Source organism: Coccinella septempunctata, chromosome 5, assembly GCF_907165205.1.
Source record: "Coccinella septempunctata chromosome 5, icCocSept1.1, whole genome shotgun sequence".
In the NCBI taxonomy this organism is placed as follows: Eukaryota; Metazoa; Arthropoda; class Insecta; order Coleoptera; family Coccinellidae; genus Coccinella; species Coccinella septempunctata.
This window is the reverse complement of record NC_058193.1, coordinates 16,501,528-16,573,616: the sequence shown is the minus strand read 5'-3', so window position 1 is coordinate 16,573,616 and position 72,089 is coordinate 16,501,528. Positions and strand designations below refer to the sequence as shown.

The following is a 72,089-nucleotide window of genomic DNA, read 5'->3' as shown; positions in this document are numbered from 1 at the left end:
TTCATTGGAATTGACCAATAAGCAAGTTTTTTCTTATGGGTATGGGACACTGTACTGTCTTAGCCTTTAATTACCTTGCGCTGGTCAGTGATGAATTATTTTTAATTCGTAGATACTTACGAATGACAGCAATTCAAAGATCCCAACTACTCTACGCTCAAAAATTGAGATCGTGATGTGGTAGGACTCCACATTACGTAGGCAACCCAAAGTACTTACCCTGATTACTAATAGGAGGTATGGATTGGTGTTCTGTGGATGGGAGATTCAAAAGCAAACAACACATTTGAACCCAAACAAGAAACTCAGTAGAGAAGAGGACAAAAGAGCTTTGAGAAAACCTCCCCTTAGAACAGCAACATAATATGTAACATAATAGGTATGATTTTTAATAGCTACGGCAACAGGTTCAGCTGGCGAGAGAATATTTCATGTTAAATGCACACTTGGTGGAAACAGTTACATCTACAGCTACCAACTCCTTGATAAGGACTCTTAACAGGTGACATCAATTACTTTCAGAACATACTTAAAACAGTTCTGAATTGAGTAGGGTTCAAGTTGTAGGAGAGTTTAGACTCAGATACAACGGCATCCGGCCTTCAGGTTTCGACTCAGATACCAAGGCATTCGGCCTTCAAATCTCGACACAGATACAACAGCATCCGGCCTTCGGATCTCAACTCAGAGAGTCAGATACAACATCAACCGGCCTTCATATTTCGACTCAGATACAACGGCATCAGGCAGTCATGATACTCAAAAGAGCAAAATCCACAAAAGTTCAAATATAGCAGGTATTGACCAACTCCACCAGTGAAGAGAATGAAAATAGAAATACATAATAGAAGAAAAGGAAGAATGATAATTAATGGTCCTTAATGCAATAATTACAGTATATATGCTGTTGTCCCTGTTGGTCTTACCTCAGTAATCAAATCATTGGCTTGGCTTGGAGACGCTTCAGTGGCATTCACAAGTATTCATAAGATAGATACAAGAAAGGTAGAAATTAAGACATTAATAAACCGTGAATATTACATAACATAAACGCATCTACCATAAAACAGGTTTATTATATTTACTAGTCCTCAAATCGTAAGTCAAATCGTATTGGAAGCTCAAGGGGATAGCGTCCAAGCGTCCAAAATGCCGTCTGACGTCCCTATGACGTTTTGAAAAAAAAAACCCAAGAAGTACCTTATTATCTAGAATAAGGAAAATGCATGAAATGTCAGAAAAAGTGACAGAGAGAAACTGATCTGGCCTGCTTGTTGTCTTTTTCTAGAATTTTGATTCTGCAAACATTGATTTATATGTCCATATCGATGAACATCTGACAATCTGAATTATATGGACAGATATATTAATTTTTCACATAATGTCCATGTAAGGTGTGAAGTTAGGGCTTGTAAAGAGCTCTTTGAATAATTTTTTTTTATTCAAAGAGAAAGCTCGACTACACGAGGGCCGATAATATTGCTAGTGTTACTGGCCGGGCCGCTTTATCATCTCCACAGATTACATACTTTAATCAAAGATTATATATAGAGTTAGGTTAACCTAACTCTATAATCAGAGTCTATAATCTTTAACTCACAGAACACTAATATAACTTACTTTGACTGTAATCAGTGATCATCTCTACTGTTCTTGAATAGGTTTAGATCTGTTAACTTTTTGAGAGTCCAATCCGGTCTCTTCCACATTCTACATGCAAATGTAGTGGTATACATAGGTACTTACTTGAACAGTTTTAGAATACCATGTATGAGTATTTTTATATTCTATCTAAGTCTAGTATGAAAAGGGATATCAGAAATTGAGAAACATCATGTTAGACTGCTTTCACATCAATGGTTTTTACCGGAAAACAACCGGATGAAAAATTATTCATCGGGTTTTATGCGTACGGTTGGCACATCGAGTTCTCGAATCTCGCGGCGATAAGCACCGCCGAAAGAGCAATCCGGTTGTTTTTCGAAGCGAAAGTGAACAGAAACCCGGAACACGTGTGAAAGATACCATTATATCACTGTAACTCGAGAAAGGAGTCTTAATGGACTCGTAAAAAGGCGTAAATTTTTTGTTAAGTACGAACTTTACATCTGGTATGGTTTGGAGGAATGTTGAGCATCAATTTTGTCATGTGTATGTTTATTAACTTTTTCAGTTCGACATCTCTTAGTACATATTGATTTATGTCCAAAAGATTAATTATGATGAATGATGAAAGACTGTCCCATCGAAGAATTAAATGATTCTCCCTTTATCATCTATTTTCCCATCTGGTTAAAGATGCGTGGATTCAAGTATTTTCAATCAATGATAGATGTTTAGATAATCCCTGATTTTCGGAGATCAATTTTTACTACGGAGATAGTTCTCCAATCTCCATATGAGGGGATCAGAGCTGAAGTGAACCAAGTCCATGCAGCCTAGTTTTGAGATAAATGGCTTAAAAGTTGTTTATCACCAATTAATTCAGGAGTGACTTCTTTAGATTTTAAAAGGTTAGAATGTCAGCATATGCTTACATGAGAATAATAATAAATAAAGAAGTCACTTTTGAATTAATTGGTGATAAGCAACTTCTGAGCCATGTATCTCAAAACTAGACAGCATGGACTTGGTTCACTTACGCTTTGAAACCCTCATATATGATTCTTCTCCATAAGAAGCTCATGCTGCTCATGTTTGATTGATGTTGAAGCTACGCTGAGTAATGTCTAATGAGTATTATGATTTTATGTTCTTAGCTACGCACTACTAATGTCCAGAAAAAACTTCCCAGAAAATTTAAACAGGTACTATTTAAATTTGATCAAAGTCATTTCCTCTCCTTTTAATTTCAAATATGCGAAAACTCTCCTTTACAAAAAATTAACTCCTTTTTGTTTTTATGTTGCTGGCCAAAAAATTTATACTGAGATAGACTTTTCTGAATAATTCCCTTCAAAGCATAAAGAGTTGAAGTTAAATTAATGCTGTTTGGAAAAATAAAGGGTTAGATCATTTGTCAAATAATTATTTACAAAATTTGTATGAAGTAAAAATACGTAAGTACGATCAATCAATAATCATACTGTTCTTCTTTACTATTATATAAAAGCATGCGCCTTTCGGCGCCATTGAACTCAATATTCTTTATTGAATTCAATGTTCGGCGCATGTTCCTATAGTTTGGAGTTGTTATGGGTTATGTTCTGAATTTTCCTCTCTTGAACTGAAACTCTTCCATTAGAGAATTCTAAAACTATAAATACGCTTATCAATAAATTGGCTAATCTTATGGCATCCCTTGAAGATATCGACAGCGGAATGGAATCACAAGAAACATCTCAGTCAGGGCCAAAAGACTTTTCTCCTGACAAAAAACTGGAGATAGAGTCCGACTACGACGATGAGGTAAATGAATAATAATTTCTATTGGTATATTTAGATAATAATTGTTTCTTCACTTAGCCTGATGAAACTCTTGGTGAACGATTGTGGGGATTGACTGAAATGTTTCCTGAATCTGTTCGAAATGCATCACAGACTATATCTGAAGTAACACAGTCTGGAGTGAAGAATTTTTATGGTTTTTCGAGGTCAGCTATGTGGATTGTATTCAGCACCTCTATCATCCTCTTTGCTCCAGTCATTTTTGAAGTAGAAAGGGCACAAATGGAAGAAATGCAGAGAAGTCAACAGAAACAGGTAACCCCTTAAAATTATTACTCAATACTCGCTTAAACCAGTAGTTTCACTTGTATAAAAAGATAATTCAAGGGGTCTCTTATGTCCTGTGTTAATTGTTTGATGAACCTTAAATTTGAACCCTCAACTGCGGATATCTATTGGTTTGTTTGTAGAGTGGTTTACAATGGTTGTTAACTGTACAGAGCAAGCACAATTCCATATAAGTTGTAGGCACAATGTATCTGTGCTTGCTCTGTACAGTTCACAACACTCTACAAACATTGAAATAATAATACATTTATAATTGTTCGATTCATTGAGTAATGATTCAAAAATTGCTTCGATTAAATGTATATATTTTCACGTGAAAGTAAAAATGTAACAAAGTAACAAATATCAATATAGATCTATGCACAAGATTAGGCGAAGTCTGTCCGACTCACTGTCTGTGGTTAAGGGTTTATCTAAAGGACGAGTTGTTTGATGTAATATTTAATTTTTCCAATATTCCATTGATTTCGAAACATATAAGACTGACATTTCATGCTGTGCCCTCTTTCAACATTCTATTAGATATCAATGACATCAACTTCTAGCATAATTCCTGATCTGAATGAACTGATAGATGTAACATGTGTTATTATAAATAGGCCTATCCTAACCTAACCTATTAACGAACTGCGATATGCAGATGACACGGTCATTCCAGAAAAGTGTACCTCAGGTATTAGAGTGCCTGATGGTCTGAGTGGTGGCAAGATGTGATGAATTTGGGATAAAACTAAATTTGGACAGAGAAGATGAAAACAATAATTGTCAGCAAGGTTCCGAAATTTAGAACAACAAAATAGAGTTTAAAAGAGTAGCAAAAGTAACTCACCTAGGAATCCTTGATGAAATTTACCCCTGTTGAGCTAGCAGAACGACCTTGCAATTTGAAGTTTTTTTTCTGACTTTGATTCATTATAGCAATGAAAATTTTCTTGCTGTAATTGGAATTTTAAAGTTTTTCTGGCTATTTATTTATTTATTACCTTAATGAAAAATTTTTTGCTTTGTAATTATTGGAGAAATCGTGGATTTACTAGCCTGATGTTAAGGTCTGATTACATCATGATTTTAGGTTAGGTTAGATTTCAGGTCCTTATTGGGACCTACTGTGGATTTTTCATATAAACTTTTTTTTATCGGTTCTACTAGCTTCACTGTTAAGATAGATCACTAATCAATCATGCATTTATTTAATATTACTTCATTCTTTCTGGATAATTTTAGGCTAATTTATTCTCCTTTGAGAAATGTCTCAATTGAAGCTAAGAAAGTAAATCCTTCATGCATTCAGCGGCAGATAATGAAAAATCTAATCTTCTATTGAAATTCTTTTTCCAAATCTCGAACTAATGAAAGCGATTCTTTTCGAATTTGTTATCAAGTGAAATCCACATAATTTCTGTTTTGTTTGGGAAAGTGATAATTTTTAACAAATAAATTGATTTCTAGAGTACAAATAATGGATTGCGAATATTCCCATTTCATAGATCCCGCAATTCCTTCAACAAATGGATAGCAAAAAATTCAATTGGCATAAGAAGTTAGCCTGAAATTACTTTGAAGTTATGGTGTTATCAGAATCTGCATCAACAATCGATTATCAGTTTGTTTCAGCTAGCTAATTGTTGGGAAGACAGAATCTACGATTTCTTCAATAAATGAACCAAATTTTTTTCACTATCGCAGCAGGGTAATCAATTAGTCTGAAAATATGTTATAATGGAATTGTTGATAAAACTTCTACTAGCGGTTTGGTTCCAATTTTTTATCCATTTTTTTTTAAATGAACACAAGAAAAACCCTCTGTAGGTTCAAGTGAGATCCCAAAATTATGATGTGTGCAGAAAAAAATCCAAAATTCCTAGGTTGTTCTGCTAGCTTTACGGGGGTATCAAATTTGGTTGTACTTGCTAGAGCTAATAACACGCGTATAAAAGGCTGTATTATGTATTATACAAAATGCAAACAATATTTTGCAACTGACAACTGGGTATTTCATTCAGAGCTTGAATAATCAAATGCTAACGTTCACTTTCCCAATCAAATTTAAAGTCCCTTTAAGCTCAAAGCTTTCTTTACGGCCGGTTTCATAGTCGCTTTAATTTTTAAGCTTCCTTTAACCCTACGAACGTCCAGTTTCATAATCAAATTTAAAGTCACTTTAAGCTTAAAGCTTCCTTTAATGTCATTTTTAGTAGGGTTAAAGGAAGCTTTAAAGTTAAAGCGGCTTTAGGTTTGATTATGAAACCGGCCGTAAAAATGACACTAAAGGAAACTTTAAGCTTAAAGTGACTTTAAATTTGATTATGAAACCGGACGTTAGTGTCATTTCTAGAAGGGTTAAAGGAAGCTTAAAAATTAAAGGAACTTTATATTTGATTATGAAACTGGCCGTAAGTTTTCTCCATTTTGCTGTGCCTGCATGGTGTCGAAGCACGAACGATGTCATCATCGGTAACATCAATAAAAAGAATATAATCATGCCAATTCTGGTGCTACCAGAGGATGCTCTGACTTTCTTATACAGTGTGGTCCAACGAAATTCAACACCTTGATTTACCGGCTTTAAAATTAAAATGTGCGAAATCCCCCCGGACGACTTTTGATTCTAGTGGCAACGACTTTTCCGCTTATTGCATCCCCGTAACGAGGGTGGGCACAACCCCTTGATTTTGAATAGGGATGAGGGGTGTTGCGGTACCTCATTTTGAAGATCTTATCGAGTACTATCTGATCCCAAAATTCCGCATCAGAATTTTAATCTATATCGAAATGACAGGTAAAATAGTGGTAGAGTTCTAACTTTTGTTTTTTGTTTATCAAATGCTGAAAATGGGGACCATTCACTTCCATGCTTGCAGTAATGTAAGTTTTGCTGAAAACGTTCACGTACATCATTCAAGATTTCTGGTGTAATTTGACGGCATTCATTAATGATCCGAGTTCGTAAATCATCCAGTGATTCAGGCTGGGTAGCATAAATCTTCTTCTTTACAAAATTTGACAAGAAAACTGTAGAGATTATTTTGTATGCAACTGAACAGTGAATTCTACCGAAAATACGATTGCAACTGCAGAGAATTCACGGCGCATGAATTCACGGATAATTTCTCTTTAGAATTCTCGGCTGTTTCAAACTGGCTTAAGAACTGACGCACCGGTTGAACGAAATGAGGTGGTGCGCCATCTTGTTTGGAAAATGATGGTGGTTCTCTGCATTCTCCAATATTTGCACGAGGGGTGGATAAATAGAGTTCCCTAAAAGATCTGAATAAATTTGGCCAGTGAGATTGCCGGGTATAAATAAATCATTTCCAGTTATTAGTGACTCAAAGCAGTCAATACACTACATCTCTTCCTTTTAATAAACAGAGTGCAAGTTTATGGATTAGCTAAATAGAATTGTATACAGGGTGAGTCTTGGAGTCATATAAAAATTTTAATAGTAGATTATTAAGGTCAAGTGAAACACTTGTTTCCTATACCATTTTTCCCGATTCGGTTCGGTAAAAAAGATACGGGCTGTTGAAAAACCATAGAAAAAAAATATTTCCAGTTTTATCTCGAAAACGGTTTTACCGAATGAAATGAATTTCGGAATATAGTTTTTCATTTATTTGATGAATCTTTTTCGAACACTAGATAACACCCACGTTTTCCAGTTTTCTCATTATGACCATTACGTACCATAAAAATACTGAATATTCAAAAAACCCAACTATTGACATTAAGTTGAACGTTTTGCAAAATAAAAGTATTCTTCATATATTCTCGTATAATGCGTCGTTTTCGAGTAATTAGATGTTCTGTAACATTCTCATCCCGAATATCTCAGTCGTAAAAGACTGCTTTCTTTGCAGACTCCTATACCCATTCATGGCTCCCCAACTACTTCCTGAAGTAATCATGCTACCGCAGGCTAGTTGACGGGGTTCGCTCGCTAGACCACATTCGGTTACGGAATTTATATCGATGGAGTACACAGTACTCCGAGTTCTCGGTTGCGGGTGGGTTTAAGGGATGAAGCGATAAGTTTTCGAATTTGATCTTAGAAGTTGCCCCCCCGGAATAAAAAAATCGAGTTTTTATATAATTCCGTTCTGCCGAAGCTTTTTCGTTTTCAATGACCCACTCTGTATATATCTTAAATTATAGCGACTGTGTTAAATTTGACCTTATGGTAATGTTTGTTTTTCAGATGCTGTTAGGACCTAACACAGCTGTGGCTGGTGGAATGGCACCAATGATGCCATCAATGCCACGATAAATAGGGAATTGACTTACTTTTTGTACTGAGATATGAATTCTTGATTGTAAATTTGTTGTTATTGTGTTTATTGCAGTCATGCGTCACATGTACATTGTTAAATTTACATTTACTATTGTAAAGTTTAAGTAGAATAAATTAGACAAAAACCTATTATTATTATTATTATTGTACAATTTACAAAAGTAGAGGTTCAACACCTATGAACTCAAATCCAAAATAAAATTCAAACGAAATCTACATAGTAACCGTCAACAAAATAATGAAATCTAAAATATAAAAACAATGAAACGGCTACTGCATTACAGTATGAGAGAAAAAAAGTCATTCATCGCCGCAGACGCCAACCGTCGTATCTACTCTTGAAAAAGTTGACCAAAGCCGCATTGACAAGTCCCTCAGACAGCTTATTCCGAAGATGGAAAACTCTATTGGTCATAAAATGTTGCATATGAGATGTCTTGAAATCTTCTCTTTTCAAATTCAGTGAATGGCCTCGCAAATTATTGTTGTTGAGTATGAAGAGATCGCGAATATCGTTGCCAAAACGTCCATGGAGGGCATGGAATGTGTAGACCATATCCGCCTGAGCTCTCCTCTCTCCGAAGCAAGGCAAACTGCTAACCTGTAACCTCTCTTCGTACGAAGGACCGAACGATCCCGTAGGGAAAGCGAGTCGCCCACCATTGAAGCGATTCCAGAAGATGCGCATCTGCTCGAGAAGAGTGCTTACAATGGCTACCGAAGGCGTTCAAAAGCGAAGCCGAAGAACTCAACATAAAGATCTCCATTACAAAAACTAAAAGTATGGTAATATCGAGGCAGCCACGACGATGCAAGCTGGTAGCAGATGACAACATAATAGAGCAAGTTTCAGATTTCAGCTATTTGGGGGTCGAGGTATTGTCGTGGGAAACCTGGCGGGTGTTGTCAGGGAGCATGTCAATAAATCAGCCAGTGTACTGTCCTGACCTTGAATTACCTTGCGCTGGTCAGTGATGCTTGTAGAATTCAGTTTACTTCAAAGATACTTATACGAATGACAGCACTTTAAAGACACCTATTTACTCTACGGCCAAAAATCGTGATCGTCTGGTTGTGGTAGGACTACACATTACGTAGACAACCCAAAGTACTTACCCTGATTACTACCCATACAGCACATGTATCCATTGAATATCCATTGGACGTACAAAATGGACATGACGGACATCCATTGTACGTCTAGTTATGTACAATGATAGGTCCAGATAATGTCCGAACCTCACTCGATTTAACATCCTGTGGACGTACATACACGATGTACATTGGACGTCCAAACATGATATACAATGGACATACATACAGGATGTCCTTTGGACGTTCATAAAGGATGTCCATTGGACGTACATATAGGATGTACATTGGACGTACATACAGGATGTAAATAGAACGTACATTCAGAATGACCATTGGACGTACATACAGGATATACAAGGGACGTACATACAGTATGTATATCCATTGATTGTCCATTGGATGTACAAAATGGACATGGCGATGACGGACATCCATTGTACTTCCAGTCATGTACAATGATAGGTCCAGATAATGTCCGAACCTCACTCGATTTAACATCCTATGGACGTACATGCAGGATGTACATTGGACGTCCATACAGGATATACAATGGACGTACATACAGTATGTCCGTTGGACGTACATAAAGGATGTCCAGTGGACGTACATATAGGATGTACATTGGACAAACATACAGGATGTACATTGGGCCTACATTCAGAATGTACATTATATGTACATGCAGGATTTACAAGGGACGTACATACAGGACGTCCAGTGGACGTACATATGGGATGTCCAGTGGACGTACATATAGGATGTACAATGGACGAACATACAGGTACGTCCAATGTACATCCTGTATGTATGTCCATATAATGTTAAATCCAGTGAGGTTCGGACATTTTCTGGACCATTCATTGTACATGAGTGGACGTTCTTTGGACGTCTCAAATGCCCATTTTATACGGCCAAAGAACGTACAATGGATGTACAGTGGATGGGCATATGCTTTATTTTTGGGGTTAGCATTTTATAAGTTTGATATACCGACTCTATTGAATATACCGAAAAAGGTATTTTAAAATCCCACCTATCAACACATATTTTTATTGATACATATAAGGAAATTGAGATTATTGAAAAATGATATGCATGGGTAAGTTCTAAATCTTTAAAATTAAAATACAATAAATAACAAATGTGCTTAATTTAAACATTGGACTACCGCCCCAAAACAAAAAAACTGAACTACAAAAAACTCAAATAACAAAAACGCAGAAATATATATATATATACACTAGCATAGTAGGAATCACTCATCAGGTCTTCCTCTCGTTGGCTCTTCTAAGCCATTTAGAAATGGAGTCTTCTGTTTCCCTCCTATCCCCTTTTTTGCAGTTTATGGCCGTTTCTGCAAATTTATTTAATTGAAATTGTGCCGTTGTCATATATCATATCAATACATCACCATACTATGGACATCCATAAAACGTCCATTTTTGAACGTACAGTAATGTCCAGAAATGTACATCCTACGAATGTTGAGAAATGAATAATTATAGATACTAGAAAATGATAAATCCAGTTGTCGTACAGAAAAGTACAATTTCTGGAAGTACATATTTATATCCAGATCCGAACATCCAAAAGATGTACATTCATGGATAACTCACGTTGATCCAAAAATGTGCGTTGAATGGACGTTGTAATGAATCCCGGTTTTCTGAGGAAAATTGGAGTTCATTTTAGTGCATTCCTTTCGTTTTCATATTTCCGCCTTTGAAAATATTTAATTCTCAAATATTCAGTACGTTCATTCCGATAGGCAGAGTAAATGTAAAAAACCGTTTATCTGTGTTTAACGTTGTTTTTCTTGCATGCCGTTGAAGATTTCGACGTTTTTCTGATGTTGATATGCGATAATAAACCGGAGCTGACGACGTTTTTCATTCTTGTCGCATTCTGGAATTTTCAGATTTTTAACGTGTCATTTGCCTATGAGAGCAGTTTTTCCCCCCGCGACGCTCTCTTTTACTTCAGTCTTTCACTTGGTGACTTCTACTTTTGACTTTTGATTCTGTTACTTCAGTCGCTTTTTACTGCTCATTTACTTCAGTTAGTTTATGCTCCGTACTTTCTGCGTTTAAGAATAATTTTGTGTTGCTAGCATCAGTGATATTAAGAATTGATTTTTAGTTTTTTTCCTTTGATTTTCGCGAGTGCCTGAAACAAAGGAGGTAGGTTCCCGTCTTTACCGTTCAGTTTCTTTGTTAAACCTATAACGGTTACTTATTTGTCTTGACACTGCTGTACTGTATCGCTTTCTGTTATATTTTATCGTTCTTTACCCTGTTTCGCGAGTCTGACTTTTCCCTTCGCTATCAGTCATGGCGCGTAAGCCCTTGGGGTACTGAAGGGAAAGTCCCGTCAACCCCCCTGTCCGCGTTCCGCGTCATAAGTGTTGAATCCAAAATCTCTTCTTTTCTATCAGTCATGGCGCGTTATAGCCCTTGGGGTAGAGAATGAGAGATACCGCTCGTCGTCAGTGAAATCCCGTAGTTGCGCTAAAAATAGACCTTTTCTTCGCTATCAGTCATGGAGCGTTATAGCCCTTGGGGTAGCGAATAAAAGTCTCGTCCCTGGTTGTGTTTCATTTCTGGAGAAATACAATTACATCCCGATACCGTATAGCAAGTCATTTCACTTCGCGAGGTCATCCTCATTATTCATTTCGTCAGTTCTGGTTGGCGCATTTTAATGAACAACCTTTGATTTTCCACTGCACACGGTATAAGCTTTATAAAGTGCTCGTGACCGGATAGAATTTCCCGAATGTATGTTTGCTGATAGATTCGCTCATATTTCATACCTACACATATTTCCGTTGTACATATAATCAGTTTCCGAAGGTGTGAATAAACTTTTACATAATTTGATTTTGACTACTTCGTTATTGCTACCACCCTAGATAACAGCGAACTCTGTCTCCGACTAGCAGCTACTCTGGTAGGTTTGCTATTCTTCCTAGTGAAAAGAATAGCTGGCGCTCGAGATAAGTTTTCTCCGAGGAAACCCTGTTACAACGTATACTAACGTACAAATTCTGATAGTACAATTTAGATCCAGATTTGTATATCCATAGGATGTCCAATAAGGGACGTATATGGATGTTTGTCCAACATCCCTTATTTAAATTACAATTGACATCCATGAAACGTCCATTTTTGAACGTACAGAAAATATCAAGAAATGTACATCCATTGGACTTCCATATAAGGTCCGTAGACGTTTGTACTTCATTTGAATATAAAATGGACGTCATGTGCTGTTTGGGTGTGCCCCTTGGATCTATGTTAAGCCCATGGTTCCGAGGGGAAAGTGAGACGTACTCCTTGAGTCCACGCTCGGATTCCCGGCGGGGGGTAGGCAAGTCGTAGTTTTTCTTAATTAGAAGCACTTACATTACCCTTTGGGTCTACCCCAAGTCCAGGGACTCGAGGGGTCAATTAAGTCATAGTTACCTACTTCTTGCATGTGGTACTAACATTGCTTCTTAGGTCTACCCCTTGTCTGTTGACTAGGGGAGCTATGGTAGCCATAGTTAAACACGCCACTTTCTCCTGCTAATCACCCAAAGCCTTTTCTTGCTAGTTCTGCCTCCGGCGCAGTGCAGGCCTAGCCTAGAAGGAATATGTGTTCGGGTTATTGCGGTGTGAAGCACTAAGATTGCTCCTTGGGTCTACCCGGAGTCAGGGGCAAAGTAAGCTATAGTTACTCCTCACCAAATTTCGATTTGTTGCAAAGCACTAACAATATATTTTGGGTCTGTAGATTCGAGGGTCCAAGAGAGTCATAGTTGCTTCCAGTTGGTTTTTCCTGTTTCTTCCTTTGGCTTGAGTTCCTCTTCTTTGTTTCTTCACTGTCGTTTTCGTTGTTTCCCGTAACGTAGAAATCTTCGTAGTGGGGAACGCATAAGAAATAGGAATAAAACAGTGAGGTACTAACATTACTCTTTGGGTCTGCCTCGAGTCCATAAATTCATGAACTCTGAGAGCCAAAAAGTTACTCCCTGTTGTTTTTGGTCATTCTTGGTTTTCATTGCTCCCCTCAAAACAAGTCTTGAGATTCCTCGCAATCATTTAAGCCCCTGCACCACGACAAGGTGATGACCAATCGCACGGGACCGTGGGGCACCCTGTGTAGTTCAACCTCAACTCACCAGATCAAGTATAACGGCTTTTCCTAAGTTTTCTGATATGTAACGACAAATATTTGAAAAGTTTCTTATTCGAAGATTCGATTATTACCGATTGACGAGTATGTTTTGGTTTGTTTTTAAACAATATTTCCATCTATATCCAATTAATATGTGTTTTTAAAGTTTTAATATCATGTTCAGTTAGCTAACAATTTCTAGTATTTTTAATATGAATGATAATTGATCTCATTTAAAGTATGAGAATAATTACTCATGATATTCTCGACTTGACATTGATTACCCTAAATTGGAGATTATTAGAACGCCCATCAATTTATCATTTCTTGAACAGAAATTGGATGATTCTCATTCTCGAACCACATTAAGCCGAACCTAAAGAAGATGAAGTTTAATGAGAAGGAAGTTTGTGTATGCCAAACATTGATAAATAAATTTCAAAAAATAAGCTCATTCCCAACGAATGGAAATTCCTTCGATTTCAAATTGTTCCTGAAGTTTATAATACCCAGAATAATTTTCGGAGGCCCTTTATTTTTCGGAGTATTCTGTCACTTATACCAATCTTTGAAAAGTAAGTAGCTTATTAACATATTATTAAGTTTATTTATTTATTAAGCTATTAACTTGGGAGCTGAAAGAACAGTAAATTTGGTTGGACATTTGAATAAAATGAACGTGCTGAAAACTTGAGAGATAGTACAAGTGACTTAAATGAATGTTTATTCCTGGGAAGAAATTTGTTGACCCAGTCGCACCCGACGCTATACGGGCAGAAAACGAAACTCTTCATGTGATGTCAATCATCACAACAATATTAATATCGTCGCCGAACGCTCCGGAAAATTTTTAAGAAACCGATTAATCCTCTCATATATCGCCGTTAGTCTTCTCTGTTGAAATCATATATTGGTTAAACCAAATTGATATTGAGCAACTTTGAGTGAAGAGAATTGTGTATTCTATCACCGAGGTATTAAGCACGAAGTACGGAAGGAAGGTTCCGAAGGTTTTCCTTTCCTTTGGAACCCCCTTTCTGCTACCAGACCAGTGAAGGATCGCCAGGTTTCTTCCTAAGGCCGTTGGGGTGAGTAACTGCATTTTCACCTGTTCAGTTGCCCAATATTCCCAATAAAGAAAATAAACTCCTGTCGAATTCGTATCGGCGGGTGGTATGCATCTGAATTAATTCTAACTCCCAATAATTATCATCCGAAATATTAGTCGCAAACTCTTTGCGACCAATTAATATCTTAAGTTCGTAGCATGGAAGAGCTATACAACCATCGAGAAACATTTTTCAGAAAAAATTATTATTTTGGATCACAGAATACGATGGCTTATTATTTTATTTGCAATTCATTCGCTCAATATCTATAGCAATATCTTTACCTTGAGAACCCTCCTATGACCCGTTGAGAACCCCCTTCGGTGCTCCGCAGTGCTCAATCCTGGAATCTATTCTATTTTTTATTTATATATCCTCTACGTGCGGTGCCCCACTAGGCTGAACTGAAGAACTGAGGCCTAGTGACCCACAAGTCGACAGAGAGGTGTTCCTTTCACTATAGAAATTGTGGGTGTTGTATTTCCTAGGTGTGTCATCCTTAACTCTTCAAGGTTGCTGCCAATGATTCGAATCATTGGGATTGTGTTACGCCTTATGTTTTAAAATTGTAAATTCTATTTTTAGCTTTCATAAAGACCCGAAATAAAAGTCGAAACGTTGGCATCTCATGAAGGATTTTATTTGCCCAGTCCTCTCAGCCACTACCTATTACTGAATATATTGAAATTATTTGTGTATTTTCTTAGTGAGATAAGGAGCCCTAATCAATAAGGAACTGCAACGAACATCCATTGCAATAGTAGCAATAGTAAGCGAGACACGCTTTTCGGACGAAGGTAGCGTGGTAGAACAAGCGTATACTTTTTTCTGGAAGGGCTTGGCGGAAGGCGAAATCCGACAACATGGAGTAGGCTTCGCCATTAGAAACGACCTGGCCGCCAAACAAACCGAATATCCAGTTGGCACCTCAAAACATTTAGTGACCCTACGCTTTCCTGCAGCAAATAACACGTTTGTGAACATCATTGCAGTATACGCTCCCACTTTGAACTCCTCTGACAACTTGAAGGACACTTTCTACGAAACACTCGTTGCTACATTAAGTAAAATCCCAAAACGAGAACGAATTATTCTCCTTGGAGACTTCTATGCCAGAGTGGGTAGATGTCAAAACTTGGAACTGTGGCCAGGAATAATAGGGAAACATGGCACAGACAGCATCAATTCGAACGGAGAACGTCTGCTGGCTCTTTGTGCAGAACACAACCTGTGTATAACTAACACCTAACACCTATTTTATGACGAGACCCAATTCAAGGGGGACCTGCCGCCACCTGCGCTCAGGGCATTGGCATATACTCTCAACTATGTAATAGTGAAAAGAAAAGATCTCAAAGAGGTGTTGGTCACTAAACCCAGAGCAGATCTGGAGTGCTGGATTGATCATAGGCTGGTAATCCCGAGAATGAAGATCTCAATTTTCCCAAAATACCAACGCAAGCCAGAGTTACTAAGAGAGCGCCTTCAAATCTCCAAACTACAAAACCCTTCTACGAAAGATAGCCTAATACCACCGGATTATAACGACGACATTGAGAGTCATTGGCTCCGCTTCAAATCATCTCTTACAAATACAGCGAAAGAAATACTGGGCACAGAACGCACCCGAAAATCCCCAGACTGTTTCGCCGATAGCGAAACTCATATCGCACCCCTTTTGGAGGCAAAACGCAAAGCGATGAAAACAGCAATTAACAAGCCTGGCAATGTAGCAGCCCAAACAAGTCTTATAAACATAAAACGCGAGGTGCGTCAAGAAATAAGAAAAATCAAGGATAGCTGGTGGGAAGAAAAAGCTAGTGAAATACAAGCTTACGCCGTTAACAATGACTACAGACGTTTTTTCGAAGCTATTGAAACTGTTTAATGAATCGGAATCTGCGAGACTAACCTAGAAAATTTGTAAACAGTAGGAATAATAGAAAATTAGTTAATATTGAATGAGAATCAAGTAAGTCAAGAAAGGTACCTATTATAATCGAAAAGGTGTTAGAGATCTGCGAGAATTAAAGGCTGGGAAAAATCTATTTGTGCAGAATCTCAGAACAAGAATATGGGAAAAAGATGATCTGGGAAAAGTAGGTTTGAGGGGGTATAGAGTTAAACTCTATAGTGGAGCAATTGTAGTCTGAAATAGACGATTCTTAAAAGTGAGATATGAGGAAGCTACTGGTAGTCTGAAGCATAAGAACGAATTTGTGAATCGAGAGAATAGTACGAAAGTACGCTGTATGATACTTCTGAGAGGAGGGAAGGCAATTTGCATTTTCACAGAAAGTTAGTTGAAAAGTGGAAGGATATGCCACATCATCAGGAAGATGCAAGTGCTGAACCTCCAATAGATTATTATTATTATTATTATTATTATTACACTACAATAAGAGTGGAGGTTAAACCTATGCACTCAATACAGAACTAATATATACAATGTATGCTAGAAAGTAGATGAATTTAAGCATTTCGCCATCGGTCGTACATGTTCTTGAACCTGTTGACTGTATCAGCATTCACCACTTCATTCGGGAGACGATTCCAAACGTCGAAAATTCTATTAGGTAGGAAGTTCATCCGGCAGGTGGTTTTAAACGATTCCTTGGCAAGTTTGAAACTATGTCCGCGAAGATGGTTCGTATTTAAAGGGAATAAATGTTCAAGGTCTACACCAAAGAATCCATGCGTAGCCCTAAAAGCCACTATCATGTCACCCCTGGCACGCCGGTCCTCGAATCTTGTCAGGTCAAACAATCTCATTCTTGCCTCGTAGCTTGGTCGAGAGAACCAGGAAAACGGGATTCTTGTGCACCATCTCTGGATAGACTCAAGAAGCTGTAAGTCAGATTTGAGAGCTACCCACCAAACTGGCCCAGCGTACTCTAGAATAGGCCTCACGTAGGTTGTGTACAGCAATTTGGCAGTCTGTATACTACAACCCCTGAAAGACCGTTAAATGAGGAAGGCGGCCTTCTTGGCTCTACTACAAGCCTCAGTTATATGCTCCGACCAGTCAAGATCGGAATTGACGATCACCCCAAGATCAAGATGGCTCCGGACCACAGTAAGAGACTCTCCAGCCAGCGTATAAGGAAGCCTGGGATTGTTTCTGCCGAGGTGCAGAACACAGCACTTGCTGATGTTGAGAGGTAGCAACCATTTTTCAACCCAGAGAGCAATACTATCCAGGTCGGACTGCAGCTGGTTATAGGTAAGGGATGGGACACTGTATAATTTGGCATCGTCGGCGAACAGGAGACACTTTGAGATCAATGATTGTGGGAGGTCCGCTATGTACAGCAGGAAAAGAATCGGACCAAGAACCGATCCCTGGGGAACACCACTTGTAACCTTCCTATCACTTGTAGAGAAAACACCACCAACCCTAACTCTAAAAGTTCTATCACTGAGAAAGGACTTGATCCATGAGAGCAATCCTCCTCGAATTCCCATATGCTCCAGCTTATGAATTAGCCGACGGTGGGAACTCTGTCAAACGCCTTGGCAAAATCCAAATAAACAACATCAATCGGAATGCCATCGTCTAAGCATCTGGACCAGTCATTCACTGCCATGAGAAGGTTAGTCATCGTTGATCGACCCGGAAGAAAACCGTGCTGAGCATCAGGTATCAATTTATTGGACTTGGCAAAATCAAGAATGTGGTCGGTTATTATTCTTTCGAATACCTTGCATACAGTAGACACGAGACTTATGGGGCGGTAGTTAGAAGGGGAGGTCTTATCCCCATTCTTATAAACAGGCGTAACCGAAGCCGAACGCCATTGTGAAGGAAGTGATGAAGTAAGGAAAGATCTTTGAAAAAGATGGAAAAGTGGTTCAGCAAAAGCACCAGAACATTTCGAAAGGAGAAGACAAGTAATTCCATCACTACCAGGAGCAGCAGCGACCCTCAGGCTGGAAAGATACTTTTCCACAATGTCTGACGACAATGGTATATGATCAAGGGAGCCAGAACATCGAGGAGTAAGTAAAGGTGGTATGGCCGACATAGGTTCATCAGTGAAGTGGGAGGAAAATGTTTCAGCGAGAACATCAGCTGACTCAGAATAGGTGCTGTACTGTTCTCCAGATGAATTCTTCACCAGGGGAACAGATACCTTGCTATCAAAGGAACCTCGGACATATTTGAAAAACCTTTTCCGGTTCCCCCCAGACACCAAATCATTCTCATAATTGGCCTTTGCAGACCGGATTAAAGATGACAAGTGATTGGAGTAGTTTCGATGGTTTTTGTAATCAGTATCAGATCCACTTCTGACATAACGCTGCCATAGAGACTTCTTTACTTTAATTGAATCGTAGAGTTTGCCTGTTATCCATGGTTTACTTGGATTATGATTCACTAGCTTGGAATCAGTGTTAGATGAAACTGCGTCTAGTACAATTCTATGAAATCTCTCCCAAAGAACATCGATGTCCTCATCTCCGGAAAAAAAGTCTGACCAATCATAAGTCCCCAGCACTGCCGACACCCCCTCATAATCCGTCCTCTTAAAAACCCTGGTTTGCTTCTTCTGTGTAGAGGGACAAAAAAACTGCAGGTCAAACTTCAAGACCACGTGATCGGATCTGCCAAGAGGAGGTAGATACGACAGCTCAGACAGAAGATTGCTATCCGATGTGAAAATGAGATCTAGTGTAGAAGGATTTTGTCCCTGTCTGTATAATAATAGAGAAAATAGGTTACAGAATCCAGCTAACGAAAATGTAACAGACAAAAATAAATCACAGATTCTAAACTGTACAAACTCGGAACTCGGAACCATAAAACTAGTTTCAAATCAAGTACAAGTTAGAACAGAACATTGTCAGGGAGATCAGTTAAGAAACCAGACAAACTGAATAAATAGAATATGTTATGCCGGCCACAGACATCGGAATTTTTCATTGGTTCGTACTGCCGCGGTTCGATCCGGGGTTCGAACCGCCGAACTGTTTTGCCCACACACTTCAGTAAATCCTATCAGTTATTTCTCAGTCGTTCTCGAGTTCAACGTCATGAAGAGTAAGGAGGATCGGCCACCTAATGCGAAGTTGCGCGAAGCTGAGCATTTTCAGTACTAATATAATTGACAAGCTACGAATCGAGTGACTTCGCATTCGGTGGCCGATCGCCCTAAACATCTTTTAGCAGTGGCGGCCGAGGTTTCTGTGCCTGATGCCGGCACTCGACTTGTACTTCGCTAATGAAAGATAACCGTCGGTTCTGAACTAAATCCCCATACACTGTCGGTTCGGACAACCGATGGTCCGACGCCGACGGAACAAAAATCAAGCGCCGGCAGAATTTTAGACCGACGCATCGACCCGACGTTTTTTTACCACACACATCGGTTTTTGGTGCTTTTGGACCGATGCGCGAGCGCGACGGTTCGATTCGAACTGCGGCAGTACGAACCGATGAAAAATTCCGGTGTCTGTGGATGGCATTACGCATACAAATGCTAGCAGATCGATATGTATGTTATAATAGATTTAGTTAGATAAGTTAGGTTAGGAATTATTTTAGTTTACATACTATAATGAATTGTTGTATAGAATATTAGAACAACTTTAAAAAAAAAAAAGGGAGATATTATAGTATTAATATGTTGCGCATGTCAGGCGCAGACTGGTTGTTTATTAGACACTGCACGGGCAGCAGTCGTACCGTAGAACTCTAAGAGAGAACATTTTCCAATAGTACATCAGCTGTAGACGTTGTCTACAAGAATTAAGTCCTAACAAAATTGTCGTTAATTAATTATATTTCCACGACCATCACGACATACAAGAGGAAATATAACACACCGTACCTCGATTTGGTGTAAAGTCGCACTGGGATTCAGGTAATAACTTTTCTAAGTGTGGAATCAGACGATTAGCCATAATCTTCGAGAGAATTTTATCGGCCTTACTAAGAAACGATATGCCCCTGTAATTGTTGCAATTTGACGTATCGCTTTTGTTCTTATAGAGGTTGATAACAAAAGCGTCTTTGAAGTCTTGTGGCACATCTCCTTGTTCCCAGATCTTGCGGAATAGTGTTAGAAGACTAGTAAGCCCAGCGGTCTATTTTTTCGGTGGATCCATCTTACCACCAAATCAATTAAAAAAAAACGTCATAAGCGAAAATAAGATCAATGAATCAAATCAACCCGATTTATACACTGTGGGGATGTGTACCCCCGGCAGTGGCGGATTTACATATTTGCCGCCAGAAGGCTATTCAAATTTTGCCGCCCTTACCATAATAATTATTTAGTTCAAAATATTAATGACAATTTTTGTGTCAGTGAAACTTTGGGATTTGTACACGTTGGTCCTGATAACTACTCATAATTATTGTGACCTAGGGAATCGATGTGTCAGTTCCCGAGTTTCCAGATCATTTTTACAACGCAACGATTAAGTTGAGATTTCACAAGAAAAAGAACGTTCATTTCTGAATGAAATAAAATTTAGTCATATACTTCTAACGAAATACATATCATTCTAACGAAATTCGTTGTTTTGAAAATTTAAAATGGCCAAGAAAATTTATTTCCCCATGCATCCATTCCAACAATTTTCTTGGATGGCCATTTTAAATTTTGGAAAAAAAGGAGGAACATGTGCTCCATCGTAAAGAGAATATCGGTTCATTTTCATCGTTGGAGGTGGTTTTTCTGAGTATATTGTGATACATTCCTTTATCCAGCAATTTTCTTGGTCGGCCATTTTGAACTTAAAAAATGAGGAATATGCGCTTCATCGTAGACTGAATAGTTCATTTTGATTACTCAGAAAAATTCATATTTCTTTCTGACATTCTACGATCGAGAGTATGTTCCTCTTTTTTGTTTTGAAAATTCAAAATTGCCAAGAAAATTTATTTCCCCATGCACCCATTCCAACAATTTTCTTGGATGGCCATTTTAAATTTTAGAAAAAAAACGACCATGCCTTCCATCGTAAGCAGAATATCGGTTCATTTTCATCGTTGGAGGTGGTTTTTCTGAGTATATTGTGATACATTATACATTCCTTTATCCACCAATTTCCTCGGCCGACCATTTTGAATTGAAAAATGAGGGATATGCTCTTCATCGTAGTCTGAAAAGTTCATTTTGATTCTCGGAGCTCTAGTATGAACCAAAAATTATGTTAGGGATATTTTAGTCATCCTGCTGGAGAAGGAATCCTTAAAACATTCTGAATAGAAAAAGTCGGTTCATTTGACCGTTAGGGGTGGCGTTCTAGGGCTGTCAGAATGAAACCAAATTTTTTTCTGAGTACATTCTGATACATTCCTCTATCCACCAATTTTGGACGGTTATTCTGAACTCGAAAAAAAGGAGGAATATGAGCGTCATCGTATTATGAAAATCAATAATGAAATCAGGGATTATTAAACATGATCTATAATACTTGGTATGAAATGAACATTGAATAATTTTTCTTAGATACCTAGATTATCATTGAACAGATTTTTTTAGATAAATACTTGAAAACTCCCAACTGAGAGTGCATAAACCCTTTACTTATTCAAGATGTTTCTATAGTTCATGAACTAGTCAATGCAATTGTTTACTAAACTGAACATAACCTCTCAATGTAGTAATTTTGAAAAATCCTCATTTTGAACTTAATGTACATAACTGGCATGGGGAAAAATTGTTGGGCAGTGAGAATAAGAAAGACTCGAAGTTGATATTATCGCAGTTTTAGGTCTAACTGAATTATAAAAGTATAATTCTGGGTCAGCTGATGACTGAAGTTAGGTACATAGGTTACGTTAATGTCAGCTGATGTGCTGATCTCCCTTGACTGTTGTGCGAAAATGGACCTTATCGACTCGAGTGATAAGAAACGGCAACAGTCCCCGGGTGAAGCTGGACGCGTTTACATTCATGTTGAAAAATCTCGAATTTTCTCTGTGTTTTCCGCATCGAGAGTAGTACGCGCCTATGTTCCGGTTATTCGTCTGTCGTTTTGCTTTTTTCGCGAACACGGACGTGCGGCGGTTTTCGAAGAAACACAGAATTCCCGAACCACCAAATCAGCTGATTTTCCCCTCTTATCTCTCTCACTAGGTGCTTACGAAATTAGTAGTACGAGACTATTGACAATGTCTTCATCTACTGCTTTGAATATCTCCGCTGGAATGCCGTCTAGACCAGGTGTGACTTATCATTTTTAATATTTTTTTATTGCACTTATGATTTCCGACAATGAGAGATTTCGTCATCAAGCGATGTCATCGGACTATACGCAGGGAGCTGGTCTGAAGTGGATAAATCCGAGTCGTTATTTTGATTCAAGACCTGTGAGTAATGCTCCTTCCATCTTTCGAGAATTTTTCTATCATCAGTTAGAATAGCTCCATGAGCATCTCTTATAGGAAAGTTTGCTTTTCTGCTTGGACTATAAACAGTGTTAATAGCTTCGAAAAAATGCCTGTAGTCATGGTTATCGCCGTAAGCTTTCCCTAGCTTTTTCTTCCCACCAGCTATCCTTGATTTTTCTTATTTCTTGACGGACCTCGCGTTTTATGTTTATAAGACTTGTTTGGCTGCAACATCGCCAGGCTTGCTAGTTGCTGTTTTCATCGCTTTGTGTTTTACCTCTAAAAGGGGTGCGATATAAGTTTCGCTGTCGGCGAACCAGTCTGGGGATTTTCGGGAGCGTTCTGTGCCTAGTATTTCTTTCGCTGTATTTGTAAGAGATGATTTGAAGCGGAGCTAATGACTTTCAATGTCGTCGTTATAATCCGGTGGTATTGGACTATATTTGACGGCAACTGAATCTTTCTTTTGTAGAAGGGTTTTGTAGTTTGGAGTTTTGAAGGCGCTCTCTTAGTAACTTTGGCTTGCGTTGGTATTTTGGGAGAATTGAGATCTTCATTCTCGGGATTACCAGCCTATTATCAATCCAGCACTCCAGATCTGCTCTGGGTTTAGTGACCAACACCTCTTTGAGATAATTTCTTCTCACGATTACATAGTCGTGAGTATGCCAATGTCCTGAGCGCGGGTGGCGCCAGGTCCCCCTTGAATTGGGTCTCGTCATTAAATAGGTGTTCGTTATACACAGGTTGTGTTCTGCACAAAGTGCTAGCAGACGTTTTCCGTTCGAATTGATGCTGTCTGTGTCATGTTTCCCTATTATTCCTGGCCACAGTTCTGAGTTTTGACATCTACCCACTCTGGCGTTGAAGTCTCCAAGGAGAATAATTCGTGCCGGGCGACAGTGAGCCTAGTTGCACACACACTGATTTTGGACGGCCCGGAATAAAATCGTCCGATATTTTATCGGTAGCAGTTGCTAGCACACTAACCGGATTTTCACCGTCCAAACGATCAGCCAACTAAAGTCGACTGAAATGGTCGGTAAAAAACATTGAACTCAAGAAAGAACTCCTTCTTGAGTTCAATGGTAAACAATCGGTGCTTGTACAAACGTGTACTTATTCACGTACGCCACTACATCCCGGTATTGCCGGTATTGGACGGTTTCTAACCGGCATTTTACCGTCACCGATCAGTGGTCGGCGTATGTGCAAGGTCCCGTTCCCACACGTGGTTCACCATTGGAATTTGGACGACCGATATAAAATCGGCCGTCCAAAATCGGTGTGTGTACAACTAGGCTGACGCGGCTTTTACAGCGTCACTGCAGCGGCGTCACTGTCGCCGTGGTGACTTTCTAAGACCGCGACAGTCGTTCGGAGGCACTAGGTAGTATACTCGAAATCGTCAAATTAAGATTCACCTGTTTCCGAATATAAATCTATCATGAAAATTTTTAATATTTTTTAATATTTTAATATTTCGAATCCGTTTACCATATTCCTCAATCTGGTGAAAATGATGATATCGATGAAGTGCTAGATGGGTCCCATGTTTGCGTGAGTTATGTGAGTGAGGATGATGTGATAAGGGCGGCTTAAAGATTGAGTAGTAAGCATACTGCAGGACCAGATGGCATTCCTAGTTTTCTTGTAAAAGACTGTATTCGAGTACTTGCATTGCCCTTGGCGCATATATTCAATTTATCGATGAAACTGGGTATCTATCCTGCAGTTTGGAAGGTTTCTAAGATTATTCCGGTACTGAAAAAAGGTGATAAATCTTTGGTCAGCAATTATAGACCGATTTCCATTCTATCCAATTTCTCCAAACTTTTCGAAATTGTATTATATGGTGCGATTTTTCCGCAGATTAGGGTTAGGATAAGTGCTGAACAGCATGGCTTTATGCCCCGGCGTTCGTGTCTGAGTAATCTGGCGCTGTTCTCGGAGATATTGGTGGAAGTCCTTGATCAATCCGAACAACTGGATGTGATATACACTGATTTCCATAAAGCATTTGATTCTGTAGATCATGGTCGTCTCATAGCTAAATTAAAACTTAAATTTGGGTTCTCTGACGAACTGATTAACTTGATGAAGTCCTATTTACTCAATAGGCTTCAGTTTGTTCGAATTGAGGGTGAATGTTCATATAGATTTGTTTCTTCTTCTGGTATCCCTCAGGGTTCAACTTTGGGCCCTCTCCTGTTCATACTCTTCATCAACGACCTGCTTGATGATATTGAGATTTTCGGCTTGATGTTTGCGGACGATCTGAAGTTGTTCCTCAGAATTATAGGTTATGATGACTGTGTTACTCTGCAGTCTGCTGTTGATCGTTTGGTTTCTTGGTGCCGTCGTAATCATTTGAAACTTAATGTAGATAAATGTCATGTTGTATCGTATTCCCGGAAGAAAGAGATAATGAAGTATGAGTATGAGATGGAGGGTAAAGTTCTGGAAAGGTTAACGCTGATTAGAGACTTGGGTGTCATATTTGATGAAAAGTGTACTTTTGTTCCACATATAAGACAGACGCTGTCTTCGGTGTCTGGAACTTATGATTTTATAATCAGACAGGGTAAAAACTTTCAAAATATCGGCACTTTTCATTCACTGTTCAATGCATTTATCAGGAGTAAGCTTGAGTACGGCAGTCTTATATGGAGACCTATTTACAGATGTCACATTGATCGGATCGAGGCGGTTCAACGCAGATTTTGTAAGTTTTTAGTATTCAGGCAGGATGCTGAATATCCACCCATCGGCTGTGATAACGGGGCCCTTCTGGCAAGATTTGGATATCAGAGTCTGGAAACTAGGAGGAAATTAATGGCTTTGAGCACGGTTCATAAATTGTTTCATGACCGGATAGACTGTCCCTCATTATTGGAGAAGTTCCCAATTTTCGTACCTAGATTAGGGAGCCGAAATAAATACACATTTTATTCGAGGACAGGTAGAACAAATCTTAGCTTGCAGTCACCGGTACACTTTATGTGCCAAACTTATAATCTGATATCGGATGGGTGTGATATAAACGTGGATCCACTTCATAGGTTGTTACGGGTGTTCTTGAGTTTTGAATTTTCATGATTGTTTCAGTCGTGGATTCGGTGGGATAACTTTGACGCTGGTTATTTGTGAATATCAATATATGTACAAGTATATATTTGGATATGCAATGTTATCTTTGCCTTTTTGATTCTTCAGTTTTTTGTTTTATGTGCGTGTTCTTCTGATTCAATGACACGCCGATTTTATAGCATATATGATTTATTTGTTGAATTAATTTTCCTGTAATTGGGTTATAACCTGTTGGAAATAAATGCTTATTATTATGACTTTAGCCTTGCGGCTTTCACACTCCTCTCCAGAGGAAAATTCACTTATCCCAGATATCTCAGATATCAAAAGGATTAAGCTCTGTTGGAGCCCTTTCCAGGTTTTCGGGCTCGTGGTGGTGGTCGGGTCCGGGTCGCTCCTCGCCTCCCTGCTGTAGGTTGGATTCCTGCTCCACCCGCACTTCCTGTCGGAGCAGACGGTGTTCCTCTGCATTCCCCATGTACTTGCGTACAGTTCTCGCCGTTCCGAGCAGTACCGCCTTCTGCATGACTCTATAGATATTTTCGTCCAACTGAAGTTTTCTCAAGTTCTCCAGTAGCCTCTTCGGTATCAGGCCTGTAGATGAAATGACAATAGGGATGGTCTTTATATCTTTCAGCTTCCACTGTTTTCTGGTTTGCTCCTCGAGATCTCTGTATTTTGAAATTTTTTCAGTGTGTCTATCTAGAAGATTGTTATTATTTGGAATTGCCACGTCGATGAATAGTGCTGTGTCCTCATCCTTATTGAGCAATATGAGGTCTGGTCTATTGTGGGTTATTTTCCGGTCTGTGAGAACAGTGCGATCCCAGTAGAGCTTGTGATGTTCGTTTTCCAGCACAGCATCTGGATGGTAATTGTAATAAGGAACCCTTTTCGAAGTTAGAAGTTGGTGTTTTAGTGCCAATTCTTGGTGAAGAATCTTGGCAACAGCATCATGTCTATTTTTGTATTCCGTGCCCGCGAACTTCTGACATCCCCCGGTGATGTGCTGGATAGTTTCATGTGTCGCACAGCCATAACGACAGCTATCGTCCGCTACTGAGGCATCCTTGGCGATGTATCTCATGTAATTTCTTGTTGGAATCACCTGATCCTGGATGGCGAGCATGAAGCCCTCTGTCTCAGGAAACAACCTTCCGGAAGTCAACCAGTAGTTCGACGCAGATATGTCGACGTAATCATGGTTGACCTCATTCTGGTGCCTCCCATGCAAAGGTTTGCCAATCAGTTTCTGCATTTTACTTTCTGCAGAGTGTTCGACGGTTTCCAAGTGATCCTGGTGTAGCTTTAACGGTGTTGAAGTATCAGCAACACAAACTACTCGATGGAGTTCTGACGAAGCTGCCTTGCTCGAAAAATAGTTTCGAAGTCCTTCAATTTCCTGGGACATACGGTTGGACAAATCAACAATTCCTCTACCCCCAAGATGTCGTGGCAGCTCTGTCCGATCTATTGAGCTTTTGGGGTGATGTTTATTGTGTTTAGTCAGCATCGTCCTTATTTTTCTCTGTAAAGCTGCTAAATCGGTGGTCGTCCAAGAGATAATACCAAATGAATAGCTCAGCGCCGAGCAAGCGTAGGTGTTAATCGCTTTTATCAGATTCTTGCTGTTAAGACCAGTTCTCATTATCCTCCTCAATCTTCGGGTAAACTCCTCCGTTAATTCTTTCTTCATCTGAGTCTGATTGATTTTTCTTGCCTGTTTTATGCCTAGATACTTGTATGTGTCTCCTTCCTTTAATGCTTCAATTTCTGCACCTTCCTTGAGTTTGAACGTACCATCTTCTATTTTCCCTCTCGTTATGTTTAGCAGTCGACATTTGTCTAGTCCAAACTTCATTTTGATGTCTTCCGAGAATCCTTCCACCATTTTCAGCATCAGTTGCATTTGTTTTTTGGTAGATGCGAAGAGTTTCAAATCGTCCATGTAAAGGAGATGATTCAGTTTCATCATAGTTCTACTGCCGCTTTTGATGGAAAATCCGTAGTCCGTAGAATTCAATCTATGAGACAAGGGATTCAGGGCCATGCAGAACCACAGAGGGCTCAGCGAGTCTCCTTGGAAAATTCCGCGTCTTATTGGAATAGGTCCTCTTGTAATGGAGCAATCTGCTGCTTTCATTTGAAGACTAGTACGCCAGGTTGACATGGCGTTTTTCAGGAACTTAACAATATTGGGATCCACCTTGTAAATCTTCAAGATCGTCAAGAGCCATTCGTGAGGTATAGAATCGAATGCTTTTTTGTAGTCTATGTACGCAGCGTAAAGATTCCTTCGCTTGGAGAACGCTTGATTGCAAATAACTGAATCTATTATTAGTTGTTCTTTGCACCCTCGGCTGTCTTTGGTGCATCCTTTCTGTTGCATGGCGATGATGTTATTTCTTTCGCAATGGTTGTGAATTCGGTTTGATATGCACGATGTGATTAATTTGTACATCGTTGGAAGACATGTGATCGGTCGGTACTTGGATGGGTCTTCTGTATTCCTTTGGTCTTTAGGTAACAGGTATGTTGTGCCATGTGTGAGGAATACTGGCATTCTTTCAGGATTTTCAATGACATCATTTATTGCGGAGGTCAATTTGTCATGCATGATCCAAAGTTTCTTGATCCAGAAGTTCTGTAATCCATCAGGCCCAGGTGCTTTCCAGTTGTGCAGTCCTCTGATAGCTGATTTTACTTCTTCAATTGTGATCATGTCATGCTGCATCGGCTCATATTTTATAGCTTCAGATTTTTCATCTTCAATCCATCCGGTATCTCCATTGAACTGAGGTTTCGTTGATAATTGTTCGGTCCAGAATTGTTCAATGGCTTCCTTTGGTGGTAACTTTCCATTTTCTCTATCCGACGATGTGAGTGACCGGTAGAAAGATTCTTCCGACTTTTCGAATGAATTATTGTCTCTTTTCCGGTTATAATTGCTTTTATATCTCCTCAGGCGTTCTGCATACAGACTTAATTTTTGCTTCAGAGTGTCGAGGCAATGGTGAGCTGTAGCATTCTCCGTCTCTCGTTCTGTGTGTGTCCTGTTTCTATCCATGATCTCTGTGGCAGCTTTCACAACCTTTCTTCCTCGATTCCCGTTCAAGTACTCCGTCATTCGTCCAATGTCTCTTCTTAGCCTTTCTGTTTTGTGTTGAAGACGTTTCTGCCATGGTGGCGCGTGTAATTTGTGTAATTTTGGACCATCGTTGTTCGTTCGACGAATTTTTGCCCCCATTATTTTCGCTGTCGTCAGCGCTGCACAGTGAAAAACTAGATGCAGATATTCCAATGAACTTCCGTTCTGTAGGTATTCAGGTAAAACGTCCTTATTCAAGATGTCGATTATAAGTGACAGTTTCTTGGATGTATTGAGTCGTGGAGGTGCTACTCGATGAAGAGGATCTGTTCCTTCCAGTTCGGCAAAGTATCTCCTCATGTCAGAGTCAACTTGTCGGTGGAGCTCTTCCCTATCGTCCTGGTGTTCAGGCTCATTTGCTTTGCAAGAAGGACTTTCAGTATCAATGTCTTCTGGGTGTTGTTGCCCAGGTATGTGAATTTCATCAGAGGTGTTGGTGTTATTCTCTATTGCTAGCGGACGCTGAAGTTCTCGTTTAATTGCGTCGATTCGGGCCGTTGGTATTAGTTCATTTCTCAGAATTACGCGGTACTGGTCTGCCACTCGTTGTTCAGTGACATTGAGATTTGGGTAGGCAATGCAGAATTCCTCATGAAGCCTTTTCCTATAGTTGTTCGTGTTCTGCCCTAGTCCCGTGATGGAGTTATATATGCGCACAATAGTTTCATTCATGGACGTTGTCCACTTCATGCGCTTTCTAACTAACCCCGCTTGGGTGAGCACTGGCTGAATATCCTGCGCAGCACCTTCAGCGGTTCGAGTCGGCAATTGAATTGGACTCGATGGTTGCTGTTGTTGCTTTGGAGCTGTAGCTTCTTTTGCAGCAGGAGCCCGCTTCCTCAACATCCTGCCACCGACGTCCCGCATGCTGTCATGTCCAGCGCCGGCTCCAGACATGCCCTGACGATCCCCAGGCAGCGACTTGTTTCCGAGGCTTCTCGTAATCACCATTTTCATGGGTTTGTGCTCCCCTTTCTCAGTTTGGGTGAGGGGTAGAGAAATGAGAGCAGAAAGAGCACCCCTATGAAGGATGTGAAAGAGAGAGGAAGAAGGAATGGGACTGCGGACAGCAGGCGTGGCTGGCTGCACCGTCTACGTCGTTACGATGGCTACCTGGCAGGCCATCTACCAGATAGCTGCCAGGCAGGCCAGACATTATTATTATTATTATTATTATTTAATGCTTTCCAAACCATTTCCTCTTTGACTTGTATATGTTGTCCCTGGATGGTGTAATTAGTTGGTGAGTGTGTTAAATATTGTTCTCTGTCTTCATTCAGTTCCTGCTCAAAGTATTCTTTCCATCTTTCCAGTTTTATTGGGTTCGAATTGATCTTGTTGTCTTCTGTTATTGATAATTATAAAAACAATCCTATATGCACAGGTCGGTTCAATTTTCGACTGGAAGATGAAGAAACAGTTTTTAATTACTTAAAAAAATCCAAAAATAGCTCGCCAGGTTCTGATGAGATCTCAATCTCATTCATCAAGATTTGTTGTCCGTATATCCTCCCTTACATTGTCAACATTTTCAACACCATCTCGTTAGACTCAGAATTTCCTGTCGCTCGGAAGTTTGCTCTCGTTACACCTATCCCAAAGAATAAAAAACCAATTGAATTATCTGACCTTAGGCCAATAGGTATGCTGCCAGGATTGTCCAAATTAATGGAGCTATGGGGGGCTATGGTACCACTGGTCCTCTTCTTGATGTCTCGATTTCAGTAGAGCTTTTGACACCGTAAAGCTGCGTTTACATTAGCGAAATTTCCTCGCGAAAATAACTCGGGCATCGATTACTCGCATCGAGTGAAATTTCGCAGTTCCCAAAACAAAGCGCAATTAAGAGCAAAATCTTTCGCGAGTGGAGCGAGCCGCCTTCAGTTTTTGTTTCGCAGTCAGTACGGAGATTGTGTACCACGTTTACACTATGCGAAATTCGATGAGCGAAAAACTTTGATGCGCAGACAAAAACCGACAGACCTGTGGCTCGCAGCGAGGGCCCTCGCGGTGAGGGAGGCGTCTACACTAGGCGAAATTTCCTCGCGCAATTATTTCGCGAGGGAAATTTCGCTAATGTAAACGCAGCTTTAGACATGATATTCTCCTTGCCTTGTTGGAGTCTTGTGGTGTAATTGAGCCGGCTCTTGCTCTCCTCAGTTCATATCTCGGTGGCCGCTCGCAATTTGTGAAATTAGTTAGTAAATTTTCAAGATCCAAACTCGTGGCCAACGGAGTCCCTCAGGGCTCGATTCTTGGCCCTTTGCTCTTCATTGTTTATACCAACTCATAAAGTTCATTCATCACTGTAAAGTGCACATGTATGCCGATGACTTCCAACACTTCTTGGATTTCTTTATTGATGAATTGACCGATGCGAACGTAAGACTGAACGAGGACTTGGGTAGATTATGGGATGTAGCGAGGAAGCATGGTTTGATTTTGAAAGCGCGAAAATTATTTGCTCTCGCTTTTGGCTCCAAAAACGATAAGCAAATTGTCAGGAATAATCTTAAACCCTCTGTTTGTGGTAGTGTTATTGATTTCGTGGTGGATTTAGGTTTAATTCTCGACGTCTCTCTGCGGTTCTGTGAACATGTTGGGAGAATGGTTGGTAATGCTTATGGGGCTCTTAGAATGATATTCCCTCATAGATCCTACTTGCCTGTCGAAACAAAGAGACTGCTTTGTAAGTCTTTGTTCCTGGCAAAGTTTAATTTCTGCTCTACTGTTTATGCTTTTTGCTTGGATCAGGAATCACTTAGCAGGATCCAGCGTGTTCAGAACAGTTGCGTGAGGTTCATCTTTGGTATCCGAAAATTCGATCACGTGTCTCACAAGCTGAAGTTTTTGTCAGGCTTCCGATGAAGCTTCGTTTCGAATAACATGCTGTCTGCACCTATCATAAAATGATAGTCAAGAGATGTCCAACTTATCTCTTTAGCAAGTTGAGGTATAAAGCTGATGTTCATGGTGTCAACACAAGATATAGAGGTTTACTATCATGTCCCCATCACAGAACATCTACTTTCCAAAGAAGTTTCAGGTACAATGTATATAGACTGTACAATAATATACCAGAACACCTGAAACAGCTTACTCATAATCGATTCAGGATGGATATCAAAAATTACCTTCTTAGTCGCCTCTAATTAATTGTTTGTAACAATCATCAGTCTCTGAGGGTGAAAAGTAACGTAATTTGGTATGCTCAGCAATGTATTATGTATTTGTTTATTTCTTTGTATTTACTGGTGATTCATAGCCATATTGTCAGTTGTAACAAGGGATAAGTGGTAGAACACCTTTGGGTGAACTTCCCCTTGGGATTTCTTTTGGAAATGAAGACCTTAATTATTCATAATTATTATTATTGAGTCGATGATCTTTTACTTGCATACTTTCTGAGTGCAGAAAGAACCTCTATCTATTAGTTCCCTGTTTTCCAGTAGAAATGACGAGGGTTATTTCAGACTCTTAAAGACGGCCTACAGTTAAGATTGTATTTTGTATAGATGTCAATGGAGGACAGTTTGAACATTTGACTTAAATTCGCAGATTCAATTTTTCTGATTGTAAGCACGATGAAACAATAAATTTTTTTTTTAAGTGTGATTTTTTAAGATTTTTAAAGATTTTAAAAAGGGTTTAATGAAAATGGGCTTGTAGGTACATTGTAAGAATAGCCAACAGATGAATAATTTTAATTATCGGCAACTAGAATAGCAAGATAAACGACGAGCTGTAAGAGAATCAAAATGGCCAATTGACATCTTACGAAAGTTCATATCAAAAATTATAGATAGGTGCATTTAATCTTAGGTTCATATGTTTCTGCAAATTTCCCTCAAATCAATATTTTAACTAGTCCTAGAGTCTCAGTAACACATTTGAAACACAAGAAGGCGCTAAAATCACTTTAGTAACCCAGTGACTCTAACGGAAAAGTAACGACAATTGTGGTCTTGTTTTTCATCATCAACATGTAACATGGCGGATTTGGTATTTGGTCAAGTGACGTGACCCAATCCGCATTTCGAATTATAAATCATAGCATTGTGATGTGTGTTTCTAAATCGCCATATTCTTGCAAAATTTTGAATTGTCGCCACAGTCTTGTTAGAGGCAATGGATTTAGTCGTTTGTTCGATGATGTTACTGTGTTTAGTCGCTTCGTTTCTCATTTTTCTACTCCATAATCTTTGATTTGATGATTATTCAGAATGCTTAATTGAAAAAGAAACTAAAATCATAACTGAAAGAAATATCATATCTGAAAATTTTCGAGTAAGGAAACATATCCAATGTAATATTTGTTAGCCTTAGTTAGTCTTTCATTATTGCATGGTACCTACTCTTATCCAAACGAAGTTCTCTCAGATTCACCTTGAGAATTATCAGCTTCTTCCAAAATCTTCATCTTGTCGAGCACTAGTTTATTCATAATCAAATCCTCCTTTGATTTGTTCAGCTTCGAACTCTGCCTCCAGATTCTTCCTTTCGGCAATACTTCCCTTTTACTGGAATTGGACAATCTTGATCCTGGTTTTCTTTCATAATTTTTCATTTCATTTGAAATAGTTTCATCGATTTCTCCTTATCTGACCTCTTCGGGATTTTGGGCATGATCGGTAATTTCTCTGTTAGATAAAGGTATGTTGTTCTCCGTATGAATTTCTTCTGGTCGTTGTTTGGATAGATCACATGTCTTTGCTCGAATTTTGCTGCTTCGACGGAGAACGAATTTATCTGGCATACTTTTTGTCTAAATGATGTCACTCATTTGGTTGACCGAAATTTTCACACTTTTCTTATAATCCGGCTCGAAGGACCAATGTTAACATCCAGGGCCGCCGCCAGTCATTTTGCCGCCCCGGCAAAATAATATTTTGCCACCTTGCTAGGACTATATTGAGTATAAGTACATCATTCTTTGTGGAATAACGTATAGCATGTTCGAAATAAAGATATTCAGAGATAAGTCTTTTTTATAAATTGATATACCTTAGTAAATGTTGAATATAAAAAAAACATAAGAAAAAAAAAAGAATACAAAAGAGTGGGTTATACATCTACTAACTACGCCGGCGCCAGTATCATACATTAAAATATATACAGTGAAACGTTTGAAAAATACAGATATGGAACTGACCTTCAATATGATTCAATTTGAAATTCTAAACTACTCAGATAAAGAGATATATGAATAAAATCTACAACAGTCGCAATTCGTATAAACACGATATGCTATTGTAGAAGGTTGATAGGTGCTCAAGCTTCTCAAGTATTTTGAATTCCTCCCAGAAATTAACATTTCAAATTCAGATTGACAAACAGAATATAGAAATTATTTCTGAATTATCCTGGAAGCCGTCCCAAAAACTATACAGTCTCTGACGTTTATCAAAGAGACCTACTGGCTAGACAGCAAAAAAAGGAACAGTGAGTGGCCGCTGCGGTGGAGATATTCACAGGCTGACTTTGATAGTTATGTATTTATGAGTAGAATTTGGCATCTTTGATCGTTTTCCATCTGGCGGTATTCCCTTTGTTTCTGGTTAAAATGCATTTTTATTCGGTAGATTGAGAAGAACGTATGTGAATATTTTAGCGACCAAGCGCAAAAAGCCCTCTTTGGATTTCACGCTAATATAAAATTATTAGCGTGGATTGTATTAATAATTAACCCTCTAATACCCAATTCCGCTTGAGAATGGTTGCATATAAGTGGATACAAAATTATTCCCTGTGAGCAGTTTAGTTCAACTGCCCATGTCCGCCTTCAGTATCGGTTCATTTTGTGAAAACAGGTGTTAATGTAAATCATTTAACTATTTGCGAAAAAAAGATGTAGATTACATATATACATGTAGACATAAGCTAACTTGCAACTATACGGAAATAATTTTAAACAGAAAAAAACTTAACTTGGGCATTAGAGGGTTAAACGAAAATTATATTAAAAATTTTCGTCTTTTCACTTTTGAAGAAAAAAAAATTTGATGTGAAAAAATTGGTATCGTTTTATCAACTGATTTGCCGCCCCCGGAATGTGCCGCCCCGGCAGGGGGCCCGGTTTGCCGGTCCTGACGGCGGACCTGTTGACATCTGCAATTTGAGCTCTGGATATGTTCCAAAAAGTTTTGGCTGCTTAAGCTTCTTTTAATTAGAAAATTCACTAATTGAAATGAGTGTCAACATGAAGCACTTTCTTTCTTTTCATCATAATGGAATACCGGATCAATCTAAATACAAAACAAATGATCAATTATACAACAAAAACAATGTTCTGATAAGTCATTTCATTTAGATTTACTTTTCACAAGAATAATTCCTTTTTGTAGGACAGGGATACTTTAACTGTTGTAGAACGTTGAATGTATTCATGTTCTAATTTAGTTCAAAGACCTAAGTGTCGAACAAGATGTCTAAAACTCTGGTGTATTCACTGATTCGATTTTGTTTTTAATTTCGTGGGGTTATGGGATCAGTTTCGTTTTTCCCACTGTAGGTAGCGCTGTTTAAAATTTGACAGAGCATTGTCAATTGATATTTGAAAATAATTGGAATACTTTCCTACGACTTACGAATATGTTGTATTTATAAGAGATTATTGGTGTGTGAAAATGTATTAGTTTCGAGAAAGAGGTGTAAAACATTCATTCATTCAACATGTCGTTCAGTAAGTTCATTTTTCTGTATGGACAATCAAGAACTACAGCTAAGAATTCGGTGTGGTTGGAATTTGAGGCAGAACCGAATCAGATGAACGAACATTCGGGGCGGCGATATAGCTAAGTTTTATGGCAACTTCAACAATATTTCAAAGAAACTGCATTGGAAATGCGTTATGTGAATTGTGAGCATATATTGAGAATCAGAAATACATAAATCTATTCGAGTCTGTTCTTCAAATATTCTTCCTGAGTAGATATAGTGAAAATTCCCTCTCCGTCAAATGAATACATTGGATATTTGACCAATCAACTGTGTTTTATTAAAATCATATTGAATTACCCCCTCACGAATTAAAGCTGTTTACGGAAATATTCTTGAAGAAGAATAGTAAATACTCCGAACCCTTATTCGATAGTGTTGAAATATTGACAGATTTGTTTTTACAACGAATATTAAACTGTAAATCACAAAAATTCCTTAACAGCTGACAAAAGGGGCCAGTTCATATTTTGTACTCGTTGATCGATATTCGATCAAATAATCGATCAAAATGAAACGAGAGAGTATCATTGGACTTACTTTGGTAGAACAAGGATGGAACGAAGCAAATGACATGGTGGCGCCGCCACGAAACTGATCCCATATCCCCGATTTCTTCAAATGCTGATGCTTGCAAAAAGTGACAAGTGCACACACCAGTGTTTTAGACATCTTAGTGTCGAAAAACAAAATATTTCAGTGGTTCAGTGTCAGGTATTTGAAATACCAATAACAAATTACACAGAATTGATTGAAATACTCCCCAAAATTTATTAAAGGGTTATAATATACGCTGGCTGCCTGGGATGAATACTGAAACTTCCACCAGCACAATAATTATCTTTGATCTTTTTTTTTCAGAAGGCCACATCTACGAGATGGTTTCTGCAATTTATGGTGTTAATTTCCTCTTGATGTATTATTCTGCTAATATAATGGTATTTGTGAGAGGTGATCAATTCCTTGTATTCCTCAAGAGTTTGAGTGAAATGAGAAAGGAACAGCTGAGAAATTATGAAGGAGTGGTGCATTACACGGATAAATTAGCGAGTACAATTTACTATTCTACAGGTTTGGTCACGACCGCTGGCGTGGTGGAGGACTTCGTAAAACAAAGTTATTGTAATAACAAGGAATTCTTGAATGAAAAGCATTATGTCTGCGGTAATTTATTACCGTTGTGGTTTCCTGTTGAAATAAATATTCCATATTTTGAACTCCTGTGTGCCTTGTATGTTTTGGGATTCTATCTGGCACAAATACCAGCTATGTCTTCTTCTGTTTCTCTATATTTGGGCTCAGTGGAGTTCATTCTGTTGAAAATTGAGAAACTGAAGGAAGAATTGAAGAAAATTGATTTCGAAAATAGCAACAAAGAAAAAGTTAACAGACAATTCATGTTCTGCGTCAAATATTATATGGAAATTTCAAGGTACGTTAATGAAAAATTGGTTGGAAATTTTTCATTTGAATTGAATCGAAATGAATACGTTTTGACGGAATCTATTCCGAAATGTCATGTCTGTAAAGTGAGTAAAAACAAGCAGATGCAAGCAGCAAATTGAAAATGTTGAAATAAGATCGACAACTTGAACACCAAGCAAGTAAAAATAACATTGATCTTTTGTGTCTTTCTTTAATTCATTTCGAGCAGTCAATTTTTTTTCGATTTCACCACTGATCAAATTCACTAATCGGAGTTGCAATATATGAGTACCTCAAAAATAAACAGAGACATATCAAAATAAATAAGAAATTATTATATATACAGGTCATACTACGAAACAAATCGTCTTGGTTTCTTGATTTCACGACCACTCCTAGTACACTTCAGTTTATCGGGTACTCTGCTTTCAATATCAGAAATGATATTTGTCACTCCCGCACTATCACCGTTTTCTTCATATGGAACATCATACCCATTTATAGGATTATTTTGCTCGCTGGAATGCTGTGAAGAATCATTCTCATTGTTGCTGATTCCTTGCTCTCTAATATCCGACGTGGAATCTTCAACACTTTTGAGTTTACCGATTGATTCTAAAGGATAAATCTTCTGAATTGGTCTAATTAGAGTTCCTCTCACAGTTTTCACTCGAATCAGACGAATTTTATTGTCTTTTCCTGCAATCAACTGTGTGACCCGACCTATGGGCCAGTCTAATCGTTTCTCTAATAGCACACAACGTCCATGGGACGTACAATTCATGTACATTTAACGTCGGAACGTCCATGGACTTGATTTGTATGTCCTTTGGACGTCCGTTTCCGGACAGTTTTAGGACGTCCACGATATATATCCATTGTTAGTCCGATTCATGTACAATGTCCGCATCGGATATCCATTGGATGCCCTTGATGGACATAATGCGGACTATATGTCCGTATCATATAGTTCCAAAATAGTCCCTGACCGACTTAATACAGGCAATGTCAAAAATATGTCCTTGCTGGATATCCATTAGGTGTCCGTGATGAACATAGTACGGACCATATAACTTATACATATATATTACATGGTCCGTATAACGTCCATGACGGACACCTATTGGATATCCGGTAGGGACATCTTTTGAATGTCCATACCGGATATTCACTAGGAGTCCGTAATGGACTTGATATGAACCAAATTACATATACACATTACATGGTCCGTATAACGTCCATCACGGATACCTAGTGGATATCCGGTAGAGACATCTTTTGAATGTCCATACCGCATATTCACTAGGAGTCCGTAATATGGACCAAATAATACATACATGTATATAATTATGATTTTCGATCCGCAAACTCTGTTTTTAAAAAGAATTTTATTCTTTCAATTATAAATCACAATTTCGAAAAACTAAATGACTTTATAATTGGACAGAGCGGAAAGGAGTTACAAACAGAATGAATTCTAAAATGGAACTAAACTAGAATGTGTCTCTTTTCACATGGAAACCTTGGATTCTGGAAGAATCCGAGTCATCACTTTCTTCTCGCACTAACACTTTCCGCGAAGACGAAGCTGGCGTCAGCGTTCCAGTACGAGGAGCATCTCGTAATACTTTCCCCCTTAAGAGATAACGTCTCTGTTATCTGCTGGGTGGCCTTGGGTGATGTCTTCCATTTCTACGTGTATGATTTTCCTTGGACTGTAGATTAACTCGGAGATCCTTGTTTTGTTCTTTATAACGAAGATGATTCCAAGAATTGTGAAACAGCACAATATCACACTTGTAGACTGGTGAATGACCTGAGTTATTGGATGTAGGTACATGGGCTGGTCTGAAAGTTTTTCTGCTTCTTGAAGGATTGAAGTTGGTTCTTTCAGATGCCTCAGGTGAAATTCTATTTTGTGGGTGGAGTTCAATGAAATTTTCGAAATGTTTTTGGCAGTTATTTCGAAAATCGGAACTGTGTCATCGTAGATGGATTCTTCAATAATAATTCGGCAGGTGGAACTTAGAAGGTTGATTCCCTGGATTGATTTCCTGAATAGAATTCCATGGCAGTCTTCTAGTACTGTTTTGTTCTTTTTGAAGAGGGTCAGGAGCTGGTGATTCTTCAGCGGGTGGATGATGTTGAAGTTGTTGTTCACTAGTGTTGTTTGGCATCGACCTGGGGTTGACAGAATGCATGCTTCCTTGGTAGGCTGTTGAAGGCAAAGCACCATCGAACTTCCCAATGTTGATTTGCATATTTCATTGGTCCAATATTCCTCGTTGTTGATTTTGATGGAATACGTCCTTGGCGGGATCACAGCAATATCTTGGGTATTGGGTACAGGGTAGATTCGGGAATATGAAGCAATTACTCGTTTGAGAATTGGGATTTTGAGAAGGAATGTGATAGTTTCCTCCGTTCCAATGACAGACATTTTTGCATATTCGATTATTTTGAAAAGATGAACATGATCAATTGGTGATAGTTGCTGTGTCTTATAAATTTTTTCAAGATATGTCCCGATGGAATAAAGTTCTTCAACTTTAATGACTTCTAAATTTGGAATTTCTCTCATTGCAAAACTTATAGTCCTTTCTAGCATTAATAAAGTGTTCAAGAGTGCTTGGGACTGAAGCATTTGGTATTCTACAATGATTCGAAATCCTTCGGTAGATTCAATATTCTGGAATAATGCTTTAGTATGAATAATATTTTCGTTTAGCAGAGCCAAATCTTCTGAATATCTTTTTGACAAATGATTAGCAAAAGAAGTTAATTTATTTATCCTTTCGATTTCGGAAGATTTGCTGTTGTGAAGGCTTTCTAAATTTTCGTTAATAGTTTTCAGATCATCATCGTCTAGGTTACCTGTAATGAATTTAATACCTTTTCCGATGAAATTAGCCAAACCTCTTCTAACTTTTCTATTGACAAATTTTCGTAAGATTTGTTCGATTTGATCCAAATTCAAACTCAATTGGTGAAAAAGTCGACGGGGTAATTCATCGAATGTTTGGTCTTTCTGAAGGTCATTAAAATTATCGTTCAACTGATCGAAATTGTCTTGCAAATTGGTAATATTTATGAAGAAAAGAAAATTATGGTAATGATCAAGAATTTTGGCATGACTCAAAGGTTCTTCAAAGTATCCATTACTTTTTATTTCGTGGACCTGAAGGGCCTGGTTTGTTTGGGTCTGAATCAGGAGGATCAGCAGTATCCTGAAAAGAACAAACGTTTTTTCTTAGTTTTTTGACTTTTTGTATGTGCGCTGTTGTTTCTCTTGATTTTGTAGTTAGACCACTTATTTTGTTTTGTTGTTGCTGTTCAACAATAATTTTTTCGAAGGGTGGATCCGTTTTTCTCGGTCTGTTTCATTCGACGTAAACTTCTGCTTGCTCTAAATTTGGAGGGTCATTTCGCTTTTCGTTCAGCTTGTTTAATGTTTTCTGAGCTTTGTTTTTATTTCGTTCGTAAATATGGTCAAAAAATGGCAAAATTTCCTGTTTTCGTTTTTCGTTATACTGCTCATAAATAGTCATATTCAAATCAAATTCTGGTAATTTGTCGTATGGACCATAAAGTAAATGAAAAGGTGAATAACCAGTCGCTGAATGTATCGATTGATTATAAATTAATGTTGCTGTAATCATGAGATTAGCTGGATTTTCATTTGGGTTTTTCAATTTGAGAATTCTGAGTTTTTCCAAAATTGTTGAATGGAATCGTTCAATTGGAGAATTTGAGCTCGGATTGTTCACTGTTGTAAAATGTAGATTGATTTTGTTCAATTTACAATACTCTGTGAAAGTCTTGTTCTGAAATTCTCGTCCTTCGTCACAAACAATCTTTTGTGGAATATTGTGATGTGAAAAATAATGACGTAATTTATTGAGAATTGTTAAAGCAGTGCCGTCTTTTAAAAGGTATGATTGCGCGTATTTTGAAAATAAATCAATTATTGTTAAAAACTTCGAATTTTGAAAAGAAAATGTATCAATGTGGATTACTTCGAAAGGTCGCTTAGCTAGGAGGGGACCTGAAAATTTCAATTTATAAGGGTTTCTCTCGTATTTTGATTTAAGGCATAATTCGCATTTATTTATGATTTCTGTGAATTTATTCCTCATTTTTGGCCAATAGTATTTTTTCGATAATTGATTAAATGTTTCTGAAATACCATTATGGTTTTTATCATGATATTCTGAAATGATTTCGACTTGATTTTCTTCACAAGGTACATCTAATAAAAGGGTGTTGCTTATATAAAGTTTCACGGAGTAATTGAAGGATTCTTTGCAAAATCTGATGAAAGGGAGTCGTAATTTATTATCTCTGAAAAATATTCCGTAAGATTCATTCGGTCTAAAAATTTCTTTGAAAAAAGTTGAAAAATCATTTTCCATGAAATTTTGTCTTATTGTTATGTTGTAAGTATTTTTCTGAAAATTTTTTGTGAATTTTAAATTGTATTGTTCGCCAATATTTAGAATAATTCTATTCGGATATATATTCACAGAAGATTCCGTGATTGGAATAACTTTTCCATTGTCTTCTTGAGTTGAATGAATGGTGGCATTAGAATCATTATTATTTGCTTCATGTTGATGATTGGGATCATCGTTATTTTGACGATTGTCTGGGGGGTTCAAAATATTTTCAAGTTCTTCATCACTAAGTACCGGAAGTTCATTAATATTAGGTAAAATTGAGGAAACTTCTATATTTAGGTCATTTTCTGATAATAAAGAGTCTTCATTTTCTCTGTTATTGATTTCAATTCGCGATAGGGCATCCGCAACTTTATTTTCTTTTCCTTTTTTATGAATTATGTTGAAATCAAATTCATCAAGTTTCAATTTCCATCTTATGAGCCTGGAATTAGGTTCTTTTATTTTATAAAGCCAAACTAGGGGATTATGATCAGTTTCTATTATGAAATTTTGTCCGTAGAGGTATGGTCGAAAATGTTTTGTTGAATCTAAAATTGAGAGGAGTTCTTTTTCTATGGTTGAATAATTTTTTTCGGCTGAATTTAGGGTTCTTGAATAATAGGCAACTGGGCGGTTGTCTTGTGATAATACACTTCCAATTGCAACATTTGAAGCATCTGTTGTTAATTTAAATGTTTTTTCAAAATCTGGATAAGCTAATATCGGAGCATTTGTCAATAATTCTTTACATAATTGAAAAGCATTTACATAGTCGGGATCATCAATTTTAATTTTCGCTCCTTTCTTAAGGCATTTGGTCATGGGAGAAACTATGTGAGCAAAATTTTGAATGAATCGTCTGTAATAACCTATTAATCCTAAAAATGATTTGATTTCCTTCACTGTGCTTGGAATAGGGTACTTTTCAACAGCTTTCAGTTTAGAGGGATTCGGAGATATTCCGTCAGGAGTTATTAAGTGTCCTAAGAATTCGACATTTTTGCTCAAAAATTCACATTTGTCAAGTTCAATTTTGAGGTTGAATTCTCTAATTTTTTCAAAAATTGATTTCAAATGGCAAATATGTTCTTGTAACGATTTTGAAAATACGACAATGTCATCCATGTAAACGAAACAAAACTTATGAAGATATTCTTTAAGTACATTGTCCATTACGCGTTGAAATGTACTGGGTCCATTTTTCAATCCGTAGGGCATACGAAGATATTCGTAGTGACCATTATTCACGGTGAATGCAGTTTTTTCTATTGATTCCTCGTCCATTTCGATTTGGTGAAAGGCTTTTGCCATATCGAGTGTCGAAAAATAGCAACTTTTTCCTAAATTATCCAAAATTTCTTCTATTCGCGGGAGCGGATATTTATCCTCAATGGTTTTTTCATTTAAACGGCGATAATCAATGACCATACGATATTTCTTTTGGCCGGAAGCATCTTTCTTTTTGTCTACAATCCAAACTGGAGCACTGTAGGGTGAAATAGATGGACGAATGATATTATCATCTAAAAGTTTTTGAATTTGTTCTTGAATAATCTTTTTCATGCTGTGAGGGTGTCTGAAAGATTTAACGTGAACGGGTTCTTCATCTTTCGTTCTTATTTTATGCTTGACAGTATTGCTAAAAGAGAGATCGCAGTTTTCGTTATAGAAAATATTTTTGAATTTACTACAAAGTTTCAAAATTTCTCGTTTTTCTTCAGAATTCATGTGTTGCGTACGAATATTTTTTGAAAGTTTTAATTTAGAATTTTCAATTTGAGGAGCACATATTTCTGTTTCAGATATTGATTTCACGGGTATTCTTTCCGAAAAGTTAATCTCTAAATTCCCGTTAATTGATTCTGAAATAGGAATTAGGCAAATACCATTTTTTGCTCGTGCTATACATTCTGGTGTTGAGAATTTTTTAAAATTAATTTCGGGTAGTAAAACGTCACCATTTTCTAGGGATACTGGAATTTTTACAAATGTTCTTGCTATAGTTTTATTTGGTTTAAGTTTATTCGTGGAGTACTCAAGGTTAAAAGGTATTTTCAAATTTTTCATTTCCAAAATGTGGTTTTGATAGTCAATCTTTGCACCTAATTTTTGCAAATCGGATGTTCCTAATAAAGCATCGAACTTTTTATGCCAGTCGACAACATGTAAATGAATATTGTCGAGGATTCCTAATTCGTAAAACAGTGGAATATTGATGTTATCATCAGCGTTAATTGTATTTCCTAATCCGGACACACTGAATTTTTCTTTGAACAAAAATTGGAAAAATTTCTCAAATGCTGGTTTTCTATTAATGACTGAATTTGTGGCACCCGAGTCTATTAAAATTTTCAAATTTATTTTTGAAAGATAAATGTAAGGAAGTTTTGATTTTATTTTCAAGGAATTGAGATCTAAGTTCCTGTGGTTTCTGGAGGAGCTTCTCGAAAATTTTCATCCATTTCGTAATAATAATTCTCATCTTCTTCGGAAAAATTCATAACATTTTCTTCAGAATGTTCGGGTTCGTAAGATTCAGCTTCATGATCGATTACATCATCGGGTTTGAATTGTACGTTGAATAATTGTTTTTGTGGGAATTTCGAATTTCTGGTAGAAATCGACATAGGCGTCGGTTTTGTATTTCTGGTCGAAATTGACATTGGTGTCGGTTCTGGATTCGATTTATAGATACTTGACCCTGGTTTAGTACCAAAAACTTCTTGATTTGTGAAAAATTTCTGATTATTTCTCAAAGGTTGATTTTTTGGAAAAACAATGTTTGGTAAGTTTTGATTAGAGTTGCTATTGGAAAATCTTGTTGGTAAATTTTGATTGAAACTGTTATTAGAAAATCTAGGTAAATGATCATTATAATTTTGATTCTGTTTGAAATGAGGTTGTGCCAAAGGCTTCTTGATTTCTTGGGATTTACGAAGAAATTCGGAATATTCCCATTCTTGTTTCCTGTTGTCATAAAATTTACATTTATTGATGCATTCTTCTAAGCTCTTCAACTCGAAATTGCTTATATAGGATCTATAAGGTTCGAGTAATCCTGCTTGGAATGTTTTTAGTGACAATTTCTCTGCTTCGCATTTTTTATAAGTTAATAGATTTTGGTCTTGTATATTCAAAGAGAGGTGTTGTAAGAGATCACTCAGAGTTTTTGAAATTCGGCAATAATAATCTAAATAATTTTCGTGTCTTTTTTGGACGCATTGTGAAACCGCAGCAATTAATAGTTCTTCGTTCCTTTGATCTCCGTATCTCTGAAGGAGAGCACGTCTGATCGAAGGCCAATCCGTCGCATTTTGGAAAGAGATGAAGTCTCGTGCTTCATTTAAGATTTTCGAACGGATCGAAAAATTCAAGCAAAATTCGAGATCGGTTGTTAGTCTGCCACGTAAATGTAGGTAAGACTAAATTATCTACCTCGTTTATGAAAATTGATAAATTTTTACCCGGTGAAAATTCTGGAATAGAATTAAGTAATAATTGGATGTCTTGTCTAGACATAGGGTCGGCTACTGTTGGGAGTGTTGGGGTGTTAGAAGAGTTTTGATTCATTTCGTTATTGAAATTTTTAATAGGATACGGCCGAAATCGATTATTCCTAAGTAAGCGTTCTTGAATATTATGAGAATTCAAAGATTCTAAAATTTCTGGCTCTTCAGCAATTATCTCTAATTGATGAGATGAGTCTGTCATCGAAATAAAGAATACTGGTGATATAGGAAATGTGGTGGAAAATAGGACTTACACCAAGATTTGCATCCTAGGGTGGAACGTCCTTCCTTCTGGTCGAAGTGGGTTGGTGAAGTTTGGAATTTCGCACTAAGAGTTAAAACTCAACGGGGTTCCTCGAACAGTTTGTGTTCACTAGTGGAAACTATTTTCAGTTAGTTCGTTTCTTGAAAAAACCGAAAACCGTTGCGAAATCCTGTTCGCAGCGCCAATTATGATTTTCGATCCGCAAACTCTGTTTTTAAAAAGAATTTTATTCTTTCAATTATAAATCACAATTTCGAAAAACTAAATGACTTTATAATTGGACAGAGCGGAAAGGAGTTACAAACAGAATGAATTCTAAAATGGAACTAAACTAGAATGTGTCTCTTTTCACATGGAAACCTTGGATTCTGGAAGAATCCGAGTCATCACTTTCTTATCGCACTAACACTTTCCGCGAAGACGAAGCTGGCGTCAGCGTTCCAGTACGAGGAGCATCTCGTAATAATATCAATGAACACCAAAATTTAATATTATTTTTCACTAAACTTCATTTTTCCGCTTTGTAGTATATGAATATCTTATGAATATTATATTATGTATAACGTTATGATGAACGAAGACTAAATACTTGAGTAATTACTATCATAAAATAATCCATGTTTGAGTTTTACTATATGATATTTCTGTATTAATCGACTACTATTCCATAAATCAGTTCAATATAATGAATAAGTTCCTACAAATAGTTATATTGCATAGTCTCGGTAGCTAGGACGGTTGCAGCGAAGACTCAGTAATGCGATGTCCCCACGTACTCGCGAGTTCGAATCCGGGCCAAGTGTAAAAACTTTCTAGTAAGTATGGATGCAAATGAGAACAACACAGAAAAAATATCTCCATCTGAGTGTAAGACATTGGGTTCCTAGGACATTAGAATTCTAATAGATAGGATAGCCAACGTCGTGGTAAATTTTTGTACCGTTGAGATAGCTAATGATGGTCCCAATGGGATATCCATTGGACGTCCGCGATGGACGTCCGAATTCGGTTCAAAGTTGTGACATTTGTACGTCCCTCGAATTTCCATAGAACATCCATTGTACCAGAAATGGACGTCCCATGGATGTCCGTAAGGTCCGAAGAGGACGTCCTATGGATGTCCATAGGACTACTTTGTGCTATTAGGGTTATGATTTTTGTAACTGACAAGTACTATCTCCCCTAGAACAACTTGTCGGGATTTACTCTTAGCAGCCAATAATTTTAGTTGACCTAAATACTCATTGCGGAACCTGCGGCGTAACACGGTCCTCAAAGTTTGTTTGTAGTTCATCTTACGACTGAGAGACGTCTCATCTACAGCATCACAATCGGGAATACCACTTTCAGATTGGTCGCGCAGAAACATAGCTGGAGTTAAGGCCAGTAAATCTTCCGAATCACTGGACAACTACGTGAGAGGTCTCGAATTTATTATGGTTTCGCAGTCGCATAATATTGTGAGGAGATCTTCATAATATAGCGATGTACGACCAAGTACTTTTCGTAGCAGTTGCTTCAACACAACACAAAGCACAAAGTTCATTTCGAAGTTTGACTGGATTTCTTGAATTGAATATGAATCGCAACAATCATACTATCATTCGAAGGGTCTTACTTGGTGGATACTTAATGTATCTTTGAAGGTATTCCAGTTCAAACCGAGTACCTACAGGAACGGAGTCATGTTCGTCCGAATTATATTTCGTGTGCTCCCACCCTCTCAAATCGAATTTTGCTTCTGACATGAGTAAACTAGATTCGCGAATGAATGCTTGAAGAGTATCATCAGGAACACTGGTAACGCAATTATCAACGTAAAAACTTTGTAACAACTTTTCTATTGTTTCTCGCGAATAAAATGATCCTGGTTCACCCGATTTTTTCATACATTCAGTGAGATGATATTCGATCGTTGCTCCAAGCAGAAATGGACTGCAACTTATACCAAAAACTACCCTTCTATGTCGGAATATTTTCTGATTCCCATCTGAATCTACCCACAAAAATCGAAGAAAGTCCCTATCAGCTTCGTGCAAGCCAATTTGCAAAAACGCTTTCCGAATATCTGATACCACCCCAATTCTTTCTTTTCTGAATTTCAGCAATATTGATGGTATCAATACTATGAGATTTGGTCCTTTTTCTAAGCACATATTCAGTGAAGATTTGTCTTTTCCTCGGGCTGAGGCATCGAACACAGGTCTAATTTTAGTTGTTGCACAGCTCTCTTTTATTAACCGGTCTATGGGGTAAGTAATGTGATTGATTTGGGGGGTCGCAAAATGTTACCTGTTCTATAATATCTTCTCGTAGCCATTCTTCGAAAACGTCATTGTATGACTCATAGAGACCTTCAGTCCGCAGTTTTTTCAAAGTGAAAGTCAATCTGTTTTCAGCAAGGGTATAGTTATCAGGTATAGGTGGATGTCCTTCTAACCATGGCATTCTCACTTCATATCGACCTTCGGGATCTGTACTGATAGTCTGAAGGAAAAGTTCCTTCACTGCGTTCTCCATTCCTTCTCTCTCTTCTCTCTTTTTTCCGCAGGATCAGTTATCCCCAAAACATCAAGTAGCCACAAGTCGGCTATGCTAGCATTTTTCATACAAAGTGACAGAGCAGTCATTGCTTTACTGGCACTGTGATGATTATTAGGTATCTTGCAATCTTGCCCATCAGTGTCCAACCTAGAAGTGTTTCAACCGCCACCAAGCCATACTTCAAAGTATACCTTTTTCCAGTGTACAATTTTCCGGCCACATCAGCACCAATCAGTACTTCGATTGAAGCTGAATCATGCACATCGCTAAGATGAATATGTCATCTGTCATCCAGCATCCATTAAAACAGGAACAATTTCATTACAAATAACCGTTTGATCCAGAACTTCGAATGCCTGACTTCAACTTTATTTCATAGCAATTATGAAATTGCTCAACTGTATTCGAGCCTCCAAACAAAGAATGGATTATCCTTTCTGTACGTTTGGGGACTGGGGTTGTATTGCATTTCCTCAGCAGTACAGGATGTACGATCTCTGTGAACCACTGTCTATAACAGCTCTTATCACACGAACTCCATGTTCACCGATTATTTTTATGCGTAAGGTTTGTAAAAACACATGAGTGTCGGTATAATTTGCCAACGATTGCTCGATGGACGAAGTTTCAGTAGTGTCTCTACCAGACTTGAATGATTTTTGAGAACTTTTCCTCTCTGGCAATGCTGGACACATCAAAGTAACATGCGGCTTACTACATAAAATACACTTCAAGCGCTCATGACATTCCTTAGCCTGATGTCCAGTCTTCAAATATTTGAAACACGACCTTTTTTTAGCTGAAATATTTCTTTTTTGTTCTAATGAATAATTTTGAGCTTCGAAGCAATTTTCGCTTCCATGTGTACCCTCGCAAAAAATACATTTAGCGATATCGCAATTCATCAGTCCTGCAGCAGTTGGTATTATTTCTTTTGATATCTGCTTGTTTGTATTTTTATGCCGACTCTCACCTGAACTTATCCCGCTACCTTCTGCAGCCAACGAAATGCGTTCCTCATTTTCGACTTCTGACTTCAAGAATTTCATGAGGATTTCCAAACGACTTAATGTTAAAGATGCTAAGCTAGTTCCACTTTTCTATCCGGTGAATGAATCAGAAACTGACGAGGGCCCTCTCATTCTTTCTCTGAGTTGATGCAGAGTTTAATTTTGTGGAAAATTGTGGTGGGAGGATTATTGATTTGGTTCAGTCGAACCGTCGAAAAATAAACAGCCTTAGTGACTGTAGTGAACCCCTGGAGTTGGAAATCGTTAAGCGGGGTTATTATGATCCCAGAAGGATTCCATACAGTGTTTTCAATAAAAAATTCAGAAGTAAGTATTCCCTCAACTGCGCTATTAGATGATAGGGATGTTATGGGGTACTGAACGAATTTATTGACCAATACGTTCGTTTCCGAACTGAAAATAGGAACTAGGCGGAGATCCTCTTGCCTCTTTAACTATTTTACTTCCATTGATGCAAGATGATTTTTGTCGAAGAATTCAACAATCTTGTAATCATCCATTAATTCCTTTGAGAGATACCAATTCCCTACCACTGCATCGGATGCATTTCCGTTTGTATAAACGTTAATTATGTTCATCACAAATTATCATTTCTGAGGTTAATTAATATTGCGAGAAATACGTAATTACTCAGACTTTTACGTAGAACCAACAACGCTGATTTGAAACACAAAAATGTTTCGACATGCGTCATAACCTCACATTTTCATCCTATACAATAAGGAATGTGTCAAATTTACATGACCAATCGAGTGCTTTTATAAAAGTGAATGGAGTATATATGTTTCTATAGACACGCAAATGAAAATTTCGGGCAGTAAACGATAGCACATTATTATTGGATTTGAACGATGACTAACAAAAATTTACTCAAACTGATAATATATTTCAGCTTAGTCCACGAGATGAATGATTGTGTAGGATACATATTCGCTCCAACACATAATGCAAACAATAACGTAATGATTGGTCTTTTAGGGTATCTATCTATTAAGGTGAGTGAAAAACTCTGGATTCATGAAAATAGCCAATAACATTTAGATAAATTATTTTTAAGTTGGCAAGTGTACCGAGTTTTCTTCAGTTAACTATATGGATATTTGTGCAGTGGATTTCATGTTATTCTGGGCAAAAACTAGAGAACGCTGTAAGTATATTATTTGTTTTTTTTAATTGGAATAAATTGAAATGTTTACTTCGAAATGAAATTTCAGTCTTAGAATTTCATAGAACAGTATAATACTATATGTTATTTTCACTTTTAATATCGATATCTCTCACTGAAATTACTCGCTACTCAGTAATCGAATATCTATAATTTTTCAGTACCATCTTTAAGAATTCAATCCCATATATAGTCCGTTCAAGAATGATTGACATACCAACAGTAAGATGTCTAAAACTCTGGTGTATTCACTGATTCGATTTTGTTTTTAATTTCGTGGGGATATGGGATCAGTTTCGTTTCTCCCACTGTAGGTAGCGCTGTTTGGAATTTGACAAAGAATATTTGAAAATAATTTGAATACTTCCTACGACTCACGAATATGTTCTATTTATAAACGATTATTGATGTGTGAAAATGTATTAGTTTCGAGAAAGGGATGTAGAACATTCATTTATTCAACATGTCGTTCAGTTTTCTGTATGGACAATCAAGAACTACAGCTAAGAATTCGGTGTTGTTGGAATTTGAAGCAGAACCAAATGGGATGAACGAACATTTGGGACCGATATAGCTAAGTTTTATGAAAACTTCAGCAATGTTTCAAAGAAACTGTATTGGAAATACGTAATGTGAATTGTGAGCATGTATTGAGAATCAGAAATACATAAATATATTCGAGTCTGTTACTTAAAATATTCTTCCTGAGTAGATATAGTGAATATTCCCTTTCCGTCAACTGAATATATTGGATATTTGACCAATCAACTTTGTTTCATTAATATCATATTGAATTATCCCCCTCACGAATTCAATTTGTCAAACGGAAATTATCTTGAAGAAAAATAATAAATACTCCTTCGAACCCTTATTCGATAGTGTTGAAAATATTGAAGGATTTGTTTTTACAAAGAAAATTAAAGTGTAAATCACAAAAAATCCTTAACAGCTGACAAAATGGGCCAGTTCATATTTTGAACTCGTTGATCGATATTCGATATATGAACGCAAAACAAAATAAAACGAGAGATCATTGGACTTCCTTTGGTAGAACAAGGATAGAACGAAGCAAATGACATGGTGGCGCCGCCACGAAACTGATCCCATATCCCCGATTTTCTGAAATGTTGATGCTTGCAAAAAGTGACAAGTGCACACACCAGTGTTTTAGACATCTTAACCAACAGGCCTTGAAAGTCCAGACGCAGCTTGATATCTGGTCACAAAAGATATTCAATAATTTCTATAGTTTCAGTCACAGAGAACTGGAATATATAAATATTACCTAGAATAATATTTGAAAAGAAGAAATATTGAAATTCTGACCATATTAATCAGCATTCAAAATTGATACAATTATTTTATCCATTTGTAAAATTGAATTGAGAACATAAAAAGCAATACAAAATTCAAATTATCGTCGGTCAGTGCATAGATTCACATATAGATCACTGTTTATTCAAAATACCAGCCTAAATTCCGCAACACAAAATCTCAACTAAAGGCTTATTACCAACTTAAATTCAATTATCCTTATCCAATATAGATGTCAATCATTCTTGAATGGACTATAATTAAAACTCAATAATTCTCAAAGGTACCAAAGAGTATCAACATCAACGTATCAACCCCATTAAGGGTTGACATTGAATAAGTATCGGAAAATAAAAATATATTCATTTGATTATTTGAATGAGACATGTAATATGATATATTCAAAATAGGACAAAGCCAATGAAATTTACCGACTCTGAAAAATTTGCAACTCAAACAAGACTACATCTCCACTCCACAAATATCAGTTCGCATCCTCCTGTGTTGCGTCTAACTGAAATGAATGATGGAAAAAGAATAATATAATATATTCAATATATTGAATAATAATAATAATAATAAATGTATTTAAGGCCATCGACCTGAGTCCTTCAGCCAAATATATTGCTTTTTATTTCCTCTCGAAATCTAACAGAAAAAAATTAAAATTCTTGAAATACTGAGGTGAATTCACCTTTCGAATGATCATTGAGAGCTCCTTTCAATCAAAGCTGATGATGAATGAATTGGTGATTTTTAGAGATTCATTTGATAATAATGCAATATTTATAATTATAATATTTCAATCCAATAAAAAAAATATTTTAGAAATTTGACACATTTGAATAATTTCGTTCCGAATGATTTCTTTATGCATATTATCGATGAAAATCAATACTGACAAATACATTATTCGTATACAAAAGAAAATTCTCATCTGCAGAACACATTTTGAATCATATTAGATCATAAACAGGGTGTCTACTTTTAAAAGGGGCAAACTTTGTGAGTAGATCATAGAAGTGTTTTGCAACAAAAAATGTATAGAGCACATGGTCGAAGTGTTGACGGTTATTCTTCGATTCAACATTTCTTGATTTAACTAAAAGTTTCAAGTTTTTTTTTATAAAATCAAACTTCAGTTAGCATTGCATTTTTCAAATTGAATTAGACCACATATTTGAAAACGGCATTAAATTTGCAACAAGACAAAAATTTCTGTGTGCTGAAAAAATTCTTACTTTGAAGCTTTTCATGATTGAATATCAAATTTAGTTTCATACAAATCATGAATCCATCTGAAGAATCAAATGAGTAAACTAAATTTCAATAAAACAGATTTCATGAAAACTAATACTACTTACAATAATAATTGTCAAAATGTCCACCACCTTGTTCAATACATCAATACACATCGTTTTCGTACCTTCTGAATCTACAACCCTGCGAAGTTCACAATATTTTTGACGCATCACGAGTCTGAACGCGAATTTTATATACTCTCTTTCATAAAAATCCGAAGGCGTGAGCTCGAGTCTTCCTGGCCGTATTACTGCACCGTACCTTCCAATCCATTGCACCCCAAAATACGTATTCATTCATTAAGTCCCGTACATTCCGGCTATTATGAGCTGGGCTGCCATCCATTTGATCCCGACATTTTTTGTTGCATTTCATCCAATATGTCTGTCAAGCTGCTTTGGATTAAACTCATGAATTCTTCAGCGTTAAGGCGATCAGAAAGTATTACTGGTCTGAAAAGTTCACCTCTTATGACTGCCAACGACACGTTGACCCTTGACTCATGTTACTCATGTTGGAAATGAGAAACAATAGTGGAATGGGGGTTTTCTCTTGTCCATACATTTCTATTTCGCAAATTCATTATACCCGCTTTCATGAAAGTGGCCCCGTCAGTCCAGAATATCCTGTCGCCCCCCCACTCTCCTAGCTTCAGGTACCACCTACATAATGTTAGCCTCGCTGTCTTCTGTGGTCTATACAATCGGAGGTAACAGAAATACCAACAATCAACGCATCGGAAGACCTAGAAAGAGCAGTTGATAAACTAGAAAAGAATATACTAGATGCCTACAAAAAGAGCACAAAGAAAATAACGAGACCAGCACCGATACATCCACACGGTGATACACCCAGAGAAATCAAAGATCTCATCAGGGAAAATCGGAGACTAAGAAAAACATACAGGCTCAACAAAACAGATATAAATAAGAGAAATCTAAACCGACACAGCCAAGTTCTAAAAAATGCCCTGAAGGACATGAGAACAAATAGATGGAACAAAAGAGTTCAAGAACTGAATACTATCGATCATTCTGCATGGAAAATGCAAAAATGTCTGAGAAGAGAAAAGACTAAAATACCACCTCTCCATGGAGAAAGAGGAATGGCATATACGAATATCGATCAAGCAGAAGCACTGGCGGACTCGAGAATAAATTACAGACCTGATGACGATAATGACGATCTGGAAGAACTAGTAGAGAACAACGAAGAAGAAATGGACGAACCACCAGTAGACGACAAAATAGAAAAACCAACTTCTACATTTGAAATAAAAGAGATAATCAGAAGCTTGAAAAAAAGAAAAGCTCCCGGAAGTGATAAAATAACGAATGCTATGTTGAAGAAATTACCTAGAAAAGGTATAGCTGCTCTCACAAATATTGCAAACGGTGTAATGAGGACTGAACACTATCCGGAAAAGTGGAAAACTGCAGAAGTCATAGTGTTCAACAAACCAGGCAAAGATAAAAAAAATTCCCCCAAAACTACAGGCCGATAAGTTTATTGTCCGCCCTAGGAAAAGTAGTAGAAAGGGTAATCGCTAGGAGGCTTACAGAAGAAACTGAAAACTGAATCTCATTCCAGCAGAGCAATTCGGATTCAGAAGAGATCACTCAACTGAACTTAAGCTCTAAAACGACCTTTAAGCATAGAATCTCTATGGAAAAAAGGATGTTTAAGGAATTAATCTCGTTTAATCAAACGGTGCATATAGCCATAACAGATTCGATCTGTACACCGTTCAGGAAATATTGATGCCGTGGGTTGTTCTTGCCAAGATGAAGCACTTTAGACTTTTGCAGTTTCAAAGGTAGTAACCATTCACATGACCATCTATACACAGCGTCGAGATCACTCTGCAATTGATCTACGAGGAATCCGAATAGAATTTAATGTCGTCGGCGTAGAAAGAGCATGTACTCCTCTCCTCAGGGATGATGGAAGGTCAGCAACATACAAAAAAAACAGCAGTGGTCCGAGCACAGACCCCTGGAAAACACCACTGGTTAGATCAAAGAGGATGGACATGGAATTGCCGACTTTAACAGAGAACTGACTTGAACTCAGAAATGACTCAATCCATTTCAGTAGAGGTCCCCGAACACCAAAATGCTCAAGCTTATGTAGCAGATGTTTTTTCGGAACACCGTCGAAAGGCTCGAAAGCACTAGCAAAATCTAAATAAATTACATTATTACATTACATTATTACGACTGGTATTCTGGCGTCGATCCGCTTAATCCATCCGTCCACACATTGTAGCAGACAAGTGACGACAGATCTGCCCTTCAGAAAACCATGTTGCTCGTCTGGTAGGGTTCCGTTGCTCCAGAAGAAGTTCGACATGTTGTCGGAGACGATCCTTTCAGCTATTCTAGGGACAATTGGCAACACACTGATAGGTCTGTAATTAGTAGGAAGAGTTCTATCTCCCTTCTTAAAAATCCATGTTACATTCGCAACTTTCCAGGACTTAGATACCACAGACGTCCTCAATGATAAAGGCGGAAACACATTATTAAAACGCGACGCGACCCGACCAAACGTGATGCGTGTTGATTCCAATCAAATGTATTGCTTTCTATAGACCAGAATCATACTATGAACACCCGACGCGACGCCACGCGCGTACAATTTACGCGTCAGCTCGCGTCGCGTGTTAATAATTGCATTATTTTCTTCAAAGGAGAGGCTAGATAATCAGCACATTTCTGAAGCACTTCAGCAGCAATCCCATCTGGATCGCCGATCGCAGATGCTTGTAAAACCGTTTACGGTTTCTAGAAGTCGTTATTTTGTTAGCCATATCATGCTGAAGGACAAGCAGTTAGTACAAAAGTGATATGTCATTCGAAAGCACACTGAATTATGTATTTTCTGCTGAAAAGAAAACATATCCATAATTAAGAATATTTCATCGATAAAACTATAGAAAAAATATGAGATTTTGTTCACTTCAGAATCGTGATATTCATTTCCTTACCATGCCCCCAATGAGAATTTTTTGGCACAAAGAATTTCTTATCTTGTAGCAGATTTAATGCTGTTTCTAGATATGTGGTCAAATTTGATGAGGCCACAACTGAAGTATAATTGATTTTATGGAAGAACTTGAAATATTTCGTTAAATCAAGAAACGTTGAGGATCTCCACACGGTTCGCATCCTCATAGATGAATGTACACATAAAATAATGTGTTATCACAGCTTTGCAAAATGCCAAAGTGGATTCTAGGTACATCGAGATCATAGAAAATATCTATTAGGTAGCATCGATACATATTAGATTAGACGAATCAGCTGTAACGGGATACTGGACGGATATCTTTAGGTAGAGGTGTACGACATGGAGACACTATCTCGTCCGAGCTGTTCATACTGGCTTTGGAGGACCTATTCAAGCAGTTGAAGTGGGACAGTAAAGGTATATTTGTGGCTATTTCTCTCCGTGACAAAATACGGAACGAGTGCATCAGACAACGTACCAAAATCAGAGACGTTCTTCAGAAAGTGGCAGAAATGAAGTGGAGTTGGGCTGGTCATGTGGCAAGAATGTCCGAGATCAGATGGGCTCGTAGAATAACGGTGTGGAGATTGTGGGGAACCAGAGAGACGAATAGAAGCTTTGGGCCCCCTCAAAAACGGTGGGTGGATGATATTGGGAGGCTGGCTGATCAGAGGTGGATAAACGTGGCACAGGATAGGGAGACTTGGAAGCGATTGAAAGATGCCTACCTATATGTCCAGGAGTGGTCGAATGCAGGTTGAAAAAAAAGAAGAAGAAGATTTTTCTGACGAACGTTATAATCGTGCTCACTTGAAAGCAGTCTGTCTCTGCGAATGTTGTATTCATTGATAAATTTTGTACTTCTCAAGACTAACATTATTCATATTAATGATGATATTATTGCTTCACTCACATGGGCGTCCGCAGGAATTTTTCTCAGGGGGGGCAAAATAAAAATTATGGAAAAACGATAAGGCGTCCATATTTGTCGTAGGCGACTTCAGTATTCCGTTTCTTTCTATTTCTGTAGTTATATTCATGGGTGGGAGCCCAGTGAATTTTTTTTCTAAGTGGGGGAAGAGCTGTGCAAAATAAAAATGATGAGGTTTTCCACTTCAAAATTTTTTTATAACGTCAACAACATAGGGTGATGTAAAATAAGACCGTTACTCTTTCCAAAACAAATTCCATGAAACAATATCTAAAAAAAATGAAATATAAAAAAAATATGGAGAACGGAATGAAATAAATATTATAATTGCTAATAAAAAAAGAAGAATCAACGAGTAATAACGAAATAAAAATATATAAATGGACGCTCAATAAAGTTCGAAACTAAATACAAAAATATGATTCAAAATAACACAGTATTGCTCGAGATTGTAAGAACAACAAATATACGATCAAAATTGATAACAAATTATAAATTGCAAAAAACATAACAAATAGAAACATTATTAATTCTGAAAACCAAATTCTTAATCGTAATACCACAGAGTAGGAATATTTTATTCTAAACAAAAAAGCTGTCTCCTGTTACTCTAACAAAATTCGTCTGATATTAAATTTGAAAAATTAGGAATGTCCAATATACGATTTCGATGAATACTCAACAATGCTAAATCAACAAGTCGGTCTTGTCCCATTGTAGCTCTTATCAAGGTTTAAATTCTGCGCGAAGTGCTGAAACTACGCTCTGTAGTACAAATAATACAGGGTCTTCCACGAGGAACCTCACCCATATTTATACGGGAAACTACTGAACGTATTTTCATGAAATTCAGCACTTATAAGTATTTTACGATGCTGATGAAATCTAAAATATTTTCAAGGCACCTCCGGTTTTTCCGGAAATGACGTCAACTTCCGTTTTTCAAATTGGAACACCATTTTTTTATTGCAGAAATAGATTCCTTAGAAAATTTCAAGTTATTTTGATGTAACATTTTTCAGTTTTGGTTGGAAAATTCTCTCTGAGCGGGAAAATTCGAAAAAAAAAATCGAAAATAGAGCTCCGCTGAAACAAGAATAACTTCGAGGTTTTTGGATGGAAAATTTTCATTTTTGGGATTTTTCAAGATGTAAGATTGATGTATCCACTTTGAAAATCGAAATCGCGATTCATGATACAGGGGGTGAAAAAATCGCTTTCAAAGTTAGGGATGACAAAATCGTGAAAAATAAATTTTTTCAAATTAGAACCCCATTTTTTTATGGCAGATATTGAATCTACGTTAAAAAATAATGTGAGTGTATGCATCACACCCTTGCCCTAAAGTGGATATTTTCTGAGTTATTCACAAAAAACTGTTTTTGGTCTTGAATTTTCAGCTATTTCTTTTCCCTTCACGACAAAAAGATGAAATTTTCAGGAACTGGAAATTGTGTATATAATTTACGTTATAACTGTTATATAATATATAATATTACTATTGACAGTTAAAAAAACAAAAACACATGGATTTAAGTATTTATTGCAAAAACTTAATTTACATAATTACATTAGTCACTAATCACATAAAAATTTTCTTTTATACGATTTTCTAGAATGGAATTTACTAGGGCAGTCTCGCTGAAGGCTCCAGCAGTAGTCCGCCATCATGTGGCTATCCCATCGTCCTTGATAACGATCTTCCATAGTTTTAATATCCTGATGGAATCTTTTCCCCTGTTCTTCACTACAATCACCTAAGTTTTCTGGAAAACGATCTAGGTGGCTGTGGAGGTAGCGAACTTTTATACTCATGTTACAGCCGAGAATATTGAAATTTGAAAGCATAGTTTCCACTAATTCTACGTAATTCTCTGCTTTATGATTGCCAAGAAAATTTTGTACTACTTGAACAAATGAACTCCAAGCGTTAGATTCAGTCTCGTTCATTGATGTGGTGAATTGTGGATCTTTAACAAGTTGCCTTATTTGAGGACCATCAAATATACCAGCTTTTAGTTTTTCCGTACTAATGCCAGGAAATTTACGTGACAAATACCCAAAACAATTTCCATCTCGATTTAAAGCCTTCACAAATTGCTTCATTCGGCCTAGCTTGATATGCAAGGGCCGAAGTAAGATTTTTTTCTCTTGAAACCAAAGGTTCGTTGATCACGTTTTGTATTCCTTGAATCATGACATCTCTTGAAGGCCAATTTTTGTTAACCCAGTGCTCATTTTTAGCTCTGCTGTCCCAAAGGCACAAAAAACAAGGATATTTTGTATAACCACTCTGCTGTCCAAGGAGGAAGTTAATCATTTTTAAATCAACACAAATTGGCCACTGATGTTCTTCGTATTTAATTTTTCTCAAAACTAATGCTAGTATAGGAACATTGGGTCAGGGACAATTCCAGGTATCCATTTGGCTAATTAGATTCTGGGAAATTTCTATTTTGACGATTAAGTACATATTTATCTCTTTATTTGTTGTCCTTTATCAGAAAAAAATATACCATTTAACCTGTAACGTGTATCTCAGAAACTAGAGCTGATAGAAAAAATCTGGTGGCATTTTTGGAATCAGCACATTGAAAACATCTAAAATCAGATGTTAGATTTCCGGCATCAATTTTTTTTTTGCATTTTGTTGGCCTGTGTTATCAGAGGATAATTTTTTTTATGAGAACATCTTCTCAAAATGTAACAATATAATTAATCTTTCCAGAGCTCATCTTTACGAGACGAGGTTTACGAGTTACCTTGGTATGATATGGATCCATCTTTGGCACGTATATACAAAATATTCTGTTCTTGTGTGGCTTCTACATTTCACATGAAAATACAACCAATAATGTACATGAATATGAATAGTTTCTCTTCGGTATGTCTAAATTTGTATGATCAGTGATCCCTTGAGCTGAATAAACTAATTCATCAATTTCAGATTTTGAAAGGTGCATATTCCTTCCTTATGTACCTATTGAAGATGTGAGGACAAAACGTAAGATAATTAGATTTGATGCACTTGAACAGAATTGTTGGCATGATGGACACCGATGAACCAATATTAGCAATAGCGAAAATTGTCAAATATTGTTCAAGCACTCTGAAGTCTGAAGCACTTATATATCTGTTCTCTCTAGTAAAAATAAAGCAATCGATTAACTTTAAGTGTTAAACATATCATTTCTATTTCAAAGGAATATATTTAAAATGGCGGTGCTTGAAATTGAAAATGAAAGACAACTCTTTTTCAGAGATATTTGATTGGCCGTAATAACATCATTCAAGATGGCCGTTACATGTAAGAAGTGTTCTAAAACAATAAGTCGGTACGACGATTCAATACCCTGTTCCAAAGATAGTTCTCACATGTTTCATATTCAGTGTGTCAACTTAACTGTAGAAAATTTTGAAACAATGAAGAAAACAGGAACTTCTAAGAGCTGGTTTTGTGAGGATTGTTCATTCGTGGACATAACCTCCAAAATTGATAACTCGGAGAATATACCTACAATAACTGAGACTCCTAGTGAAAGCCTTCTCAAGAGCATTGAAATTGTTATCGCCCAATCCTTTAGATCTCTATTCCTGCCCATGGTAGAAGGACTGAAGCTTGAAATAGCAAATCTCCGAGATCAGGTTTCAAATCTTAGGGCTGAAAATTCTGAACTTTTGAGAAGTATCAACCACCCAGATAAGATGCAGTCCAAAGTGAGGACCTTCAACGAAGTAATCAAGCCTAGTATTGATCAAAATAGGGGAGGAAGGAAGTTATCAGCGAGTTCTTCAGAAGTCGAAGTAATTGAAAAACCACAACAAATACGAACATCGCCAAGTTCAAGAGCATTAGAAACAACCACTATTTCGTGTCCGGACAAGAGCGAGTCTCAGATAAACAGGGAAGACGAATTCATAACTGTAAAGAACAGAAGAGCTAAACGAAATAATAAAAGCATTGTAGGAAGTGGAAAACCCGATGGAATGTCAATAAAAGGAGCCATCAAGTATGGATATCTTCACGTCTGTAAACTCGACCCCAGCCTGAAACCGGAGGCTTTGGTTGAACATCTCAACACCAATGGTTTCAATAACATAATATGTGAAAAATTGGAATCCAAGAGACCAGAAGAATACTCCTCTTTTAAGTTACCTGTACCTGCTCAGAATTTCGAAGAAATCAAGAACCCTGCCTTATGGTCGGAAGGTAGTAGAATAAACCATTTTTTATTCCGTCTCACCAGGAGCAAATCAATAAATCTAAAAAAGAAATTATAATTCTTCATCAAAATGTTCAGTCGTTGAGAAACTGTATTTTAAGGTTAGAACAACTTGTAAACAATTCTTCTTCTTCTTCTTCTTCTTGTTAGTTCCTGTCCTCCTAAATGCGTTCCCCCATATTAAGCGGGCAAGAAACCATGGAACAGCCGGTAGGCTATGCTTCCAACCTCTACGTGGTAGGTACGATCAAACAGCCTGATTCCCAGGGGTGCAGGAGTCTAGAATGGCTCTATCTCAGGCTGCGAGGACGTTGCTATAATATAACAGTGACAAACTCAGTGTTAGGCTTCAAACATTGTATCTATGCTCATTCCCTTGGAGTAACACAAGTTAGCACACTTAGAGGAATGTGGATATGTCGGGAAAAGGAACTGGATTATATAAAGAGTGCTGAAACTACAACTAAACTAGCTCAAAATCAACACTGTCATCAAAGTCTAATACGCGAACAATGTAAAAATTCCAACAACAAGCTCATCACCTCGGGCCTAGTCGAGTAGAACACTTCACACAAATTAAGGGGAGCTGTTATCCCCAGGGCAAGCAAACTCTGATATAAGTTGTCACAATTGGAGGAATTATCGCCACAAGAAAAGAGAATGTGTGGCAAGTCACCCAACTCGCCACAGCTACATAGAGGGGAGTCGATGACACCAATCCTTGCCAAATGCGCTGGGGTCAGACAATGCCCCGACCTAATCCGGACAAATGTTGTGATATTCACCCTAGGGGTATTCAAAAACTTAAACCAGGTTTCCCTACGATATGAGGTAGGTCTCACCACCGAAGAGTACTGTCTGCCCTTGGTCATTCCAATCTCTCTGAACCTCTCTGTCCATTCATCCCAGAGTCGGCTTTTCAAAGCCGGCCATAGCTCTCTTGGATCTCCTCTCAGTTGGGATTGTCCCTGCAGTAGTCTTCCTCGATTTGCCAGTAAATCCGCTGTATCGTTATGTGCTATATATGAGTGGCTAGGTATCCACATCAGAGCAATCCTCAGCCCCAAAGATCTTGCCCTCCCCAGCAAAATTAGAGTATTCACCGTTACTATATCGATGTTGGCGTTAATGTTTCCATGTTTCAATTTGTTGAGCACACCTAGAGCATCCGAAACTATCACCGTCCTGGTGAGGCTCCGGTCCATAATATACTGAACAGCTCTGTAAATTGCATAAGTTTCGGCTGTATAAACCGACCAATGATCTGGCAGTCTGCCACAAATCTTGACAGAGCGAGATGGGATCCACACCCCATATCCCACCGAGTCAGGGTCCCGTGACTTGGACGCATCAGTGTAAATGTCCACATATCCACCGAATCTGTCTGCTAGAATCTTCCCAAATAAACCTAAATTATCGATAGATTCCTTTTTTAGATCAGTTTTATACATCTCCACCTTCATAGCTCTTACGTTGATCTCCGTCAGAAAGTAAGGGAGAGTTTGGGCATTCCAGATCAGATCTTTTTGATTTTCTAAAATCTTACAAGCTTCTATGTAGCTAGGAATTATGCCGTTGAACCACAGACTATCCAGTTCACTTGGATCACCCAATACTTGCAGTAACGGGTGGTTAGCAAATCTAAAAATTTTAGATATGTATTTCATAGCCAGCCATAGTCTCCTTGATTGGAGGGGAAGTTCACCACTTTCGGCCAATATAATATTAGTTGGTGAGGATTTCATCAGTCCAAGCGCAGTTCGAATGACCGAAAACTGCACTCTATCTAACTTTATCAACTGCGCCTTGGCACACCTACCATACAAAATCCCCCCGAAGTCCAAGTGTGGTCTTACAAGTGCCCTATAAACGTTCAGGAGCGTCGTATAATGAGATCCCCAGGAGGGTCGACATAGGCTTTTAATTATTTTTGCTTGGGATATCGCCCTATCACACATGTGATCTATGTGTTTACCCCACTTAAGCTTTTGGTCAAATGTCACCCCCAGATACTTAACCTGAGACTTCCATTCAATGGGTTGTGAGTCAAGAGTAATAGTACTCATATTAAGAGGAATAACACTTTTAGTGAAGATGGTGGCCGCAGACTTCTGGGTATTGATTCTGAGCTTGCGGGACCTCAGCCAGTCATCCAAACCGGACAAACATGCGTTAATCATGTCTACAATCTGGTCGATATCACTCCCCGAGCAGAGTAAGGCAAAATCATCTGCATACTGTAGGAGCAAAATACAACGTGTCAGCAAGTTGGCAGGACACAATGAATACAGTAGAAAAAGTAGGGGACTCAAAGGTGAACCCTGAATAAGTCCATTGGCAACACTTTTTCTGTACTCCACACCAGAAGCTCCCGTGATCTCAACCGATCTATGACGATATAACTGATATATCAAATTGCACAAGTTCCGGGGAATCCCGATATTTATCAAGTCCCGCCAAAGGATGCCAAGGTCAACACAGTCATATGCGTTTGAGATATCAAGAAATACAACCACAGTGATCTGCCTCTTATTAAATGCTCGATATATGTGGCCTGTTAGAAGAGTGTGACAGTCAGTGATGGATCTACCCCTCCGAAAACCGAAAGTGAGGGCTCCACTCAACCGCTCCTCGATAGTCTTTTCTATCCGTTCTTTAACCATTCTTTCAAGGATCTTTGTAATGCATGGCGTCATTGTGATCGGTCGATAGCTGGACGCAACATTTGCCGGACAATTCTTCTTAAGAATTGGAACAACGAAGGAATTTTTCATACAAAGTGGTGGGTCCCCACCCAGGAGCAATTGATTGAAGAACCCAAGGAAAAGTATTTTTGCGGAGGTAGGTATCTGATATAGCATCAGATAGTCGATGCCGTCCTTACCTGGGGTGGAGTTTCTCTTGATCTTAAGAGAATAGATCAGTTCATTCAGAGTGAATGTATCTTGCGAGTGTTCGTATACCAGTACTATATTAGCCGATGGATCCGCCGGCGAGATTCTATCCAATATCTCCATACAACACTGATCGGGTACATCATGAGGTCCATCTCTCCGTGGTTGACCCGAGAACTTTTTAATAATCTTCCAAAAGTTGTTTGTATCCCTGATAGACAGATTCTCTGTAAACTTCCTAAATGACTCCTTTTTCTTCTTCTTTGTCATTCTTCTGACTTTGGCGACCTGATGTTTATATTTCACAAAATTTTCCATGGTGGAGGTATGATTGTACTCTGCCAGCAGCAGTCTCCTGAGCTCAATTTCAACTGCAATTTCGTCATCCCACCAGTGCACACTGTATTTAGGGCTAGACCTTCCTCTGTATCTGGGGATGGACTCCTCAGCTGCCATTTGGACCATCTTAACGAACTCAAGAATATCAGTCACCTGACCCGTAACCGAACTGTTGATAATTTTCTCGGCAAATTTTTTCCAATCAGCCTTCTTGGTATTGAAAATTCTTGAGGATCTTCTGGGGAAAGACGTGTTAACTCCATGCTTCCGAACTTCAACGATAATGGGACGATGATCACTGCGTCCCGTATCAGCGATAACCGACCAGTCACACCGAGTGAACAAGTCTCCTGAGCAAATGGAAAGATCTGGGGCACCTGGATTCTCGTGGGGAGCTGTTACCCTCGTGGGAGTCCCGTCATTTAGGATAACATAATTGCAATCTCTTACAAAGGCCTGTACTACTCGTCCATTATGGTTCGAGATACCAGAGCCCCATGCAGGGTTCTGGGCGTTGAAATCCCCCAGAAAGATGGTGGAACCATTAGATATCCGATCCAGACCTTGAAAGAATTCATCCGTCAAGGATACATCCGGCGGCACGTAAATGTTGAAAATTTCGACCCCCTCACACTTTATACCCATAATCTGTATCCTTTGGGGCAGGTTCAACCCTTGAACATTGATGGTGTCATATTCCAAGGCATGTCGGACAGCAATTGCAATTCCACCATATCCATCTGGCCTGTCTTCCCTCATCAGGGAAAAACCGGCAATGTTGACTATATAATTGTCACTTAAAAAGGTCTCATTCAACATAATAATATCGGGTTTGGTGTCCCTTATGAAAATCTTGAAATCATCAAAATTAGACTTGATCGACCTAATATTCCACTGAAAGACCCGGAAAATACTGAAAACTCTATTAAAAAATTTTTTTTGAACGCTAATGATAGATGATTCAAGATAAGTCAAGGGTCCTATCACGAAAGTAATTTGCTATATTAATGGTACTTATAGTGAAGAAGATGAATTACCATGTTTCAGGTAATCCTCCTCATATGTTATTATTTGTCTATTGTGACTAGTGTCACTATCTTCGATAATCATGGACTGGTCGTTGTGGCTAGCAGCAATGCTAACCTGTGAGAACCGTTGGCTCCCAAAATCTATCTGATTAATATACTTGCCACCTGAATTTTCCTGAGACGTAGCTGAATTGGAGATCTGACTAGACATTCGGGGATATGAAATGATTGGAGATGCAGGTCGACTTGGAATCAAACAAGAATTATGTGCTGCTTTGTCATAACCTGTTTGTACTATGCTCTTTCTTTTCGGGCTTGGTCCTCTGCTATTTGGTCGCACCGGACCCTGAGATCTGCCCTGCGTTGTAGCTGTAATAGTAGCATATGATTGCTTTCGTGTAGTTATGGGAGAGGTCTCAGGCCTATCCTCTGGTAGAGGGGGGAACTCTGATAGGCGAGGGGCTATTTGTCTCTTACATGTTTTGTCTGCCTCAAATAAGGAAACATTGTGCATGGCCATGATTTCCCTCATCTTAACCTGTCTCGCATATTCTTGACATTTCCTGTCATTTGCCTCGTGCCTTTGTTGGCAGTGTATACAGCAGGGTTCTGAATCACAAGGTTTTTCATCCACGTGATGTGCACCGCATTTCCTACATCTAAATTTACCTCTACAGAGGTTACGAACATGACCATAACGCTGGCAATTATTGCACTGAACTACTGGGGGAATATAGAGTTCCACGGGTAGTCTGGTCGTGTACAGCTCAAAATACTTCGGAAGGACTGTACCCTCAAACGTCAACACACAGGTGTTTGTTTTAACATAAATGTTGCCACTTTCAGTAACCTTCCTACGATTAAATCTACGTACCCTTATGCATTTGACATCAGGACTCAATCCCTTTCCGATGCTAACGATCTCTTCGTCTGTTATGTCCTGTCCAATATCTCTCACAATGCCCATGATGGAGACATACCTTCCTGGAATGTAGACATCATAGGTTGTGGGGTCAAAGTCGTTATACTTGACAAATTTATTAGCCTGTTCAGCCGAAAAAAATCTAATCCCTACCTTTTTAAGTCCCTTTCTACTAATGTTCAAAATTTTAAATTCTTTGTACTTTTGATTATTATAAATCACCTTTCCTATATTTAATGGGTTGAGACGTTACCTCCGATATGAAAAGGCCTGGGCGCTGTCGTGTGACGTCAGCATAGCGAGGCCTAAGACGTGGAACGTTTTTGGCGCGGCATTCATGTCTATTGTCCAATTTTTTCGGTTTTCTGGGATGTTTATCATTCGTAAATTATTGTCAATAATTCTGCAATGGAAGGGCTTTCGGATTAAAGAGGATGCCAGTCGTTCTTTGTCTCCCATTCGATTTTATTATGGGAAAACGAAGTTTCAAAACAAAAACCATTTTCTTATCAGTCTAAAGAATACTGCGGAAAAAAACGACAAGAATTTCATCATACAGTATCTGAGAAAAGAATCATAGGTGAATGATAAAACTCATTGGAAACAAAAATTCGAATGTAATCAAGCTACAAATTTCTTCAATTTTCTGCTGTTATAGGTTTTACTTGAAGAGTCGTTTGTCTTTCCACAATAATTTTTTAATAGTGTGTTGGTGGTTCAGGTTATCACTATATTAGCAATGCGTTCACCAGTATGGATTTCACACTTATTATCCGGCAAAAGTTCGTGTTCAAAAAAGAATTTTAAAATGAATTGCGTTAAACATGCACGCTTATTATGAAGGCTCAGGAATGTTTCTTCAAATTCGAGAAGAATTTTGTTGAATATTATATAGGCATATAAAACTATTTGAACAATAGAATCTTTTGGATAGAGCAATTTTCCTCGACTCAAACTTTAAACTTTTTTTATAAGGGTGTAATTATCTTCGACAACTAACTCGTCATTATAAATTTAATCTAACCGATAAGGTCTCACCACTTTTCGAGTCCGTTGCTGAAAAAAACTTGACTATGTTTTCTTCTGAAAAATGCAACTCACAGAATCTGCTATGTACAGATGGGTTGAAATTTTTTCTAGGAATAGCAAGCATCCTCTTGCTACACATTTTGGTGTCTGTAGGAAAACGGAATGCATGCACTTTTGGTCCATTTTTGTAGTTTCCTCTACAACTAGGAAAACGGAGTACGGCATTATAAATTATGTCCTAATATCACTCACATCACAAATAGTATTGAAAAGTACTTTTCACTATTCATTAACTGAATTATTCGAAAAAGATTTAAACTTTCACCGTCACGCGCAATTCAGACTCGCCAAACTGAGTTGTTTATAAACGGCAGGCGGCAGGCCATTTTTTGGCGGGTTCTTGCATAGACCAATTAAGACCATAGACGCTCTCACGTGATTTTCGCGTTCGAAGCTTTGATTCGTCGATTCGCGATCCGCGTAAGGTGAGAGGGTTAAACGTTAGACCTCGCAGTGCTGACGTCACAGCGCTATACGTCACAAGCACCTAGGCCTTTTCTTCTCGGAGGTAACGGTTGAGATCCTTAATTTCCCTCTGAGTAGATTCCACTATAATTTCAAATGGTCCTTTGTCCTGTAAAGAATAGAAGGAATATCGTTTTTTAAATTTGGCATCACCCTGTACGATGGTCAATAAGACTTTATCTATTTTTCCAATCAGAATTTCCTCTTGACAACGGGCTGCTTCTGTTCTAATAGCTGATAATTCCTCCTTAAGTAGGCTTACATTGATCGAGTTCCATTCCTCACTATTAATATTATCATAAGCGAGTTTTGCCCTGGGGGATAACATTTCCAGAACCCGAGGCCATGATGCCTCGGGATCTGTTTCGTTCATGTTAAAAAAACCGAAGATAAGGAGCTTATCTGTGTGCAACCCACAAATCAGATGAAAAAAGGTAGCAAAAAATCAAAAGTCCTAAGAAAGCTAAGCGGTTGGCCCTAACGGCCAAATTATTAATCAAATTCAGCACTAATTATAAATAGGGTAAAAACTCACCACTATAAAGGAATAACACTCACAAAGGTTAAACAACGGGAAGTTTTCAGGTTAATTGAACTCCAATCACCCAGATATCTTGCCCTGTCACTAGCCTAAACGCGAATGACTTGTAAACAATAATGTAACGTTTTCTTCGCTTGATTAAAACGTCCAACTTATTAAAATTATTTATTTACACTTAATACACATATATTTCACAAACTAACTATTAAACTACTATTTATTTTCACTCTTGTTTATTTCCACTAGTCGATTGCACTGTAACTGTACTTGTACTTCCTACCTGCTCCTCCGCTGGGCTTATATAGGCGCCGGAAACATTCAGGTAGATTCGCGGTTATTCTGGAATTTCTCGACCGCTCTGTTTCTCGAAAGGTCCGACCGCAAGGGCCGGACTGGTTACACTGTCCCCTCCTTAAGCCTGTTCTGTCCCAGAACAGATTTAGTGAATTCCTCCGAGGACCGTGGCGAAACTTGCACTCATCACCATTCCTACAGTAGCCATTCTGATGGAAGTAGCACTCCACAGTTTTTCCAGGCTCCCTGGCCTGCTTTGGGTTGAAACTGCACACCAGGATCCTTATACCAGTCCCCTGAAATACCACCTCCAGCATGCTTCGCACAACTCGCCAATTTAGCTGGTCCAATCCACAACCGAGCTTGGGAACAGCTAATTTCCTAACCCCAAAGCGTTGAAGGTCTTCTTTCAAGCTATGCAGTGCCGTCCATAGATTCTGATAGGTTGGCTTCTGATAGGAATGTTGCTTCGTGACTAGGTGATAAATGAACCGACCTTCAGCCTTCAATTTCAAAACTTTTCCGATTCTTGGCTGCTGTCGCAGTAGTTGTTCCTGACGTCCAAATTTATTTCTGAATACTCTTGCTATTCCTTTGCTCATACGAAGGTCCTCCGCTACGCAATGAGCGAGAGAGTATTCCTTAGACACGGTAAAGAGATCTTGATGTACTTCCTGTGTAACGCCGAACCGTGCAACGCGTGTCTCACCATAACAATCCATAAACTTCTGGTAATCGCTGCTACCTTGCATCGGGGCTTCCACAAGACGTACTTCTTCTTCGTCCTGCGCGTACGGGGCTAATCGGTTGAAATGGACAACCTTTGGTTTTCCTCTGGGGAGCTTCCTTATCCGGTAAACTACATCATTTATCCTCTTGATTATTTCATACGGTCCCTCCCACTGTCTCTGCAGCTTTGGTGAAAAACCTTTCTTCCTTTGTGGATTATGTAGCCACACCAGATCCCCAGTGGTGAATCCACCTTCAATAGCCTTGATGTCGTAGCGCATTTTCATTCAGTCACTTGCTTGCTGCATTTGATTGCGTACCTTGTCATGAATGTAATCCAGCTTGTTCCTTAATTTACTAACGTAGTCCTCCCCAGCTACGTCTTCTCCAGGCTTACATCCAAACTCTAAGTCGCAAGGCAGTCTTATTTCTCGGCCGAACATTATACTGGATGGAGTTTCCTTGGTAGATTCTTGAACCGAAGATCTATATGCCATGGTGAATAGATGTAAATATTCATCCCAATCCCGCTGGTGATCAGAAACTACTTTGGCCAGATGTTTTCCCATGGTCCGATTCATTCGTTCGACCATGCCGTCTGATTGTGGATGAAGAGGTGTAGTCCTTGTTTTATGAATCCCCAATTTGCTGCATACTTCTTGGAATAACTTCGACTCAAAATTTCGGCCTTGATCACAATGTAGCTCCAGAGGTATTCCAAATCTGCAGAAGAATTCTCTGACCAATTTATCAGCTACCGTACTTGCCTCTTGATTAGGAATACCGTAGGCTTCCACCCATTTCGTGAAATAGTCCATCGCTACCAAAATGTACTTGTTTCCATGGTCTGTTTCGGGAAAGGGGCCAGCGATGTCGATAGCTACTCGTTCCATGGGAGATCCGACGTTATATTGCTTCATTGGTGCTTTTCCTCTACCATAAGGTCCGTTAGCAGAAGCGCAAACCTTGCATCTTCTACACCAATCTTTAACGTCCCTCTTACAATTTGGCCAATAAAATCGCTGCCTGACTTTTTCCAACGTCTTGGTTATCCCGAAATGTCCACCTGAAGTTCCATTATGTAGTCTGGTCAGAATGTCTGTCACACGGCTCTTTGGCACAACCAACTGAAGTCTCTGCTCAGTTCCATCTTCATTTTCCCAGCAACGTTTCAGAAGACCTCCATCAATCTTCAATGTTTCCCATTGTGCCCAATACGACTTTACATTCTGGCTCAGTCTGGATACCTCTTCCCAAGTAGGTCGTCTATCGCTTTTCTTCCAACTCAGGATTACTTTCAAGTCGTTATCTTCCTCTTGTGCTCTTTGAATTTCTTCAGGTAGCCAGTCGTCCTCGATTACGGTGGTCCGCCTTAAATCGATCTTTTCTTCCAGGCGCGAACAATGGCTGCAATTCTCAGGACAAGGTCTTCTTGATAACGCGTCTGCATTGCGATGGCTAGTCCCCGCTCTGTGTTCAGTGTCAAAGTCATACTCTTGCAGCCTCTCAATCCATCTAGCCACTTGTCCTTCCGGGTTCTTAAAACTCAGGAGCCATTTCAAAGCAGCATGGTCCGTTCTTAGTAAGAATTTCCTTCCGTACAAATATTTGTAGAAATGTTCTACGGACTTGATGACTGCTAAAAGTTCTCTCCTGGTCACGCAATAATTCCGTTCTGGTTTGGACAACACCTTGCTGAAGTACCCGATGACTCTTTCCTGTCCATCCTGGACTTGCGATAGAACGCCGCCAATGGCTGTATTACTGGCGTCGGTGTCGAGCACAAATTTACCTTCAGCCCTTGCGTAACTCAGAACTGGAGCTGTGACCAGAGCCTTTTTCAATGTACTCCTGTCCATCTTCCGTCAATTTCGTCAGTGGCTTGGCAACGTTGGCAAAACCAGATACAAATCTTCTATAATAAGTGCAAAGGCCTAAGAAACTCCGCAACTCACTCTTGTCTTTCGGTATAGGCCATTCCTGCACTGCCTTGATCTTATCCGGATCAACTTTCACACCTCCCCGTGAAACTACGTGTCCCAAATATTTCACTTCTGTTCGAAACAGATTACACTTTTTAGGACTAAGCTTTAGGTTGGCATCGCGAAGTCGCTGGAAAACCTCGGATAGGCTGTGTAGGTGATCTTGGAATGATTTTCCCACCACTATCACATCATCCAGATACACCAGACAAGTTTTCCAGGAGAGTCCTCTCAATATTGTCTCCATCAGACGTTCAAATGTGGCAGGAGCATTACATAGACCGAAAGGCATAACTTTAAACTGCCACAGACCTGTTCCAATACTGAAGGCAGTCTTTTCTTTGTCTTTTGGATCCAAGCCAACCTGCCAATACCCACTCTTCAGATCCAAGGTGGAAAACCAACGTGATCCCGAGAGTGTGTCCAGGGTATCGTCAATTCTCGGTAAGGGATAGCTGTCCTTTTTCGTGGCCTGATTGAGCTGCCTGTAGTCTACGCAGAATCTAGTGGTTCCATCCTTCTTCTTCACTAATACAACGGGCGATGTCCAGGGGCTATCGGAGGGTTCAATTACACCTTCTCTCGCCATGTCTTCAATAATTCTTTCAGCTTCTTCTCTTTTTGCCAGAGGGAGACGTCTAGGATGCTGTCGGATAGGTTGTGCATCACCCGTATTGATTTTATGCTGCACAACATCGGTCTTCCCTGCTCTTCCGTCAGTGGCAAAAACGTCGGAGAAGGTTTGAACCAATTTTCTCACTTCGAGTAGTTGGTATCGGTCGAGCTCTTGACACTTTGAAGTGAGGAGGGAAACCAGTTCTTCAGAATTCCTTTGTGACTTTGAGATTTCTGCAGTACTTATCCCACCCGAAATATGGTACACTGGTACACCACGTCCAATCAAGGTATCCTTCTTCAGGGTGACTGGAAACATGTTGACATTGAGCAATCGGATGGGA

General features: G+C 38.3%; 3 protein-coding genes across 6 annotated transcripts; 2 read left to right on the top strand and 1 right to left on the bottom strand.

Annotated features, from left to right (window-relative positions):
* The first annotated feature begins 2,132 nt into the window (after positions 1-2,132).
* LOC123314271 (mitochondrial import receptor subunit TOM22 homolog) lies at positions 2,133-8,155 on the top strand. Of its 3 annotated transcripts, none has more exons than XM_044899438.1 (4): positions 2,133-2,151; positions 3,308-3,408; positions 3,466-3,702; positions 7,934-8,155. In XM_044899438.1, the coding sequence occupies exons 1-4, from the start codon at positions 2,148-2,150 to the stop codon at positions 8,000-8,002; spliced, it is 411 nt and encodes a 136-aa protein (XP_044755373.1). In that variant the 5' UTR covers positions 2,133-2,147; the 3' UTR covers positions 8,003-8,155. The 3 variants fall into 3 exon arrangements, with proteins under 3 accessions (XP_044755373.1, XP_044755375.1, XP_044755374.1); XM_044899440.1 differs by lacking the exon at positions 2,133-2,151 and adding an exon at positions 2,945-3,059; XM_044899439.1 differs by lacking the exon at positions 2,133-2,151 and having other exon boundaries at positions 3,148-3,408.
* Positions 8,156-37,195: 29,040 nt separating this feature from the next.
* On the top strand, positions 37,196-59,743 carry LOC123313159. Of its 2 annotated transcripts, none has more exons than XM_044897900.1 (5): positions 37,196-37,291; positions 49,793-49,895; positions 49,958-50,047; positions 59,353-59,508; positions 59,572-59,743. In XM_044897900.1, the coding sequence occupies exons 2-5, from the start codon at positions 49,806-49,808 to the stop codon at positions 59,617-59,619; spliced, it is 384 nt and encodes a 127-aa protein (XP_044753835.1). In that variant the 5' UTR covers positions 37,196-37,291; positions 49,793-49,805; the 3' UTR covers positions 59,620-59,743. The 2 variants fall into 2 exon arrangements, with proteins under 2 accessions (XP_044753835.1, XP_044753836.1); XM_044897901.1 differs by lacking the exon at positions 37,196-37,291 and adding an exon at positions 49,134-49,206.
* Positions 59,744-60,981: 1,238 nt separating this feature from the next.
* Positions 60,982-62,178, bottom strand: LOC123313150. The gene is made up of 2 exons (XM_044897888.1): positions 61,390-62,178; positions 60,982-61,161 (listed from the first exon to the last, which is right to left on the bottom strand). Exons 1-2 carry the CDS (start codon positions 62,050-62,052, stop codon positions 61,138-61,140), a joined length of 687 nt encoding a protein of 228 aa, XP_044753823.1. The 5' UTR covers positions 62,053-62,178; the 3' UTR covers positions 60,982-61,137.
* Positions 62,179-72,089: the final 9,911 nt, after the last annotated feature.

Excerpts from the sequence above, each read along its gene's own strand:
- LOC123314271 (XM_044899439.1), top strand. The coding sequence starts at position 3,292 with ATGGCATCCCTTGAAGATATCGACAGCGGAATGGAATCACAAGAAACA. Across the intron at positions 3,409-3,465 it reads AGTCCGACTACGACGATGAG|CCTGATGAAACTCTTGGTGA; the intron begins GTAAATGAATAA and ends TTCTTCACTTAG. Across the intron at positions 3,703-7,933 it reads AGAGAAGTCAACAGAAACAG|ATGCTGTTAGGACCTAACAC; the intron begins GTAACCCCTTAA and ends TTTGTTTTTCAG.
- LOC123313159 (XM_044897900.1), top strand. The coding sequence starts at position 49,806 with ATGAATGATTGTGTAGGATACATATTCGCTCCAACACATAATGCAAAC. Across the intron at positions 49,896-49,957 it reads TAGGGTATCTATCTATTAAG|TTGGCAAGTGTACCGAGTTT; the intron begins GTGAGTGAAAAA and ends ATTATTTTTAAG. Across the intron at positions 50,048-59,352 it reads GGCAAAAACTAGAGAACGCT|AGCTCATCTTTACGAGACGA; the intron begins GTAAGTATATTA and ends TAATCTTTCCAG.
- LOC123313150 (XM_044897888.1), bottom strand. The coding sequence starts at position 62,052 with ATGGACCGGAGCCTCACCAGGACGGTGATAGTTTCGGATGCTCTAGGT. Across the intron at positions 61,162-61,389 it reads TCTACTCGACTAGGCCCGAG|CAACGTCCTCGCAGCCTGAG; the intron begins GTGATGAGCTTG and ends GTTATATTATAG.